The sequence below is a fragment of the Acipenser ruthenus genome, chromosome 13, assembly GCF_902713425.1.
Source record: "Acipenser ruthenus chromosome 13, fAciRut3.2 maternal haplotype, whole genome shotgun sequence".
Classification (NCBI taxonomy): domain Eukaryota; kingdom Metazoa; phylum Chordata; class Actinopteri; order Acipenseriformes; family Acipenseridae; genus Acipenser; species Acipenser ruthenus.
Window position 1 is genome coordinate 12,053,451 of NC_081201.1, and position 72,089 is coordinate 12,125,539.

The following is a 72,089-nucleotide window of genomic DNA, read 5'->3' on the forward strand; positions in this document are numbered from 1 at the left end:
CTTGTTGTTTTCATTATATATGCTACCGTTAGGTGACATTATCCGCAGACACGGAGTGAACTTCCATTGCTATGCTGATGATACCCAGCTATATTTGTCCCTGAAGCCAGGAATTTCTTCTGCCTTGGTGTTATTAGCTACTTGCCTTACAGACATCAAGCACTGGATGTCACAGAATGTTCTAATGTTGAATTCAGGTAAAACAGAGGTTATGCTAGTGGGCTCACAGAACCAACTGAAAGGAAATGTGGGATTACATGAGCTCGACTCTTGCAGTCTTTCACCAAAACTTAAACAAGAAATTAAGGGTTTGGGGGTCATCTTTGATCCTGATCTAAACCTCACTCTGAGATCATTACAGTTTTCAAGTCAAGACTAAAAATGCACTTTTATGAAATGGCTTTCTTATCTTAGTGGGTTTTAATGTAACTTTAAAATTGCTGCTTTTGTATTATTATGTGCATACTGTTATTTAAATCTGTTATTTAAATGGTCTGAGTGTGGCAGTTGTATGTGGGACATGCTGTACAAATGTATTGTGGTTTGTTCTTTTTTTCTGCTACTGTACAGTGCTTTGCGATACTTTTGTATAAAAAGTGCTATATAAATGCAATAAATAATAAAATAATAATAATGGGGGCTTATGATGACAACTCATGGCTCGACTGTACAAAATGAATTGTGCCTCTCCTTGAACCAACCTCGAACCAATGCAAAAATGCAGGACAATCTGTTTTCTTTTAAGGTATGACTTGAATCATTCTAGAATCACATCAGAACCCCCTAGGCACAGCTATTACAGGTCTGCATCTTCTGCGCGATAAAAGCAACTATCTGGAATCTACACTAGTAATCTACACTAGAGTATGATGTATAGTGACTTATGCTGTCAAGGCTTCTTCAGTAAAATTGGATGTCTCCCAAGTCCACCACTTACGCCTGGACTCACTGACTGTCATATACTATATTTGTATATTAATAAAATGGTATTTTTTATTTTTTTTGGTTTAGGAGGTCACAACAGCTCAGCAGGTTGTCGCTTTTATCTGTTAAACAATAAACCAGTGCAGGCCTCTGAGTTAAAAGGTTAAAATATTTGTACAGTAGTGTGCACATTTGTGAGAACACCACATTGCTTCTGTAGTTTTGATTTGTGCACATTAAATCAAAACACTGTAACTGAAAATCTTGGAAAATGACCAAAAAATTAGAGATTGTCTAATTTAATTGATTATTTTAATAGGCCTGTGACAGAAAGACAATGATTCTTGGTGGTAAATCTCCCTCCCAGCCTGTGAGGGTGCTAAGTAACGGGAACAAAGTACCCTGGACTGCTTGGCCTGACACTTCGTTCCTAGGCTTAAAAGGAAGTCGGTCATTTAGAAAAGGGGCGGCGCTTCAGTACATTAACTCATCGACCCAGAAGGGAAATGATGTGGCAGCTGCGGATTGGAGGAGCAACTGCAATCATTTACCAAGTGGTCATGAGTGATGGTATAAGTAGGGGATGGAGTGAATGGGCTCCAAGGCCTTCGCAAGAGACGACATAGAATTGGCCGAGGAATGGCTTTGCCGGAAGGTCCAACCCCAGCTGCCCGTCCGACAGTGCAAGACAGGTCCCTCTGCCTTCCAAGCTCCATGGGACGGATGATTAGACACCCTTTTCGCCTGTCTCAAGGACCAACGTTGGTGCCACATCTGCAGGCACCAAAAGAGGAGGGAGGGGAGGGACGGTCATTCCCAAAGACGAGCAGAGGGAGAAACCCTGCTGTCTCCAGTGCTAGAGGAAGAAGCTCTGCTGTCTTCAGGGAAAAAGGGGCGAGGGCCCACTGTCTTCTCCAGAGCCGGAAGGAGGGGAGCCTCTGCCGTCTCCCGTCTCAACAGAGCAATCGCTGGTACACCAGCCGCGGTTCTAGAGTGCCTCGCGCCACCGCCGGAGTGCCCCGCGCCGCTGCCAGCGGCCATATTAGACCTTAAAATTACACAATATATATGAAACAATTACATATGAAAGTGCTATTTAAAATGAAGCTTGAAGGAAATGGTCTTGACGTTTTATACACTAGGTTTGCTTGTAAACTGTATTTGGCGATAAAAACAAAAAAACGTGTTTACAATTTTGAACTAACCCTTTTCATAAAACTTTTTACTCAACTGCTAAGGAATGTTTTTAAGGGGTATTTATGAATACTATAAATACTTTGCAATGTAAACTGAGAATGAACTTCTAACCCTAACCTTAATCAGTTGATTTAATTAACCAAAATGAGTTTAAAAAAACAAAGTACGTAAATAAGGGTTTAAAATGTTGTGAATATGTCCTATCATTTATTTACATCACAAGATCCACTGTTGAAACAGACACATAACACAGGTAGACAACACTGACAATGACATTAGCTTGAATATGTGTATTCTTAAAACTTGTGGAGTTTTACCTTCACATTGTCAGAAAGGAAGCATAGAGTTAAACCTGGGCTTCGATGTTTCAAATGGCTTAGCTGGTTTAAATCAGGGGTTTGTTGTATGTTGTTGTATTATACCCTTAGTTCCACAATGTCTCATTACACCCAAAAGGAAATACTCTCTTAATTAAATCGGTTTAAACGAGAAATAAAAATATCACTGAAGGTATGAAATGTTATATTAAGTCTGATAGTTCTCGTTGGAACTTCATCAATTATGTCATAAGAAATCTCTCTCCTCCTCCCAGGAGATTAGTGTGACACTGAGATCAATTGATTTATTATACTGTAGAAGTCAGAGACACGCTGTGTTTCATTTCTTTCTGAAAAGGCGAATAATTTAAGTATACATCATGGAATCATTTTAACAGTATAGCAGCCTGCTTTCCACTCAATTTTCTTATCTTCAGCATTTTCCAAATAATAATTAGTTCACAGATTTGTAATCACTGCTACAAAATGACAACGCTGATTTAGATTGTCAGAAGGGTACACAGGCTCCTGATTGGGTTTCTTAGAGGGGGTATGAGTCTCAGTAGGGTACACAGGCTCCTGATAGGGTTTCTTAGAGGGGGTATGAGTCTCAGAAGGGTACACAGGCTCCTGATAGGGTTTCTTAGAGGGGGTATGAGTCTCAGAAGGGTACACAGGCTCCTGATAGGGTTTCTTAGAGGGGGTATGAGTCTCAGTAGGGTACACAGGCTCCTGACAGGGTTTCTTAGAGGGGGCATGAGTCTCAGAAGGGTACACAGGCTCCTGACAGGGTTTCTTAGAGGGGGTATGAGTCTCAGTAGGGTACACAGGCTCCTGATAGGGTTTCTTAGAGGGGGTATGAGTCTCAGTAGGGTACACAGGCTCCTGACAGGGTTTCTTAGAGGGGGCATGAGTCTCAGTAGGGTACACAGGGCTCCTGATTGGGTTTCTTAGAGGGGGTATGAGTGTCAGAGCGGTGTTACCTGCGCACTGAAGCAAGAAGCAAGACCACCTGTTTTGTTCACCTGTTTTGTTTTTGAGTGTGACTGACTGCTGGACAAACGAATGCATCTCCTGAAGTAGTTTGGTCTCAGGACTGAGGAAGTTTTAAAAAAAAATAGCCCAGTACTTTTTAAAATGATAATTAATACACAAAATAAAAGATTGCATTTGGCTTTATGTACCCATACATGTTACCTTAACATACTGATTGTTAAAAATAACCAGTAAACCGCAAACTGTGACTTCCACAAAGAAGTAGAGAGGCAGATCTTTTAAAAAAGCTGAATTTGGGTTTTCCATTGCCATTTTTTTTTTATATTTGTTTTTGCTTTCAACCTATTTTCATTAATATTGCTGTTTGCTCCTGTTTGGCTGAGCAAAGATCATTTAAAAGGAGTATCCTTCATTATCATAGGAATGAATACATGAATATTTGATCGTGTGCTCTGAAGCTAAACCAGGCAGGGATCCAGAATAGTGAGGAGCATATTAGCAAAACACAGAGCAGAGTATCTTTGAAAATTGGCCTTTAAATTGCATCAGATCTGGGATTCATTTCTAGTAGGACCAGAACAGGGAACAAAACCGCATTAACCACTCCCGGATTTGACCACTACAGAATCAACTGGATTAATTTTGCTAAAGTGTGAAAAAAATAATAGTGGACTTGACCACACTGGTGTCACAAATACATTAGTGGGGTGACCTTGCCAGAGTTTTGAACTGGCATGGCCCTGGCACTCCAGCAAGTTAAGGAGGCAACATTGTCAGTGACTGAGTCACTTCACCATGCTACTGTATAGTGCCCCCCTGGCACCTAGTAAGATCTAGTGGACACCAACAGTGCTGACCTTTGTCTTCCAGGTCCCAGTAGCTTGGCAACAGGTTTGCTGTATTAACAGTAGAACCACGACGACAGTCATTGTGGCGATTTGAGGTTTTCAAATTTAAATTACTCATGTCTGAAAGTTATGCAGTTGTCTGTTTTTGACTTTTCCTAAATACATGTATTAAATACCCTGACGGCATCTGAAAGGCAGGATTGTGACAATAAGGGTGTTATAATCCTGCCCACCTAGAACTGCCAAAGCAGTCCAGTGGTTAAAGAAAAGCGCTTGTAACCAGGAGGTCCCCGGTTCAAATCCCACCTCAGCCACTGACTCGTTGTGTGACCCTGAGCAAGTCACTTAACCTCCTTGTGCTCCGTCTTTCGGGTGAGATGTAATTGTAAGTGACTCTGCAGCTGATGCATAGTTCAAACACCCTAGTCTCTCAGTAAGTCGCCTTGGATAAAGGCGTCTGCTAAATAAACAAATAATTTTGAATATAACCTACAGTATTCTATTTTTTGTTATATATACAAGCCTGTTGTTATCTCTACTGGACCTGGCAGCCATCAATTCCTTCATTTTGTACAAGGAATGCACCGGGGAAAATATCAGTAGGAGAGATTTCATCTTGAAGCTAGCCACAGTGCTTCATCAGAAACATTTCAATCAGAAAACTGCAAAGCAGCAGACTGCTGCAGCTCAACCTGGATTCAGTGCAGCACCGACTGACACGCAAGAGAAAACATATGTTACTTTCTTTTTTACAGTTTTGTATGTACATATACTTGTTTACACACTAGTTTCTTTTGAAATGTTTATTTTATTATAGTTTTTCATTTTTTGAAGTAGTGTTTTATATGTGGTAAGAAAATAAACCCTTTTATGTTTAATTGTTCATTTAAATATGGTGTTTCAGCTGTGCAGATGTTTCATATGATGTGCTTGAATAAAACTTTTGAGTTGTATACGATAGTTTGTCTTTCATTTTAATATTGAGGTTGTTTATAATGTAACCGTTCATAATGACTGCCAGCGGCAGTTTTAGTATGAGTATAACCGCGGCGGTTGTAGTGTTAAGTAAAATAGACAGATTACTTCATCACCACATATACTTTTCATACACAAGACCAAACTTACTTCACATTTCATGTGTTATAATATAAATTCAAATAACTTACATAGTATTTTTGCTATTTTCTTCATGCCTATTCTCCCCTACTATCACATTGAAATGTCCTTGTCAGTATTTAGTTTAGAAACAGCCAAAGGAATAGCTTGATATACAGTAGCTATCTGCTTTCAATATTTAAACTTTATGGCTGCCTAACGGCAATTAAATGTATGAATAATTAATATTTTATTTGAATCCATTCAAATATTTCTCAAATGGCTCAATTCTCCTTCACATCTCCCTCCAGTCAAAATGTAATTACAAACTATTGGACTAACAGCAATGGTCACAGGCCAGATTCAGACTTTTCTGCGAACACACCTCAATTGCGTTCTAAAAAGTTTAAGGCAAGTAGAAGCTCACAATAGTATTCAAGCCAGGTACATTTAAACCCAGCTCTCCTCACAGTCTGTGCTGTGCTTGAGTTTACTTCCTCGTCCCCAACTGGGGGTTGGCAGTCGTACTGCCTCCCTGCCTACAATATCTCTCCACACCGACTGAGACTGCCCTGGCAGAGTGCTAAAACCAGGTAAGTCAAAATGCTGTCATATGTGGTTTTGCTGTTTGTGACAGGGTAGTGTTGCGGGCCCAGGTGGTATCGGCAGGCAAAGAGACTCAGAGACAAGGAAACTGCGGTTGAAGTGCGGCTGCGCGGTTTAATAAACAAACAAAAAATAGAAATACAAAACAAAACACTACTGCTCACAGAGCAAAATAAAAGGTCAAACAAAAACAAATCATGCACAATAAACAAGAACAAAATAACCGGCTCAAGGGCCAAAACAAAAGTTTAAACAAAAACAAAAACAAAACTGTTCAGGCTGGGCATATCCTTCACTGAACTTTGTCAAGCAAAAATACAGCCCCCCAGCCCCCCAGCCCCACAAACTGCTCACTCACCAACTCCCACCATTCAGAATTTATAGGAGCTGTACCACACTGTGTGACTGTTTTGTACATGTGATCCAAGCTGGTTTCAGTTCTAAACTTTGAGCTAGTAAATAATCCAACTGCCTCAGCAACTCTGATACTCACATTAAAAAGTGTCCCCTCCAGCAGCTGAGATTTTACATTTCTCTTCTGGTGTCTCTCATATAATTGAACAGCTTAACACTACAATACACTATGTGTTTGTGAACTTCGTAGAATCTTCTGGGAATTGAATTGTAGTTCGGCGCGGTAATGTCGTAGCTCTGTTATGTGCAGTCGCTGTAATGGTCTGCACTGTTATGTCCGTCGCGGTGATGTCTGCGTGGTCTTGGATTCACGGTGATGTCGTGATATGAAATTACTTAGACGGTAGGAGCAGAACAACCTTATTAGCTTGCTTCCCGCTTAATAATCATGTGTGTGTGTGCGCGTGCGTGTGTGTGCTCTCAAAAGACAGCAAACTACCCTTATGTAGAATGCACCCCATAAGTGAATGTTAAATTAACTGATCAACAGCACAGTTAGGAGGTGAGCAACTATACCATGTTGTTCCTCTCTGTGCCACTACCTCGGCCTGGAAAGATCATTAAGTTGAAGTAATTGAGTTTTAGTTCCCCACAGTTTCTGTCTAAATTGAACTCAAGCTGGTTCCAGCATACTGAGAAAAAGACACAGTTATTTCTCATTACCCTTCAAATACATCTAACCATACCGGTTTACAGTATAACCATAGTGCAGAGGAAGCGTGTGTACATTTTTTTGTAATACATTTAACTTTGTATAGTAAACGTATGGCAACTCATAGGAGTTTAATTATAACACTGAACCTTCAGCTAAATCCAGCCTGTTTTGCTTTTAGCATATTAAAAGAGATCCTATGAACCAACTGCATTTTAAAATTACTATTTAATATTTTACTTATTTTTAACCATATCCATACCGTATTGGTATATGGCACCACAGCCAAACTTAATTGCAATTTCATAAGAACATAAGAAAGTTTACAAACAAGAGGAGGCCATTCAGCCCATCTTGCTCGTTTGGTTGTTAGTAGCTTATTGATCCCATAATCTCATCAAGCAGCTTCTTGAAGGATCCCAGGGTGTCTGCTTCAACAACATTACTGGGGAGTTGGTTCCATACCCTCACAATTCTCTGTGTAAAAAAGTGCCTCCTATTTTCTGTTCTGAATGCCCCTTTATCTAATCTCCATTTGTGACCCCTGGTCCTTGTTTCTTTTTTCAGGTCAAAAAAGTCCCCTGGGTCGACATTGTCTATACCTATTAGGATTTTGAATGTTTGAATCAGATCGCCGCGTAGTCTTCTTTGTTCAAGACTGAATAGATTCAATTCTTTTAGCCTGTCTGCTTACGACATGCCTTTTAAACCCGGGATAATTCTGGTTGCTCTTCTTTGCACTCTTTCTAGAGCAGCAATATCCTTTTTGTAACAAGGTGACCAGAACTGAACACAATATTCTAGGTGAGGTCTTACTAATGCATTGTAAAGTTTTAACATTAAAACAACACTTCAACACTTCTCACAGTATATGCAAGCATCTTGTTGGCCTTTTTTTATAGCTTCCTCACATTGTCTAGATGAAGACATTTCTGAGTCAACATAAACTCCTAGGTCTTTTTCATAGATTCCTTCTTCAATTTCAGTATCTCCCATATGATATTTATAATGCACATTTTTATTGCCTGTGTGCAGTACTTTACACTTTTGTCTATTAAATGTCATTTGCCACGTGTCTGCCCAATTCTGAATGCTGTCTAGATCATTTTGAATGACCTTTGCTGCTGCAACAGTGTTTGCCACTCCTCCTATTTTTGTGTCATCTGCAAGTTTGCTTACTATACCAGAATCGAAATCATTAATGTAGATTAGGAATAGCAGAGGACCTAATACTGATCCCTGTGGTACACCACTGGTTACCTCGCTCCATTTTGAGGTTTCTCCTCTAATCAGCACTTTCTGTTTTCTACATGTTAACCACTCCCTAATCCATGTGCATGCATTTCCTTGAATCCCTAATGCGTTCAGTTTGAGAATTAATCTTTTATGCGGGACTTTGTCAAAGGCATTCTGGAAATCTAAATAAATGCTTTGCATTTATCCATTGTCAATGTTGCATCCACAAAAAAGTCAAGCAGGTTAGTTAGACACGATCTCCCTTTCCTAAAACCATGCTGGCTGTCTCCCAGGATATTGTTACCATATAGGTAATTTTCCATTTTAGATCTTATTATAGTTTCCATAAGTTTACATATAATAGAAGTCAGGCTTACTGGTCTGTAGTTACCTGGTTCGGTTTTGTCTCACTTTTTGTGGATCGGTATTACGTTTGCTATTTTACAGTCTATCGGTACAACCCCTGTGTCAAGAGACTGTTGCATGATCTTGGTTAGCGGTTTGTAAATAACTTCTTTCATTTCTTTGTACTATTGGGAGGATCTCATCCGATCTCATACTGACGTGCCTCCCGCTTTTGTAAATGGCAGTTCAACAGCGAGCTGCTGTACATCAGTGTTTTTTAAATTAATTTATTTTGTGCACTTTTGGGGTCACTGTATACATGAGCTGACTGAAATGTAGTTTTAACAATGATATTAGCATTTATATCAACCAGCCTGCGTAATTATACATTAATTATTTTCTGACAAATGTACTATAATTCAGTGTCCAGTGCTTTGTGATGCTTTTGTATAAAAAAAATGCTATAAAATAATAATAACTATTTCTGCTTTATTTATCAAGTGTTTTATCTTTTGATGGAGTTATTGATAATACATCATAAATATGAAGAGTTTTTTTTTTAGTAATTCTTTAAATTAAAACTTCAATAAATTAATCAGAGTGCAAGCTACTTGTATCTATTTTTAATTCATAGCCAATCTAGTCCAACTAAAACCAATATGCGGTGAGGACCCCTTATTTCCAAAACCCCTAAGGGCCTCATTCACTAAATGGCGGTAAATGACCAGAATTACCGCGTGGCAGGGGTAAGCCACGCCACACGCAAAATGAAGAGGGGGACGCGCTATTCAATAAGCTAATTAGATGCACAAATAAAGCGAGCTTCATTTGCAAATTGTAACATTGTGCGGAATTATGCACAAGGTTTGCACACACTTTATTACAGTATACAAGTATATTGTATTTATTATAATATATCGCATGGAAGGGCCACCTGGTTAAATATAGGAAGGCTCTGGCATTGGCTAGATCATCATATTATTCTAATTTAATTTAAACAAATAAAAATAATCCTAGATTTATTTTTGCTGCACTAGATAAATGAATTAATCCTTCCCCTAATAGTCCTACTCTTGACATTGGCTCCTCTCACAGCTGCAATGACTTCTTACATTTCTTTAAAAATAAAATACTAGACGTCAGAAATGAGATTCCACAGACACCTTCTATTAAGGAGGACTCCAGCACAATTTTACCAACTACACCTATTAAGGCTACTATGGAGGCTTTTTCTTTGATTACCTTACAGGAACTGACAGAGATAGTTCAACATATGATACCTACTACATGCTCTCTTGATCCTATTCCTACAAAACTATTAACACTAGAAGCCATTTTGGCGGTTTTTGGTTTTAAAATGTAATTTTCTCCAGTCGTGTAACACATATAGGGCTGTGCGTTCGTGTACCTTTCTGTCCGTTTGTATTAAATATTATCACAAAGTATGAAACGCGGGAGTGCAGAAATAAAGGAGATATATTACATTATACTTAAAAGCCGCGGGAGCAGTCACACTGACGGCCACACAGAAAACAATTGTACTGTGATTATACAGAACGGTATTCTACTTTATTATTTTTATTTACCAGTCCGCAATGTGTTGTAAGATAGCGGGTTGTGAGAGACAGCAGGGAGGGGGTTAAAACCTCCCTGCGAGAGAAATGCACCGTTTTGTATTGTATTGTTTTATTGTTTCATTTAGTTTTGTTAATTGTTTGATTGTATTGCTTTATTGTTTAGTTTAATTGTTTTATTATTAATGATCATCCGCACCTGGGCGTTATTGGGGAATTAGACCCATGTGCGGAGTTTAAAAGGAGAGCAGGCAGTCTGCTCGAGGCTGCTGAGTAGAAGGAGGCAGAAGAGGTGCGCTGTCTCTGAGTAGCCAGAGGAAGGAAAAAAAAAAAAGTAAGTGCGGTGTCAAACCGGTGGTTTTGAAAGGACGGGAAAACAGCTTAGCTGTCCCGTGTTAGGAAGGGTGTTCCTGAAAGTTGAGTTAGTGCTCCAAGAGGAGTTAGGTGTTTGTTTTGCTTTTGTATTTGTTTTGATTTTGTGTTTATTAAAAATCAGCGCAAACGCGCTTGAAAAATCCATTTCAGTGTCCTGGGTCTTATTCTTAAAGGGGCAACGAACCCGAGCAAGGGCCGCTCGTTTACAGTGTTTAGCTGTAATTAGATTAGTCTCTACTCTCTGCCTGAGTGAATGACTGGCAGTCTATTGTTTTCAATCAGCCTTTTGAAAAGCTGGCGCCTGCTTGCCAGCTGCACTGCTTTGGTCAGTCAATTAGCATCAGAACTAGTGAAAGTAAATACCAGAGACGGTGGAGTTTTACAACGCAACAAAATATGAAATTGATGTTTGGATCAGGTGGCACGGAAGTATTCAGTGAAAGCTGGCTCCCGACGGTGGCCTGTTCAGGTGTTTTACAATGTGTTGGACCTAGCAGCCATCAACTCCTGGGTACAAAGAATGCACGGAGAACAATTACGAAGGAGAGAATACATTTTACAGTTAGCACAGGCACCTCGCAAGAAGCATTTGGAACAGAGAGAAACTGCCAAGCGTGTACCCACAGCTGAAGCTGGCAACACCGCTGAGAGCCGCAAGAGACGTCAATGCTAGGTTGGCAAGTGCAATAAAAATAAAACTTCGAACAGCTGTGCCCTGTGTAGAAAGGCGACGTGGAGAAGCGCATTATCTGTGTTGATTGGAAACAGCCTTAGACTCAAGGTAAAGGAATACCATTTTGTCAAAAAAATAAAAAGAAATTAGACTTTTTTTATATAACAACTTGTGCTGTGCGCTTCTGTAAAATGTTTTCTTCTAAGTTTATTTATCTACGTTGTTCAATTGCTTTTGCTCATCTGATAATAAACCGATTTCTGTTGAAAAATGTATTGCTATCGTTTCAGTTTTATAAATATGTATGTTGTAAACCGATGTCTGTTCATTTGTTTATTTACTTACATTTTCTTGTTTTGATTTGTAAAATAAATGTTCATATGTGTGTGTATATATAATGTGCTTTGGTTTTTCAGATGTTTATGTAATGTACTCAATAAAAAAATATATATATTACATCCAACTGTTTCTCCATTCATTATACTATTTACAGTGTTTTGAATACAGCCGTCAGAAAGACTGCTGCAGTGTTTCTAGGTATGAGTATATCTCCGGTCCTTCTAGTGTTGAAAGATGTTCTTGGTGTTATTAATACCCACATTTTAAATATTATAAATGGTTCACTTTCCTCTGGTATAGTTCCCTCAGCACTTAAGGTAGCTGTGGTAAAGCCTATGCTTAAACACAATTTGGACCTTAAAGTCCTCAATAACTATGGCCAATCTCCAACCTACCATTCTTAGATAAGGTTCTAGAGAGAGTTGTTGCAGTTCAATTACAAAAATGTCTAACTCTTAATGGTAAAACCAGGAAAAGTGAACATATTACCCCTGTTTTGGCCTCTTTACACTGGGAGCAGGGAGCCACTGTGCAGTATAGAATTGACTTTAAGATTTTGCTGTTAACTTACAAGGCCCTGAATGGATTAGTACCTAGTTATTTGCAGGTGTTACTGACCCTGTATCTTCCAAACCGCACTCTGAGATCACAAGATGCAGAGCTGCTGGTTATTCCTGGGGTCAACAAAAGCAACGCGGGAGGTAGGGCTTTTTCTTGTAGAGCTCCTAAATTATGGAATGCTCTGCCTTCGTTTGTCAGGCAAGCTGGGACTGTTACAGTCAAAACTAAAAACACACTTTTATAAAATGGATTTCTTATCTTAGTGGGTTTTAATGTAACTTTAAAATTGCTGCTTTTGTATTATTATGTCTATACTGTTATTTGTCTGCCTTGTTCAAAATTCTCCCTGACTCTCACTGGTGTACTCGAACCGGAATATGCTGGAACAATGTTCCGATACTTTTTCCTATAGGCAGAAACTTGACTTCAGAATTAACTTAAGAATCTTTACTGATTTGTTATGAAAATGCTTATATGGTGCCCGACCGATCTAATTTTGGTGCCTTGGAACCGATTAAACTATTTTCCGTTTGGAAATTAAATTAGTCTTTCCATTAAAAATCAGTGTCTGATTCCCTACATACCAGTTTTGTTGGTACAGTTCGTATCTTAAATGTTTGCAGTCAAGAGTCCCGCACAATTGTGTGATTCAGTTGTCCTTGTGATGCATTGAAGAGAACATTAGGGACTTATATTACAAACTACAGAACTACTTTAAGAAGGCTAGCAATGTTTTTAGTAAAAATGCTGACGAGAAAAACAGCAAAAGTGCATCCTATGACTGGCCATAAACAATGGTTTAAAGCTGGTTGTGGTGGGATACCCCTGCCCCTGTGCATTTTTTTTGTTTTATGTTTTCTGTGGTGTGTTGTTGTTTGTATTAGTTCACTTGCAGACTGTCCCTGGACTCAATTGAATGATTGATTAGCAATCGAGTCCCAGCACAGCTGCATAAAAAGAGGCACGAATCACTCTCAGGGTTGGGTGTTCAGAAGTGGAAAGAGAGAGCGAGACATTAAGAACCAACGAAACAAATATAAGCAATTGCTACTGGTGCTGGCTTTAAACAAGCACGATACTTATTGATTTACGGTTCGCATTGTTTTGTGTTTTCTCTGTTTGTTTTGGCCAACGTGCCGTTTACTTTCGTGAGAAGTGTTTTGCTTGTTTATTTATTTACAATAAACTTGTGCAACAGTGCTTCACTCACCCCAGTAATGTGTCTGTTTACTTCCTGGTCTGATGTCACCACAAAGCCTATCCGTGACACTGCTTTATAATATATACAGTATATATATCGGTCAGTGCAGAGACCCATGGTTTGGAATGAATGACTGACCTTGCTTTTAAGATGTAGTATATATTACAAAAGCAAAAATAAGTGCCACACATTTATTTAAAATAAGAAACACTGGTAAGTAATGTTATAAACTATTTATTTATGTATCTGCTTTGCTTGTTTGTTTTTTTTCTCACAACTTAGTACCAGAACCACCGTTTTTTTTTTATCTGATGAGATCAAATGCAGTAGGTCTAAGGGGAAATAAAAGATATTCAGAATGTTGTGTACGATTAAATTGTCCAGAACTGTCGGCAGGTAGTCTAAATTCAAAAGCAATTCTAATTGTACTGATGCAGTTCCTAATTTGGTGAAGAATAAAAAAAATAACTGAGCGTTTGTGTGATTCATAATTTTATTGACTGCAAAGCCCCAGAAAAAGTTCAATGTACAAATAAAATGTGAAGATGTATAATTTGTTTTAGAAAAATCAATATTTTGATTGGTGTTCTGGTAATTTAAGATTTAGGACTACACCACTGCTGCCCTTTCTTCTCGCTCTCCTGTGCAGCTCTTCTGCTCTCATTTGCGCTCTTCTCCTGGTTATGTGACACCGCCTGGTTTCAATAAGCAGTACTTTTAACACACGCTGAGGCACCTAGTAAGGTTAGCACCCTTATGGATATGGTTTGCATATCAAATACCTCCCTTGTGGTATTTTGTGACACAATTTGCATACATTTCCACACATTAACATTATTCATTATATTTAAATGACTCGAACAAGGTACTTTTTCCATGCGTTTTTTTCCACGCGGTAGGTTGCCTGCCACTGGTTAGGTAATACAGCAGGTGTTATTGTTTTTGTAATAGTAAACCCACACAACTGGACAGCTGTTTCAGCATAGCATATTGAATATTAACTAACTGAGAATTTATTAAGTACAAACACAAGTAGCACCAAATGGCAGAACCAGTTCCAGTGGCATATCTGCAGCTGATGCATAGTTCACACACCCTAGTCTCTGTAAGTCGCCTTGGATAAAGGTGTCTACTAAATAAACAAATAATACTGCTGTACAATACTTCTAATTCCAACATGCAGCTTGTTAAAGGGATGTGCTAAACAAACAAACAATAACATGTACAAAATGTTATAATATGGCTTGTTTATTGATAGATATATTGACATATGTATGTTTTTTGTTTGTTTTTTTCATAAATTTAGTCGTTGCCAATTATTTTCTCCCCAATTTGGAAATGGCCAATTATTTTTAGACTCGGCTCACCTCTACCACCCCTGTGCTGACTCGGGAGGGCGAAGACGAACACACGCTGTACTCCGAAGCATGTGCCGTCAGCCGACCGTTTTTTTCACACTGCAGACTCACCATGCAGCCACCCAAGAGCTACAGCGTCGGAGGACAACGCAGCTCTCGGGCAGCTTACAGGCAAGCCCGCAGGTGCCCGGCTAGACTACAGGGGTCGCTGGTGTGCTGTGAGCTGAGGACACCCTGGCCGACCTAGCCTTCCCGCCCCCTGGAAGCTCCCGTCCTCGGTCGGCAAAGGAATAGCCTGGACTCAAACTCGCGACGTTCAGACTATAGAGAGCATCCTCCACTCCACGGGGAGCACCTTTACTGGATGCGCCACTTGGGAGCCCCTGACATATGTATGTTAACAGTTAAATGATTCCTTTCTTGGCTTTGTTTGAAATGTAGTGCTGGATGCTAGAGAATGTTTTTCACGTTTTGTCATCAGACATTGCTGAACTGAGTTATCACAGGAAAACCAGCTGCTATGAGACTTTCGGAAAGTAAACTGTCTCTATAGCAGGGCAGTTCTTGGTGCTGATAGGTTGAAATAATAAGCACCTGCCCTCACATTGCAATGCTTAGTGCTAATTGGTTGAAACACTAAATGCCAGCCCTCACACAGTCGATTCATGACAATATTACAGGCAGTGCAGATCAACCAATACACTACTCATACGTTAACAAGAGTACAGTAGTGTTCAGCTGCACTGACAGCACTCCCACTTCCCACATCCTTAGGCATTAAAATAAATAAATAAAACATTGATGTGCCAAGTATGTGAAATGTACCTGCCCCAGAACAATGGAGTCGATGATATACTGAAATCTAAGAGATTTCAGTATATCGTGAGCTACTCTGGTAAATATTGAGACGCCCTTTTTATCAATCAGCATTCATTTCATTGCTGACATAACATACCTAAATATTTATTATTAAACAAATGTGAGTTTAATTTATTAGTAAGTACACACGTATGAAAGCTGAACATTAATATCAGCAAAGAACACCTAAGTTACATGTTTTTAATACAAAAAAAATGTAGCCAACATTTTCACTGAAGTAAAATCAGGCTTGTGTGATTTTGAAGTGCCACTTTTTTATATATTTACTTCTGCTTTATCTAAGTTAAAAATACAAGATTTTGGTGGGAATTGAACTTGAATTTGCTCATGGCCCTGCGGCAACATTATCCTAATTTTTCATTCTAAAACCCTACATTATTTAATTTTTAATAACAGTCTGATACTCTCTCTTCCTTACCTTTTTTTTATTTTAATAATGGTCTTATACTGTCTTCCTTCAGATATTTTTGTGAGTAATAAATAAAAAAATATATGCCTATATTTAAGTATTAATATTTTGTGCAGTCGTTTCTCCTGACCACCTGCCAAGTTCACATTCACAATGTTTTTTCTTACTGTTCGCTAACGTTAGCCACGGTGCAGACCTTGGGTCAAACCAATATGTTTGTGTAGGGAGAAGTTATTGTGATTGTTTATAAATGTGGCCCATCCTCTGAATACTTTTCCATTTTTATATTTTATTTTAAAGATTTTAAAGCAAACCAATGCCAAACACAACAAGGTATAATACATATACAATGAACAAAAAAAGCGGAGGGGCAAAATATATAGTTTGACTATATTCAAACTGGAGGGGCACGTGCCCCTTCTACCCCATGGGTTAGGCGCCTATGGTAGCCGTACACGATATTGTATTCAAATATAGGCTGCCAACTTGTGATCTGGGAGTTAATCCCTCTTAAAGTACAATGCAGGACACTGTGGAAGTGCTAAATTGAAATATCAAGAATTTAATTTGTTTTACATATATAAAAAGAATACACATTTATAATAGTAGGTTTGTCTTGTACTATACATAGGGAAATGTGAGACCTTTGGAATTATGCTAATACTTAATACAAAGTAAGTGTGGCAGGGCTGAGGCCCTACACATGTAAATAATATGTTTTTGTTGGGTTTGTAAACAATACAATTTGTTAAATTTGAAAATAAAGTGTGTGTTAAATATGACAATGCTGGGAGGTGCAATCAAGAACCTCTGTGTTTAACCAGGGTCATGAGTGCAACCAAGGACCACCGTGTGATTAATCGGGATCCTTGGTATTTAGGGGATTTTAATCCCACATAAGTTTATGTAATTATGTGTCAGGGAGAAGGTTCCTTTTCAGTGGTGTAGGCCAACTTTTATTTTCTAGTTGTTTTTGAAAAGTGTTTTGTTTTGCATTTTTGTATTTCAATTCCTGTACACTTGGGTGTATGTCCTCCCGCACTAGAGCTGCCATTGCTGGTACCCTAGTGGCAGCCACCACATACTGCTACTGACCTGTACATTTTGCAAATAAAACCTGGACACAGTAACTGGACACCCTTGTTACAGTAAGATTTACTGGAATTATTGAGTTAGCTCTATATACTTTAATGCTAACACTGCAATAAAATGTCAAAACCATGAGTTAACAGATTTTTGGTGAACCTACTCAAAACTGCTGGTTTTTAGCTTTGAAATGTGCAGCCGGTGTATAGTGGATGACTGATAAATCTCGCATTACTTTTCTTGTATACAAACCTATTATATGCAACCCTAGCAAATACACTGCTCTCCCATTGTTTTCTATGGAGGTCAGCCATTCTGTTATTACTCAGTAATGAATGATATAAAAATGAAACCTTTTTTAAACAAAGCTTCACACAGACTTTTGAGCCTTGCTCTCAAAAATGTACTCTTTAAGTTGACTAAAATTACTATTTCAGACAAAGGCAAACAAATAAATATGTTGTAGTGTAATAGTGATAATAGCATTGCTGTGGCGTGTTACAAGGTAATAATGGTACTGTCTCATTCAAATAATGCCAATGACCTTCTTCTCAGACTTTATCACTTAAATATAACACAGAGATAATATTTAAAATAATTAGAAAGAGGTGCACGTTTACTCAACAAAGTTTGGTATATCAGTTTGTATATTACAATATGGTTGAAAATATGAAATGTTATTTTAAACTGAAGCATTGCATAAGATATTTTCAGATATAGATACATTTTAATCAAGGTTAACTACTTACAGATTTTTTTTTATCAGGACCGTAAACTTTATTGTGAAAACATGGTAAGTGACTAAATAAAGTATTAAAAAAGACTTCTGGACTGCATGAGGTATATCATATTTTCATATAATAGTCTGTACTACCCATTCACACATTTCACTGGTATATACTTTATAATTCATAAGAACAAATGCTATACTTAATCTATGCCTAAAAGGCTGAAATGTCATGTTTTATTCATATGTCGTAATTCATTATTTAGAAATTCATGGAAAACCAGCTTTTCTATCAGCCAGTGATGAATGAGTAGCAGGTAGCAGTCCAGTGAAGCCGGCTCTAACCTTCATTAAAATGCTGCTGTGTGGGTTATGGAACAGGCTACAGGCACAGTATCTAAAACTCAGATTTTGAGGTTAGACAAAACAGTCTAAGAGGAGAGCAAAACAAAGACAGGGATATTTGTTAAGCTTGTTAATCTGTTTTGTTACAGTGCTGCTATGTGAATCACTGAAAAGTGAGTTTGGTCTGTAAAGGAAACCAAAAGTATTCTGTGAATTTCAGAGGGACCTGTGGCGGAGTGTCCCGCCCCAATGTATTATTATTTGTATTTTTGTTTGCGGCGCGGGTAAAAGCGCCGCGTCTTTTATTATTATATTTAAAAACCCTGTGAGGATGCATGGCTGATCAGCTACTGATTATTTAACTAGCTGACAGTCATGCATCCTTACCAAACGCGTGCAGACTCTGGCCGAGGGATAATAAGATAATTAACTACTAGTTAATCCCTCGGCCAGAGTATATAAACCTGCAGCTCTCTGCACTTGTTGTTGGGTGTACAGAGGAGAGTACGGGGAGTGGAGAGAGCGAGTCACATTTAAAGAAACAATTGCTAAAACGTGCTGGATTCTCCAGCACGACACTTACGTGTTTGTTTGTTGATTCGTTTGGCCCTCGTGCCCTTTTGTTTGGTGTTTTGTTGTTTTGTTTAAATCTTTTGTTTGTTTATTAAATACGCTGAGTGCACTAACATTCAGCTTCACCTGCCCATCCACTGTTTTGGTGTCAGTTACTTCCTGGTCCGTGACGTCATTCCACCTCACCACTGCGAGCCAGACTGTCACAGGACCACATACTTGTTTCATGTTACGCCTTTTTTTCATGTGTCAGCTATGAGCTACTTTACCATCATTACCATGGTTATTCATGGTACCATATAAATGGTATCACAGCCAAACCATGTTCCAAAATGTAAACAACTAAAAATAAAACGTTATAACACTGAACCTTCAGCTAACAGCAACTCTGAAGATTTGAATCGATTAAACGGGTAAAGCCTGCTTTTTCTTTTTGCATTTTAAAGGGACAATTTATTAATATTTAAGTTCTTGCCTGTTTAACTTTTGTAAGCATGATTTACCTTGATTGACTATATCAAGACCATAGTTCCAAAACCAGGGTTAAGAGGATCCACGACATTTAGTCTGTAGAACCTAGTAAAGGTATTGGGAGTAGCCAACACCGCCACATTGCATATGTCCTTGACAGTTGCACCCTGGAATAAAGCCCACAAAGTTGCAAGGCCCCTGGTGGAATGGGCAGCGAGCTTTTCTGCAAGGCCAGGTAAACTGTCTGCAGTTCTAAAACATTGATGTGGAGACCCATCCATGGGGGGTTCCACACACCTTGCCCAGGCTGGTGACAACCTCCCTTTGGTGGCTTTCGCACTGGGTCAGTACTGGGATGGAACCAGTACTGGGTCAGGAGGGTAAGGTTCCAGCTGGTCGCAGTTACCATGGGTGGCAATATACAGGCAATGTACAGTAAAAGCCACTGGCAAAACCACTCAGTCAGTAACAACACGAGACTGACACAGCCAACACAGCCTTCGCAATGGTGATACTAATAGCTGCTCACCAAAGCGGCATCGAGATACTGTGGTTGTAATACAGTCAACAAAAATCCAAAGCCATTATCTCGGTCCTGTGCAGCTCTGCTGAGCCCAGCAACTGCTCTGACTGTACTCATGTCAAGCACCACGTTACAGATAGGCCTGCGTGCAATATCTGTAAAACAGAAATAAAACAATGAGAAAAAAATGTTTCTCTGTTTCAAAAAACACTAATTTAAACAGTTACAAATATATAAAAATATATATAACCATCTTGTATTGGCAAAAGCAACCCAAACGAGACAAATAATAAGCTCCAGCCGGAGCTATGCAGCCTGGGGGGAGAGCAGAAAGTCAGCCAACTTATGATGCTGGGTCTCTGGGAAGGAGCAACTGGAGCCACTGGCCATGCGCGGCACAAGGCACATTAATATCCCATAAAACAATTGTGAAAACACATAAAATGCGAAATAAATACAGGTATAAGCAACAGTTGTACTTATCTGAACAAGGCTCTCCATCAGGTCAGTCTTGAAAGGAAAAATGGTGCTGAGATCTGTGAGCGCAGTCCTTTTGATCCCTCGGGGGTGGGGTACCGACTGCGTCACAGGCTCAAAAGAGCAGCTTTGCTATACAATATTCAGGATTGGGTCTTTAGGAGGTAAATACCCATTCAATAATGTTTACATTTTGTACTTGAAAGGGAACCTACTGTTAGTACCTTGAGTCCTTCCAACACAGGCTTAGCTTAAAAAAGAGTCAAAAGTGGCTACATGAGACAGCAATGGGAGTAATGGCTGAAATGAGAACTTATTCTTTGTTTGTGAGGGGAGACAAGGTCTGGAAACAAGGCCAGTCTTCTTGAGACTGCTTAGTGCAACCACTTGGACTGCTATGGAATATGAATAAGTAGACTTCAGCACATTGGGATTTAGCTGTTATGGTTTATCCTTCAAAGTGCTGTATGGTTGAAAGTCATTGCAGTTCTACTTTACAAAGTAGAGTACCCAAAGCATTTTCTTTTTAGGGTTCATTTTTAGAAGGCTTTTGAGCTTTCTACTGGTTTATTCACCATTTTTAAACATTATTTAACGAGAATGACAACCAGGTTATAGTAAAAGATACTACAACAAAGTTTCTCAAATGTGGCCACCATGGACGTATGTGGCCACCAGTGTTTTGCGATTTTGTGCAGCCACAGCAGCCCCCCCAGCAACTCCTATCTTAATAAATATTTATCTTGATCAGCGCCCAGATTCCAGCTTTCATTCAGCACAGTTTATGCTGCTTGCATTCTGATTCCTCAAACTGCTTCCGTTTCTGTTAGCTGCTATTAGCCGGCATTAACATCCATGTAATCACTGCATGTTGATTGGCCGAGCTTTCATTCTGATCAGATTTTATTTTGGCAAACGACACAAATCTCGGCCTGTTTCACTTTGTGTCAGTGCTCAAACCTTTTCATTATTTATCTCTCAAGAGTTTCTTACAGTTATTGTATTCTTTGCTTACTTGGTAGGTGGCTAGAGTCGTGGTCTCAGACTGTTTGGCAAATTTGGTGAACATTTGCGTCTGTTTATCCATTTGCTTTACTTTTAAATACTGAATTTCAGAATCTTTCGGAGATTCCTTGTCAATGTGGGCATGATTTGTAGTGAAATGACATAAAGGTCTGGCAAATAAGCCACACAGGTTTTCCATTGCGTTCAACAAAAAAATACATACTCTCCTAAGGTTCGATATTCATCTTCATATTTTCTTTTTTGCCTATTTTTTTCTGCCATTATGGACAAAGTAGAAGCCAATGTTCAATGTAAAGTTAATGTTTTCCAAGCTTCTTTCCCAAATACACAGTAAAGTAAGGATGGATATGATTTGCTAATTAGTTGCTATATAACAGAAAAGTGTTACTGCCACACTGCTGATTGGCTAATGTTAGAAATGGATCTGCTTGTGATAAAAAATATATATATATATGACTTATTGTAAAAATAATACACATAAAAACCTATTCATTCTGTAATGAAATATATGCGAAGTTCGAAGAGCCGCATTTCGACCACAGAAGAGCAGCATGCAGCTCGGGAGACGCCGGTTGGCCACTCCTGGGCTAAAATATCACATTACTGATGATACACAAAAAGCAATAATCTGTCAAAATATCAATGCCGGACCTTGACTCTGGGTGGAAATAATGTGATAGAGATGCAACATTAACTGTTCAAAAACAAAAAATAAATCAAAACATGTTAGAAATGCCAATTCTTACTTAATATTCACTTCACAAATATTTACACAAGCCCGTGGCCCCTCATGTGCACACCCACACATGGCCATCTCTCTTCACACACAACAATTTAGCTTGTTAGACTTGGAGTCTAAAGGATAAAAGCCCTACCGCATGGTAATCTTTTTTTTTGCATCACATTGAAAATATGAATGCAACCCAACATGTTCTTTGATAGTATTTCCTTGAAGTTTGTATTTTGTAAATGTGGTGCTGCTGGAATGTTTTATTCATGCACTCCTGTGAAGAGAGTGCTCAATTGCATTATCAATTACAGGCTGATGGAGCCTGTTGGGACACAGCTATGGTTTTATCATCCTGACATAAAGAGTTTATTCCAAGGTATCAGAAGGGAGCCCAGAGCCTAATGTAACATTAATGCATTTGATGATTTTTTTTCTGGATGATTACATTCATTAGTGGACAGGGACACACAATTAATATTCTGGGATCGAAATACTGCTGCTGTTTATACCATTCAATGCATTCTCTTGTGTAATTCTGTAAAGATATGTAAAACGGAAGGGGGAGAAGGAATCTGAGCTGCAAATCTCTCTCCTGACCAGAAAGAGCACGTGTAAGGTTAGTGGTATGCTTTCCCATAGACGGGCCAACTCAACGGTAGGTGGAAACCGTAAGTTGGCCATTTTGGAGGAAGCGTGTAGCTGCGAGGTTACTGAACAACTGCATTGTGGTCAGCTGCGGGGCATGCAGCGATTGGAGAGACCGCGGTGCCAAGCTGATCACAGGGAGGAGTTTGGTAGTACAAAGGGGATGCAGCTACATGAGTACAGCCTGTTACGCTGAAACACTAACAAGGCTGAGCGCTGTTCGTTTGTTTGTTTTGCAGAGGAGTTGGAGCCAGGGAGCTGCAGCCAGCGAGCCAGCACTTCAACCCGAGCACCAACCTCATGGCACTGCACAACACTGCACAGCACAGCACAGCACAACACTGCACAGCACAGCACTGAACAACACTGCACAGCACAGCACTGAACAACACTGAACAACACTGCACAGCACAGCACTGAACAACACTGCACAGCACAGCACTGCACAACACTGCACAACACTGAACAACACTGCACAACACGCACAGCACAGCACTGCACAGCACAACACAACACTTCACAACACTGCACAGTACAGCACTGCACCACACGACACTACATAACACTGCACAGCACAACACCACACAATACAGCACAACACGCACAGCACAACACTGCACAGCACAGCACAACACTGCACAGCACAGCACAACACCACACAATACAGCACAACACTGCACAGCACAGCACAACACCACACAATAAAGCACAACACTGCACAGCACAGCACAACACCACACAATAAAGCACAACACTACACAACACTGCACAGCACAACACAGGAAGCACCACAAAAAAGAAAGCACTTTTTCATGCACAATGTGGATTGTTGTGTGTTATTATTTTGGGACTGCAATCTCGCCCTATACTCCCCGATACCATTGCTGGTAAAGGGGCGGATTTTGTGTTGGTTAAATAAAATACGGATCATTTTGAACTGGGACACCTGGTCTGGACATTACATTATTCACCCACATGACACACCTCCTGACAAGGTCCTAATTGATTTAAACAATGACATATTTAGAAAGAGAGGCACCACTGCGTGATTTCTGGGGTGAGTCTGGGAAGCGCCGGTTCTTGTCCTTGCTGTACCAAGTTGCCAGTCTTCACTAGGGTTACCACAGGGAACATTGCATTGGATCTGGTGCTCCAGCAGATTAGGGAGGAAAAAATGACCAGGAGTGAGTCACCTCACAGATCTAACAGCAGACCCTACTGGTGAGGTGCCCAGTGAGCTCAAGCTGGCTTTTGTCATCCATAGTATTATTATTTGTTTATTTAGCAGATGCCTTTATCCAAGGCGACTTACAGAGACTAGAGTGTGTGAACTACGCATCACCTGCAGAGTCACTTACAACTATGTCTCACCCGAAAGACAGAGCACAAGGAGGTTAAGTGACTTGCTCAGGGTCACACAATGAGTCAGTGGCTGAGGTGGGATTTGAACCAGGGGCCTCCTGGTTAAAAGGCCGATTCTTTTACCACTGGACCACACAGCCTCCTTAAAAATCTGCTAGGTGCAAAGAATCAATTGTCTTGGGTATTGGAGGACACTCACTGACACGTTCTTTTGAACTGCTTTGGGGAGTTTCTGCAGTGACGGGTCTATACTGGGCATTCTAAATTTGGGAGAAAGGTGTGTGATAGGGGGTATGGGTGCAACCACTGAACAGACGGCTTTCTTTGCAAACGCCGCTCAGGCACCCAGTTTTATTCCTGAAACTAAACCCTCTCCTACTTGTACAATTCTGACCCTGGCTGAACACTTGGTCGCCACGAGTTAAAAATACAGTTCACACAGACTGGTATGCTGAAGCAGAGAGGTGTGTCTGGGAGCTCCCTTTTATAGCGAGATGCTCCGATGGGACATGCCCACCAGCTGATTAAGAAAACGTAACCAACCAATCATTGGCTAAGATCCCCTGTAAACAAATCTCAGCTGGCAGTGCGTCAGGGTCTGGCTGTTTTGCTCTCTATGGTTCTTGGTCCTATTCCTCGTGCAGATAACATTGGGGCAGCAGTGCGGAGTAGTGGTTAGAGCTCTGGACTCTTGACCGGAGGGTTGTGGGTTCAATCCCCAGTGGGGGACACTGTTGCTGTACCCTTGAGCAAGGTACTTTACCTAGATTGTTCCACTAAAAACCCAACTGTATAAATGGGTAATTGTATGTAAAAATAATGTGATATCTTGTAACAATTGTAAGTCGCTGTGGATAAGGGCATCTGCTAAGAAATAAATAATAATATAACATTCATATGAAGCACAATGTAAACATTTTCTGGAATACATAAGGGATGGGAATTTTAAATGTATAAACTTTTAATAGTATGCTAGAAGTATAATTAGTCACATGACAAATTTCACCAAATGCATATTTTTTTAATGTATTAATTGTAGTAATATAGCGTTTTTTCTGATGTTTGTTATATATTTTTTAATAAAATGGCATCTCTAAACAAAGGAACGAGGTGAAGCAACGTTTGGAAGTATTTTGAGGAACCGGACGAGAAAACTGTGGTATGTAAATTATGCCAAACTAAATTGGCATACCACAAAAACACAAGTTAAATTTGAAATTAAAATATTCAGAAATTACTGTGGATGGAGCTACTGATGGCGGTGGAAAGCAAACATCCTTAACACATTTGCTATAGAGTGGACTGAACAGGGCGTTATCACATTATCCCCAGGACAGTGTGTGAATCGTGAATGCAGCAGTTTTGATATCGATGTAAAATTATCCCAGTAATCATCAATTACAAAATAAATGTATATATTTTTAATGCAACTTAAGTATGTTTTAATAGTTTTATGTTTACAGAGCTCTAAAGTCACTACATATCGACAATAAAACGTATTAATCATAATAATAATAATTTCTCAAAATATTATATAAATCTCACAAAATATAATTCTTTCGATTGTACAATTCACCTAGAATACATTTGGCACAAAAAAAAAATTCTAAATGGATTTTATTGTACAACAGTTTTTTTTTTTTTTTTTTTTTTAAGACAAGTGGGCCATTGAATTTCCAGACTTAGTTTTGTAGAAGGTGATGGATTTCGAGATGTGATGAAATTTGCTGAGCCATACTGTGCCGAAGCGTAAAACAATAACAGCGAGGCTGGAAAAACTTAAAGAAAATTGTGCTGCAGTTGTTCATACAAAACTTTCAAAGGGAGAAAACTTGTGGACCCCATTCCCCAATCTTCCCATAGGCGGAAGGCTTTTTCACTTGAAATTGTTCTGTATGATTTTGGACCGAATGGCCGTTTATGTTTAGTACAATTTTGTTTCTATGTTGGAACTACTGCACTTAAGTATCCCACCTCAGCCACTGACTCATTGTGTGACCCTGAGCAAGCCACTTAACCTCCATGTGCTCTGTTTTTTTGGTGAGACGTAATTGTAAGTGACTCTGCAGCTGATGCATAGTTCACACAACCTAGTGTCTGTAAGTCGCCTTGGATGAAGGCCTCTGCTAAATAAACTAATAATAATAATAATGAGTAAAGGACCTCTGAGACATGTTTCAAACAGGTAGGCCAGGCATCTCTTTTTAACAGATTGATTTAAAGCTTGTGTGATTACATTTTAATACGTTAATATGTTATTTAGTAATATTTGACCATATACAGTGAACTGCACAAGTAGGCAAACATTCTATTTATTACTTATTATACAATGGCAAGAAAAATTCCTGAGCTGTGATTGGTCAGCCTTGCACTAGACCTGTGATGTTATCCCAGCATTACATCACAGATCTAGTACTGGCAACCTCTTCACTGAAAACCTAGACAGACATATCAATCCGCCACAACTGTCAATAACACAGAATAAATTACACAATTACTAAAGTGAATTTTACCTTAAACAACATGACAACTGTGGAACCTCGTTTGGCAAAGAGCCTTCAAACACAGAGCAGGCAGGAGACCAGACTGTCTGATTCTATCTTGTCTAGTCACTCAGAGTCGATCTTCAGGTGTCATGTTTTAATGGTTTTTTTTTCATTCATTAAGAGGTGTTGTCTGGTCTCCTGGCTGCGGCCTTGTGCCCAACCACCCGAGGCGTGATGTTATCCCAGCACAACACATGCCCTGTCATGCATTATTCCTTTAGTATATTGCTTGACTGTGTTAGATTGCCATTTAAAAATAGGACTTATGGCAATGTTTGGGAAGTTTATGTACACTAGTATGTAGACAAGAGTGGCGTTGGATTTGAGTACTCGGAAATTGTAATGCTCAAGAGCTTGATCATGTTCATCTTGTATTTATTAAAAAAAAAAATATATATATATATATATATATATATATATATACACATATAAAAACAACCTTATAATTTTGGGCAATGTTACTTATAAAAAAAACAAATGGAAGAGGTTCCTGTTTATTTATTATTATTATTATTATTATTATTATTATTATTATTATTATTATTATTATTATTATTATTATTATTATTTTAAATGAACCTTTAAGAAACAAACTATTCTAAAAACATTATACTATCTGAAAATGTGTTGAATATGTACAGTGCCTATAGAAAGTCTACACCCCCTTTCAAAATGTTCACCTTTTGTTGCCTTATAGCCTGGAATTAAACTGCATTAAAATAGTTTTTGTTTTTTCATTTATCTACACATCCTAACCCACAACTTCCAAGTGAAAAAAATATTCTAGAAATTTGTAGAAAATTAATTAAAAATAAAAACTGAAATAGGTTGGTTGGATAAGTGTCCACCCCCCTTGTAATAGCAATCCTAAATTAGCTCAGGTGTAACCAATCACCTTCAAAATCACACACCAAGTTAAGTGGCCTCCACCTGTGTTAAATTGTAGTGATTCACATGATTTCAGGATAAATTCAGCAGTTCCTGTAGGTTCTCTCTGCTGGGTAGTGCATTTCAAAGCAAAGACTCAACCATGAGCACCAAGGCGCTTTCAAAAGAACTCCGGGACAAAGTGTTGAAAGGCACAGATCAGGGGATGGGTATAAAAAAATATCAAAGGCCTTGAATATCCCTTGGAGCACGGTCAAGACGATTATTAAGAAGTGGAAGGTGTATGGCACCACCAAGACCCTGCCTAGATCAGGCCGTCCCTCCAAACTGGATGACCGAGCAAGAAGGAGACTGACTACCAAGAGGCCAATGGCAACTTTGCAAGAGCTAAAGGCTTTTATGGCCAAGACTGGTCAAAGTGTGCATGTGACAACAATATCCCAAGCACTCCACAAATCTGGCCTGTATGATAGAGTGGCAAGAAGGAAACCATTACTCAAGAAAGCCCACCTTGAATCCTGTTTGAAGTATGCAAGAAGAACACTCAGGAGATTCTGTAGACATGTGGCAAAAGGTTTTGTGGCCTGACGAAACTAAAATGGAACTTTTTCGCCTAAATGCAAAGCGTTATGTTTGGCACAAACCCAACACAGCGCATCACCCAAAGAACACCATCCCTTCTGTGAAGCATGGTGGTGGCAGCATCATGTTATGGGGATGTTTCTCATCGGCAGGGACTGGGGCACTTGTCAGAATAGAAGGGAAATGAATGGAGCAAGTTATTGAGAAGTCCTTGAGGAAAACCTGCTGCCCTCTGCAAGAAAGCTGAAACTAGGATAGAAGTTCACTTTTCAGCATGACAACGACCCAATGCACACAGCCAAAGCTACACTGAAGTGGCTAAGGAACAAAAAGGTAAATGTCCTTGAGTGGCCCAGTCAGAGCCCCGACCTAAATCCAATCGAAAATTTGTGGCATGACTTGAAGATTGCTGTCCATCAACGCTCCCCAAGGAACTAGACAGAGCTTGAACAGTTTTGTAAAGAAGAATGGTCAAATATTGCCAAATCTAGGTGTGCAAAGTTGGTAGAGACCTATCCCAACAGATTCACAGCTGTAATTGCTGCCAAAGGTGCTTCCACCAAGTATTAACTCAGGGGGGTGGAGACTTATACAATTATGATCTTTCAGCTTTGTATTTTTAATATATAATTTTTTTCTCAATATAAAATTGTTTTTCCCCTTAACAGTGTGGAGTATGGTGTGTAGATAAGTGGAAAAAAAATCCTTAAATGCATGAAACTCTTAGGCACTGACACAACAAAATGTGAAAAAAGTTCAAGGGGGTGCAGACATTTAAATAGAACATTTCAATCTATACTTTGGAGAGTGCATGTTTTTTTTTTTTTTTTTACTTTGTAGTTAAGTCCTTGTGATGTTAAAATGTTATTTGATTATTTAGGGTTTCTTTGCTTAGAGACTACTAACCAGGGCTGTCAGTATACATCAGAGTGTAATATAAAGAGTGTGTGTGTGTGTGTAAATATGGTTTAAACGTTTAAACACTGACACTGCATAGCATTTAAACGTTCATAAAAATGTACCAAAATGCACATCCCTAGAATAATTATTGGTCTTGTGATTACATATGTGTGCTTATTGCTTCAATTAATGAAATAAACTACACATTCTAATTAATGAAATAAACTACATACTTTATATATAGTTCAATATTGATATATGCTTTACAGGTTTCAGGGGGATTTGTTTAAGTGACATAGTTAGAAGGGAACTACTTACAAGCCAGTGTGAAACCTGAATACTAAAGATCCATTACAGCTAGTGGGCAGCATGTCCCCAAGCAGCAAGTCTCTCCTTATGTTTAAATTAACAAGGCCATTAAGCTAATTTGCATTTGAGGTTAACTGAGCTAATTTATTAGCCTGCATGTTAATGATATTTTAGGAAATGAGAAACAACGTGTTATAATAAATCATATCTCAGAGTAAATATAGAGTTTATGCTATCATGGATAATTTGTTGCCTATTTTACCCCACTCATATCCCTTTCTCATCAGTTATCTTAGTATCCCTGATTAGGTAATCATTTTATCATCAAATATATGAAAACAATATTGTAATAAGCTGTCTGTCCATAAATGAAATCGTACCTCGAATATTAAAATTGGATTGCATCTGTGTCTGTCTGTCACACTGCCTGGCCTGCTAGTGTTTACATTGAATTTGTGTATAATCAATACATTCTCAATTTTTCTTTTTCTTTTTTCAGATTTTCAGTGTGATTATCATGTGACTATTATTTGCTGAAAGAACAGTATGATTATAAAAAAAAGGGTGTGTGATATGAAATCAAATTACTGCACAGTAGAATATTAACAAACGAATATAAAATCTAAACAGAAGCCCATAGGAAATTATTGTCAGGTACTTTTGAAAACCTTAATAACCACTGCTCTTTTGAAAGTAATTATTTCCCTTGAATACACCGATACAATTCAAACCGCTTAGTTTAGAGTATTGATTTGTGCATTCTGGTTTTTTAATGCAATGCTTACATACATGATAATGAAAGGCAAAACTAGACTCCAGAGTGCAGTTAAAAGGCTTAGGATGAATTGACTCCTGAATATTTGAGCAGATATGAGTTTTGAAGATGAACTAACCAAAAATGTAAGCAAAGCTGTGAAGAATTATGAATAGCTGAAGTACAATTATGTGTTTAACCCCTTGAAGTTAAAGTTAGAAAATAGGTTGGTCGTACTATATCATTATCCACATTGATTTTTCCAGATCTATCAAATATGTTTTCCTCAGTTTTCCACCAAACGTGACTGCTATTCCATTTCTCCATTTTAAATACTGATCTACTCTTACAGGAAACCCAGAATTACGGCCTATTCACACTATAGCGTTTATTCGCTGCGTTTGTTGTGCCGATGTTTTGCTGCTATTTTTGCATTCAGACTTGTGCGTCAAATATCACAGGCAAGATGAGGGACGTCTGATTATAGCAGTGCAGAATATCTTGTTCTTTATGATAAGCAGCACAAGAAATATCTTGATAAAGAATACAAGAATACAAGAATACATGGGAAAATATGAGGAAATCAGAAAGTAAGCACTATTGGTATGTTAAAATAAACACTGTTTTTGACTACAGGGTTTTGTTAGATGTCCGTATGTAGGTTCTAGAAAGTTCATGCCATGAGATACCATGGCCCATTATTACATATATTCCACGCACAGCTGAGATACCCATCCTATAACTGTATGCCATGGTCATGAAGGAGTCGCCGGTAACAAGGTATCTGGGAGAAAAATATATATATATATATATATATATATATATATATATATATATATATATATATATATATATATATATATTTTAAACACACCAGAATGCATCGAAATGATTGCGTTTGGTAGTCTTATCTGTACTTCTAATTTTCTTTTGTTGTCAGTAACATTGTTTGAGATTATTTGTTATCAATACAGTGGCTGATCTGACACCTGTCACATGCTCCCTTTTTATTGGCACCCCAGGCTCAAGGTGCCCATTCACACTACACACACCCAACCTATCGGGGCTCCCCGCCCAATATACAGTTGTAATCAAAAGTTTACATACCCCAGTGGAAATTTATAATTTCTAGAAATTTCTTGAAAACAAATCATTAATTATGCTTATTCAAAAAGTATTCATACCCTGACAAGGAAAATGAAATTAATAGCTAGATGAGGCACCTTTAGCAATAATAACCTCTTTTAAACTATTAGGATATTTGTCAATGAGCTTTTGGCATGATTCTTTAGTGATTTTTGACCATTCTTCAACGCAAAATTGTTCCAGTTCATTCAAATTCCGAGGACTTCTCTTGTGCACAGCCTTCTTCAACTCATGCCAAATATTTTCACTCTGAGACTTTGACTAGGTCATTCCAGAACTTTGATTTTATTCTTCTTTAAACATTCTGTAGATTTTGATGTGTGCTTTGGATCGTTGTCATGCTGGAACGTCCAGTTGCGCTTTAAAGCAAGTTTTGTAGCAGAGGGTTTCACATGATTGGCCAATATCTTTATGCTATGGAATCCATTTTACCATGTATTGGAACTTAATATCCTCTGCCATTAGAGGAAAAACAGCCCTATAGAAATATACAGAGCATCAAAAGAAATGTATCACTATTATAACACATTTATTGTAAAAAGGTATATAAAAGATAGACATTGACAAAATGTTTTTAGTTTCTTTTTAATCACTTGATCATTCATCCTTGACCATGACATGCTTGAGTGACTATAACTGAAGCATATGCACTTAATCACCTAATCAGCGAGACAGTTGATTGGACACTGGATATGGAGTGATTCCAGCTGTTGAATTGCAAGCTTGAATAAAAGCAATAATGAAAATAATAAAAAAAACAATATGTCAAGAGAGCAGCGCCTTCATGCAAACTGCATGTTGGATGCTGGACTAGGGCAGCGTACTGTGGCTCGCCGTCTTGGGTGCTCACAGCCAGCAATTTCAAGCCTGGCGAGACGGTATAACCAGACACACACTGTCAATGACAGGCCACGAACTGGGAGACCAAGAGTCACAACACCTGCCCAAGATCGACAGTTTATTATGCAGCATCTTCGTGATGTCAGTTGTTAATCAGCACAATAAAAAGTCACTGCACCTGCTCTAAAGTTTGTCATTTTTCAATCACATCTAGTGAATTTTATCCAAATATAAGTGATGTTTCTTTTGATGCTTAGTATATATTACCACCTCCATGCTTGACAGTAGGTATGATGTTCTTTTCTTTGTATGCCTCACCAGACTTTCTCCAAACATAAAGACTATCAGCATGACCAAATAGCTCGATTTTTGTTTCATCACTCCACAAAACCTTTGACCAGAGGTCATATCCATCATTCAAATGCTGTTTTGCAAACTTTAAGTGGTTGTCCTTGTGACGTTTTCCTAAGAGTGTCTTTTTCCTTGGCCTGCGACCATTGAGACCTTCACCATTCAATTCTCGACCTATAGTTGAAATGGAAACCCCAGTCCCACTTGCAGCCAATTCACGTTGAATATCTTTGGCAGTCAAACTCGGATTGTTATTAACCTTTCCATAATGCATCTACTTTCTCTTGGTAAAAGAACCTTTTTTATTCCAGACTGAGGGAGTGTTGTGACAGTACCATGAGTCTTGTACTTCTTTTTTTTAATTTTTTTTATTTAGTAGTCGCCAATTAGTTTTTTTTGTGTTTTTCTCCCCAATTTAATAGTGTCCAATAATTTTTGTTTAGCTCAGCTCACCGCTACCACAGGAGGGGCAAAGACGAACACACGCTGTCCTCCGAAGCGTGTGCCATTCGCCGCCCGCTTTTTTACACTGCAGACTCACCATGCAGCCACCCAGAGCTACAGCGTCGGAGGACAACACAGCTCTGGGCCGCTCACAGGCAAGCCCACAGGTGCCAGGCCAGACCGCAGGAGTTGCTGGTGCGCGGTGAGCCGAGTACACCCTGGCCGACCTAACACCCCCCTACCCACCCCCCCACCCCCCCACCCCCCCCGGGCAATGCTTGGCCAATTGTGCGCCGTCCTCTGGGAGCTCCTGTCCTCGGTCGGCAAAGGAATAGCCTGGACTCGAACCGACGACGCCCAAACTATAGTGCGTATCCTGCACTCTACGCAAGTGCTTTTACTGGATGTGCCACTTGGGAGCCCAAGTCTTGTAATTCTTGATAATAGAAACACTAGTTGAAATTGGGATACTCAAATGCTTGGAAATCTTCTTGTATCCTGCTCTAGCTTTATAACAATAAATCATTTTATGCCTAAGATCTTCAGATAGCTCTTCACTTGTTCCCATATTGACTTATTGGTAATTACAACAATCATCCTATGCCTAACCCTTTTATACTCTTTAAGAATGTTCACCTACAATCCCAGATATATAGCAATTGCTTAAACAGGACACCATCAGTTTTATTCACATAACATCATTTATTAAACACAAAACAGTTGACAAAATTAACAAAAATTAGATTAGGTTACTACGTTACATTGCCTTAGATAAAACTGTAACTCAAAACCAAAGAGACAATTAGCCAACTGGCTTTCTGTTTGGCCTAGAAATCTGCTACTCCAGTAAATCTCAGTGCCTTTTAACAAATGTCAAGGTCACAAACCTCAAAATAACAATTCACCAACTGGGATTTTCTCTGGCAAAAGAACAATGGCTGTAACACATGTATGGCCCCTTCATTGTGTTTAGCAAATTTCAATGTTTCCAAAATCAACTTCAAAAGAGAAGTTTCCCATCTGGCGTCTTGTGTGGCCAGAGAACACTGGCCTTGGCAATATGGCCCTAACGCTTTCTTCATTTACTGATGAGATATCTGGAATTTCTGGCATTAGAAATTTACCAGACATTTTTCTGCTAGCACGCAAGAAGCTGATTTCATAATCATTATCCTCATCCTTTTATTTCAGTACTTTGCCAGTGTAGTAAACCTTATGCTTACTTTTCTTTGAGTCGCAGAACTCAACAAGGACCTAGTCACCCTTTTTGGCTCACTTTCTAGCGCTTCATTAAGTTCAATAAGAGGATAGCTATCTTCATAATCATCATCAAAATATGTAGGTCCACCTGAATCATATTGGTCATCCTCAGAATCATTTTCAATTTCCTTTTGAAACAATGTTTTAGGAGGTTTAGCATTCCCTTCACTGTCTGACTCTGCCCCAAAATTTTGTCTCACTGTACCCCACCAGGACTTTCTAGATTGAAATTGCCATTCTTTATGCTCATTCATTTCACCCATTAAATCATTGTTTTGTTGTGTAATTGTCACTAGTTATTGACAGCAAATGCTGCCCTGGTAGTTCCCTGTTAACACCATGTGGCGGAGTGTCCCGCCCCTATATTTATATGTGCACTGTTTATCCGCCACCCGTCCGCTCCAGCTCATCCAGAACTCTGCTGCCCGTCTGGTGTTCTCTCTGCCTCGCTTCGCCCACGCTACTCCACTACTCCGCTCACTCCACTGGCTCCCGATCACCGCTCGCATCCAGTTCAAGACTCTTGTACTAGCCTACAGATGCCTTGACCAGACTGCACCCAGCTACCTCCAGACCCTCATCTCTCCCTACACCCCCAGTCGACCTCTCCGCTCTGCCTGCACTAGAAGAATAGCTCTACCTCCGCTACGCTCCCCTGCCTCCAGAGCCCGCTCCTTCTCCACCCTTGCTCCGCAGTGGTGGAATGACCTTCCTACAGATGTCAGGACTGCCCAGTCCCTGACCACATTCCGGCGCCTCCTTAAGACTCACCTCTTCAAACAGCACCTGTAGAACTCCTCTGTTTGTATCCTGGGACACTATCACCCTTCATGTAAATGTACTTTATTTTGCTCTTATCTGCCCCCTATTTTACTGCATTTAATCCTGTACTTCAGAATACTGTAATCTGCCAAGTGTTTAACCTGTAGTACTTTGTATTTAATCATATCCTGATGTAACTATCACTATTTAATCATATCCTGATGTAACTATCACTATTATCTGCTGTATTATTGAATTGTGGTTTGTCACACTTGTACTTTGCTTGAACAAAAGTTATTGTATTTCTTGCTCTTATTGTATTACTTGTATTGTAACACTTGAAATGTATTTGCTTACGATTGTAAGTCGCCCTGGATAAGGGCGTCTGCTAAGAAATAAATAATTATAATAATTATTATTATTTGTATTATTGTTTGCGGCGCGGATAAAAGCGCAGCGTATTTGTTATTGTATTTATATTTTAAAAACTTCGTGAGGATGCGTGGCTGATCAGCTACTGATTATTTAACTAGCTGACAGTCACGCATCCTTACCAAACGCATGCAGACTGTGGCCGAGGTGTAATAAGATAATTAACAGCTAGTTAACCCCTCGGCCAGAATATAAGAACCTGCAGCTGTCCGTGCTCGGGGAAGAGTGTACAGAGGAGAGTACGGGGAGCGGAGAGGGCGAGGAGAGAGAAAACAAATTAAAAAACAACTGCTAAGTATCGTGCTGGTGGTAAAACCAGCACGCTTATTTGTTTATTTCGATTTGTTTGGCCAACGCGCCTTTTTGTTTTGTGTTTTGTTCCGTTTAAATCTTTTGGTTTATTTATTTAATAAAATGCTGAGCGCCATTGCGTTCAGCTTCACCACCATCCATTCATTGTTTCTGTTACTTCCTGGTCCGTGACGTCACCACACACGCCACTCAACAGCTGCTCGACCACACACCAATATAATAAAAATTTGCTTCAAAGATAAAAAGTTACTTTTACCTCTTGAAAGTCATGCTTGGGCTGCATTCCAGGCAAAACACATGGTAGCCATTTGCAAAGATGGCTGAAATGAAGCCCTGTAGTAATTGTTTCTAACACCAGAGGGAGGCCAGGTATGGTGTCAAATTCGAGTGCTGGCAGCCTTTGTTTCATTGTGCCCCATGTCTCACCGTGTCCCACTTTCCTCTACTATTGACAAGCATCTTGACAGCGCAGTACACAAAAACAAGAAAATCAAACTTGAAGTTCAGGCTAAACAATTACTGAACAAGCAGGTCACAATCACAGGATTGTTTAAAAAGAGCACAGAAAGTGTAGAAACACTTAATGTCAACATGTTTTAATTAGTGGAAGCCTTTTTGTGCAGCGAACATACCGATATAACGGCTGGTCAATTAAATATTACAAATTTTTTCTAATGAAAAAAATCCTGAATTGTGGAGCTGTGCCTAACAGTGACACACTCAGATGAGAGTATCTCCCTAAAGAAGCACAGAAAGAATATTTAAATGGCAAAATGAACGATTCTGAGTCTGTTTGTGTTGTATGTGACGAGGACACTGATGATCAAGGCAACTGTGTTTTGTACATTATTTTCATCCCACAGAGCTTTGCAACTGCTAATTCAGAGGAACTTACTGCTTACTTAGTAGATACACTGCATCTTGACTCTAACCACACAACAGTAGTAGATCAGGATATCATTAAGAAAGACGCTTGTGGAGAATGGCATTGATTCAGTTGTCTATGTGTCTGTCTTTGTAATAATAGACAATGTAACAGAGGGAGAAACACTAGATGTTTATGTCTCTGCTTAGTTGTGTACAATGTTTTTTTTTTATTATTATTATTTTTTTAGGTTGATAGGCTCCAGTGGCATATTTATTTATTTATGTATTTATTTATTGCATATAATATAGTGCCTTTTATACAAAAGTATCGCAAAGCACTGTACAATACATAGCAGAATGTTATATCATTTACTAATAATTTGACGGTATCTGTGGTTTTAAAACTTCATAAAAAATGATTTCTGTTTTTATAAAGAAAAACACAAAAGCTTTGGTTTTGTCATTTCAGGTTTGCAGTTAACGTTTCTCCCATGTTTAATATTTTGGGATTAAAGGCAGCAAAATAGGATGGGAATTACACGGTCATTGTAATTACTGTGTCAACATAAGTTTTAAAGGTTTACAAAACTCAAAAATGTCGCTGAATATGTAATTCAAGGTTGTTTTAAAAAAATCTATTTTATCTGTTTGTTACTCTTTTTTTTTGTAGCCAACATAGACCATTTTAAACGACTTGTTCCCAGCAACAGTTTGTATCATTTTAAAAGATTGATTCAACAGCGACTCAAGTTCCAATGTTCTCGTACATCCTCAGACAATCTGGGATATATGAAGATTACGAGGCAGGTGTATATGCAACACTTTCGGCTATGTTAATATATTCATATAGTCACCGTGTACTTGTGATATTTAAGTAGGCTATGCTTAAAATATACAAAATAAACTGTAAATGTCCAATAAATTAGTCTACACAGAGTGCGAGTTGAGGTGCACTCATAAAAACAAGCAATCAAACAGCATCTAATGTTAAAAAAGTGACATTTCGCCAAACACCTTTTGAAATGTAAATAGTGAACTTTTAATTGACTGAAAGAGTGCTTTGGTGACTTTTGATTAATATTACAAAATAGATCAGAGAGAGATCAAGTTGAACAAAAAAATATTTATTTGATTTGAAGAGTTAAACATAAATGTTCCATTAACAATTACTTTCTCTGCTTTGACTGTCTCGCAGGACACTGTGATTTGGGACAAGACCCTCGCCCTCCTCCTATGGAGCGCATTTATTTTGTCCTTAATGTTTCATTGAAGTTAATGTTCTCGCTGATTCACCACCAAAAAGCCTTTCATAATTCCACACCACTTCTTCTGCTAATACATTTAGCTCCTGGTCTATAAACTTTAGATTCCTCACTCTGTTCTCCTGGTCGCTGTCATTGTGACAAACTCAGAACCGCACTTACCTTTTCTTTCGAGTACCCTTTATATATATATATATATATATATATATATATATATATATATATATATATATATATATATATACTACAATACAGTGTGTGTAAACCTGCATAATTCTGCTTGTTGAATTCTGCTCGTTGTGACAAGTTGCAAATTGTTTTATCTTCTTGTCATGGATGGCTTGAGTGGTGCGTGTGGGTGGTGACATCAGATCAGGAAATAAAACATAAACACAGGATGGTACGGGGCTAAACGGCACTGCTGCGCTCGTCTTTAATAAATAAACAAAATAAATATTTAAACAAAACAAAAGACTTTACATGAAACAAAAATGGCACAAGGGCCAAAACAAAACGAACACAAACAATAATGATACGTTTACAAAAACGAGTACCTTTTTTTCGCAGGCTTGGTAGCATTCGCTCTTACTATCCTTCACTCTCCTCACAACTTACTCTGAGCCCAGAGTGGGTCTTTTATACTGTGGCTGGAGCCTTAATTACCCATTAAATAATGACCTCATTAAGGCTCCAGCCACATTCCCACGGGCTTTACTGAGATGGGGATTTAACCCCATCCTCACCAGCTACACTTTACGAGACCGGCTTTTCACCGGTCTCAAACAATAAACAATAACGTCAGACAGGCTTCATCTGTCCACACACACATATACAAAAATAAAAATAATAATAATAATAAAGATAATAATAATAATAATAATAATAATAATAATAATAATAATACAACACAAATAATAATCTTATATAAATAATAAAAGGGGTGGGCACCTTGCCACACCTCTATGTCAAAAGTGCTGCTAACATAGTCTCTAAGGAGCCTGCTGTTTTGCAACATCTCCATTTGTAAACAAGCATCTACATATGTAAAGTAAACTATGTTAAATGGTTATGCATCTAGATGCATCTTCCCCAGGCAATACTTTCTTGAAACTGTGCCTTTCTGATCAGCTGGAACGAAGAGCCAGCTTACCTGCTGCTATTAGATGACTCACCTGTTCAAATGAATCCTGTTTCAAAAGCCTTCCTCACTCAAAGGAGGCTTGAATCTGAATGGTAGGGAGTAGGTCACTAGCAGATTGACCTGAGGATGAAGACAGACACATCTGTGACTCTGAACACCTACACAATTGCTGTACATATTCCATCCCTGTTTGTGACGAGGATAATTCAATATCTGAGTCATGGTCAGTTATTCTGTTTATTTGTATATGGCTGATTAGTATTAATTTGGCCTCTGATCTTGCTTCTCAAAGGGAGGACAAAGCCACCTACCCTACGGATCCAAGATAAAATGTAGAGTTCTGATTCACTTGTGAGTGCATCCAATCACAATACATTTTTCCAGGTGCATAGAGTCCTTTAACCAGCACGTGCCATCCGATAACATTAGTGTTTATGTCACCATAACAAACCATGCAGACAGGATACAAAGATTACAGTGGCAGCAATGGAAATCGCTCAGTTATAAAAGTTTAAATTCTGTCAGTCTCTCTCTATACAAATGTGGGTGGAGCTGGCAGAGGCAAAAGGTCACATTGTCACATGATTTGAATGGAATGAGGATGGCTGTTCAGCGTTGGCACTTATTCTCTAGACAAGCTGAAGAGCAAGCTCAAAGCCAGGGAAAGGCAGATTTAGACAAAATAGTAAGACTTTACATTAAGGGGTAGATGGACTAAAGTGTTGCGGCTGTCGCAATAGTCGCAAACCATTTGCAAACGAGTCTGAAATCTAGGGTGAAGTGTACTAAAGAAGTGCAATGCTGTTAGCGACCTTTTAGGCTTTGTGGCAGCAGTTTTTCTTTGCGGTTCAGACTTATGTAATTATGGGCGTTCCTGCATAGATTCGCAAAAATGGGGTGGAGATTCTCAAAGAAAGTAAATAAAAAGTCACTCCTCAACCACAATCCTCCGTGCACGAAAATGTGCTCTTCTGGTCCAGGGATCGTGGTGCGTGCGCTGTGTTGTGTTGTGCTGTGCTGTGCTGTGCTGTGAGGGACGTGCTCTGGGGTTCGTGCTGGCTTGGTAGCTACAGCCTCCAATCCTCCGGCTCCTCTGCGAACACAAAACAAACACGTAATACAAAAACACCAGCTCCGGCCGGTCGTTTCAGTGTCTCAGCGCAAGGGGAGGTTTTGACGTGGCTGCTTCCCCTTTGTACCCAGCAAACTCCTCCCTGCAGTCAACGCGTCGCCATGGTTTCTCCAATAGAGGGCTGCCCCGCAGCTGACCGCAATGGAATCGTCCTGAGTACTTGCAGCTACGCGCCCCTCCTAATATGGTCACCTTCCGGTTTCCACCTACCACCGAGGTGGCAGATCTAGGAGGCAGCATACCTTCCCCCTTACACAGCACCCTTTCTAATCGGGAGGGAGATTTACAGTATCGATCCTTTCTCTCTCTATCACATATCTCACCCCTCAGATTGATGCCGAAGGAACACTTGGCCAACTCTACATTCCCCAATGGTCCCCCCTCCCTTGAAAAAAAATCTGCATTTTGATGCTCCTTACCCGCACGATGTTTCACTGTATAGTGGAAGGGTTGCAGTGCCAGATACCACCGAGTTATCCGAGCGTTATTGTCCTTCATCATATGTAACCACCTTAAAGGAGCATGATCAGTGATAAGAGAGAAAGAACGCCCCAACAAGTAATAGCGAAGAGCGTGAGTAGCCCATTTGATAGCTAAACACTCCTTCTCAATGATGGAGTAGTTAATCTCCCTAGGAGCCATTTTTTTGCTCAAATAAATAACAGGGTGTTCAACCCCATCAACTTGTTGGGACAGGACCGCCCCCAGACCAATGTGGGAGGTATTGGTCTGCAGGATGAACTCTTTGCTGAAATCTGGTGAAATCAGAGCGGGAACTTGACAGAGTCACTTCTTGATCAAATCAAATGCCCCCTGACACTGCCCTGTCCATTTAACTATTTTTGGAGCAGCCTTTCGGGTGAGATCTACCAGGGGGTTAACTATGGTGGCATACTCGGGGATAAATCGGAGGTAATAGCCGGCTAACCCCAGTAGCGATCTCACCTGTGACTTGGTTCTCGGGATCGCCGTCTCCACCAGCGCCTGGACTTTGGAGGCGATCAGCCTCACCCGGCCATTACTCATAATGTAGCCAAGATATTGAGTCTCCTGTTTGCCAAATGCACACTTGCCCAGCTTGGCTGTTAGTCCCGCCTCCCTCAGAGACTGGAGGACGGCTGAAACTCTAACAATATGCTCCTTCCAGGTGGAGCTAAAAATCACCACATCATCAATGTACGAGGAGGCATACTGATGATGGGGAGCTAAGACCTGGTCCATCAGTCTCTGAAAGGTGGCGGGAGCTCCATGCAACCCAAAGGGCATGGTCCAGGAATGGAACAAGCCATCTGGGGTAGAGAAAGCAGTTTTCTCTTTCGAGCTCTGAGTCAGTGGAATCTGCCAGTATCCCTTCGTCAGGTCCAAGGTCGAAATCAACCGACCCTTACCCAGTCGGTCGAGGAGCTCATCCACCCGGGCATTGGATATGCATCGAACTTGGAGATGGCATTAACCTTTCGAAAGTCCACGCAGAACCGAGTGGAGCCGTCCTTCTTGCCCACCATCACGATAGGACTCCACCACTTGCTCCGGGAAGGTTCAATGACTCCAAGCTCGAGCATATCCTCCACCTCCTTGTGAACAGGAACCCTGCGACTCTCTGGGATCCAGTATGGTCTCTCCCAGACCCTGACCCCTGGTGGAGTAATAATAGAACTAGAAATAACATTAGTCCTGCCGGGCAAGTCAGAGAAAACATCATTAAACCGTTCCACTAACTGGTAGAGCTCTCGTTTCCGATCCGGAAGTAACTGTTCCCCCATCGGAATATGAGTTGTAGCTGGTGGATTGACAGTGGGACCAAAATCCTCTTCCAAACTGTCACCAGCTACAAATAGGGCCTCCCTTTCATTCCAGGGTTTTTAGCAAATTGATATGATAAATTTCGGTTTTATTTCGGCGATCGGGTTATCTAATTTCATAATTTACTTTACCAATTTCCCGAACCACCTCATATGGCCCCTGCCCCTTAGCATACAACTTAGATTCCGTGTGCCAAATGACCAACCAATGCTAGACGGTCTCTTAACTATGTTTTTAGAAGTTTTTGTTTGCTCCTCCCATCCTTCTTTCACACATCAAGGATACCTTGTGGTTGCCTCCCATACAGCAGCTCAAAGGGAGAAAACCCGGTCGAACTCTGTGGCACCTCTCTCACTGCAAACATTAAGTAATGGAGGAGTTTACGAGTTTAGTTTAGAGATGTACTAAACCTGCCGTCAATTGCAGCACTTACAATTTTATCAATTTGTTAAGAACTTTTGAAAGCATGTTTTAAACAGTCGCATTTAGCAAACCTTTAAAAGGCAGTATGTAAAACACTATCCTCTAATTATGCAGCTGTGATTGCATCAAGAAGGAGACATTGTCTTTTGTAGGATGAGAAGAGAAAGCGTACATTGTACCTGCATTACCCTCTTTGATTTAAATGAAGACCAAATTAAGCACAAGTACAGACTCAGCAGCCATATAATTATTGAGAGGCTGTCAGATTTAAAAGATGACCTGGAGCCTGTCACCCAGAGAAGCCATGCTATCCCTGCAGTGGTCAAACTATTGTCCACAGTGTGGCATTTCTGGTTTCCCCAATGTGTCGGGGGCAATAGGCTGCACACATGTGCCACTAACCCCTCCAGCTCATTCTGAACATCTGTATAGGAATAGGAAACACACCTATTCTATTGATGTGCAGGTGGTTTGTAATTGTGCACTGACTAATTTAAATAAAAACTGACAGAATACATTTGGCTTATAGGCTACTCATGATAATAATTAGTGGTATAATGCAAAATTTGTTGCTGGTCCCTTGAAAATTGTATTAACGAGATTTGACATTATCTATTTTGTGTTAATTGTCTAGGCTACTAAGTAGGCCAAGTTAAAAAATAATAATTATTCAAAGAAAAAAAAAAACACGAAAATCATTTAGTTTCAATTAAAAATAATATTTTATTTGCATGTTGCACTACCCACACAATGCTAGTGATCTCGCTAAGAGAACACAGCAAATATTTAAATTAGTAACTGTGACAAAGCAATTCAATGACATTTCAGTCTACTTGCATGTAAGACACTGTACTTACCTTACAAAACTGCTCTGGTTTAAAAACATATCTTTGGTTTATAAAGGCTATATCAGGTTATTAACAGCATTTCCTGACACTATTTTTCAGGGGAAATCAGATTAAACCCACAATTTTTCACAACTCATTTATTGGACCCGTTGAAAAGTGATTCCTAATCTGTGATAGCCACAAGGTCTTTCTTGATAATCCTCTGCTTTTGCAGTCTAGTTTACAATGTATTTCCTTCAGTGTAGCAGCTGAGTCTCTGAAAGGGAAGCAACATCACTTCTTCTTGCAAACTGTACACTCAGTTTCTACTGTTTGTCAGGCACATTGCTAAACTGTCAGTACAACACAGATAATGCGATTCTCCACACATGCAGTGTACTTTCCACACACCGCCTTTCTGCACAAGGCACAGCTGTCCCAAGTTTTATTTTCATTGCACTTGCCAACCTGGCATTTATGAGAGGTTAAAGTAACAAAAACTGCCACTCAACAGACAAGTTCTGGATGGGGGCTCCGAGTGTTACAGAAGAACCGGGCTGAAGTTAGTTACTTATTCCCGATTCGAGGGCTGAAGTTAGTTACTTATTCCCGATTCGAGGCTGAAGTTAGTTACTTATTCCCGATTCGAGGCTGAAGTTAGTTACTTATTCCCGATTCGAGGCTGAAGTTAATTACTTATTCCCGATTCGAGGGCTGAAGTTAGTTACTTATTCCCGATTCGAGGCTGAAGTTAGTTACTTATTCCCGATTCGAGGGCTGAAGTTAGTTACTTATTCCCGATTCGAGGCTGAAGTTAGTTACTTATTCCCGATTCGAGGCTGAAGTTAGTTACTTATTCCCGATTCGAGGCTGAAGTTAGTTACTTATTCCCGATTCGAGGGCTGAAGTTAGTTACTTATTCCCGATTCGAGGCTGAAGTTAGTTACTTATTCCCGATTCGAGGGCTGAAGTTAGTTACTTATTCCCGATTTGAGGGCTGAAGTTAGTTACTTATTCCCGATTCGAGGGCTGAAGTTAGTTACTTATTCCCGATTCGAGGGCTGAAGTTAGTTACTTATTCCCGATTCGAGGCTGAAGTTAGTTACTTATTCCCGATTCAAGGCTGAAGTTAGTTACTTATTCCTAATTCGAGGGCTGAAGTTAGTTACTTATTCCCGATTCGAGGCTGAAGTTAGTTACTTATTCCCGATTCGAGGCTGAAGTTAGTTACTTATTCCCGATTCGAGGCTGAAGTTAATTACTTATTCCCGATTCGAGGGCTGAAGTTAGTTACTTATTCCCGATTCGAGGGCTGAAGTTAGTTACTTATTCCCGATTCGAGGCTGAAGTTAGTTACTTATTCCCGATTCAAGGCTGAAGTTAATTACTTATTCCCGATTCGAGGGCTGAAGTTAGTTACTTATTCCCGATTCGAGGCTGAAGTTAGTTACTTATTCCCGATTCGAGGCTGAAGTTAGTTACTTATTCCAGATTCGAGGCTGAAGTTAGTTACTTATTCCCGATTCGAGGCTGAAGTTAGTTACTTATTCCCGATTCGAGGCTGAAGTTAGTTACTTATTCCCGATTCGAGGGCTGAAGTTAGTTACTTATTCCTGATTCGAGGGCTGAGTTCGAGGGCTCTTTCTGAAATTATACACTTTAATGTGTGCAGGCTTTTGCCTGGAATCCCAGGTAATTTTGAAGGTAACCCTATTATGATCACTTGACCTCAGTGGTTCTACTACTTCTATATTACATAACATGTCCTGGTTGTTTGTGAACAACAGCTCAAATATTTAGTTGTGTTCAGCGGGCAGGAGCAAGGCCCCCTCCTCCATTCCGTCCTGCCAATAAACCCCTATTTAAACCCCAAGTCATGCACTTGCTCTCTGTCTTGCGTTTTTTGTTTACATACACAGCTGGCAAAACACCACTGACCATTCTACCCTTGACACTGCTGGACAAAGCTTTCTCGCTCTCTGAACGTGCTGAATTCCAGAACGGGCTGTCAGTTTTCATTTGTGTATCACTACAAAGCCCTGCAGACTCCAACTTAATCATTTAAATCTGAAAAATAATTTGGCTACATTTGGATCCCAAGCCGAAAGACAATTCGGATTCTCACCCGCATTCAAGACTGTGTGGCCATTGCCATTGCTCCGTCCACCCGCTGGCCACGCAGTGCTGCAGACCCCATTTGTCTTTCCCATTTCTGATGTCTGTGCTTCCCTGTGCGTCACCAGGCTTTCGCTTGCATTGTTGCATTTTTCTGTGCTTTGGCTGTGAGAGCGCATTCAGCTGGAGCATGCCTCTCTTGGCTTCATTGTGTTCTTGCTTGCTGTACAGTCCCGAGCCTGCCGCCCCAGGATGCTTTTCCAGCTCTGCGTTCTTTAAGTTGTGAGAATTTTTAAGGGGTGGTTTGTCCTAATTTGTTTTATACAAGAAAAAATGCTTGCTGAGTGTAAACAGAAATAATATTCTTGATAAACATTCCATTGTTTCAGGAATGTTTATCACGGACACATGCAGTCATAGATATTGTATATGTCTTCATGTTATTAAAGCATTGCAACAACTCATCAATCCACTTCATTTGTGCCATTGTCTCTCCCCCTCCATCCAGCACAGCGTAGAAACCAGCCACCAGAAGTCCTGCCCTCACAGTACAAGCATGCCTCGCAGTACAAGCATGCCTCACAGTACAAGCACGCACCATCCAGCATTCATCTGTGCAAGCTGCCTGTCACTCGTGGCTGTCTATGACTCTTGTAGCTGCCCAGGACATAAATCATTTTTTTTCTCTTAAAGTATAGGGGAATCTGCCCTTTGACCCTGGGGCAACACCGACATTTTTACAAACCCAGCACCTATGCTATTAAACCTTTAATGTATACACTTACACAATATTGTACAGTACAAAAGAAAAGTATTTTAAAGCACAATCTAATGCCTGGCAATATCACACTGTACTTACATGATGTTATCATCAGTAGGCTATGCTACAGCACGTACATGCAACATTGTTGCATGTGTGATGCAAGTCCAGTCTGTATTGGGTGCTACAAATTGCAGTTTAGCCCTAATATGGTCCGTACTACAAAATCAATGTCAACAGAGTGCATTCGGCTGGTGTGCCTTCACGGCCTTGTGCAGGCAGGGTTATGTCTGCCCTATGGCCTTCAAGCAGAATTTAATTCTGTATTTCCTTGTTCACGCAAAATTTCTTGTTCACACAAGGGATAGTATGCACAATTCAGCAATCTGATAGTCGACAATTCATCCTTTCGCAGTCTCCTCACACCCACTCAAGATTGCATGGCCGCTACCCTTGCTCCATCTGCTCGCTCCCCCTGCGCAATCAGCTGGTCTGCTTTCCGCACGCAACCATGATTTCAGTCTTTCCTTGTTCATGCATAAGATGGCTTAATCAGCAATCTGATATCAAACTTAAATTCATCGATTCGAAGTTTTATCACGTCCGCTTGAGTTTGCACAGCCGCTGTGCTCACTCCTCCTATGTTCTCACTCCTCCTGCTCAACCAGCCTTTGTCATTGTTGCTACAGATAGGGCACTTAGCTAAACGCATGTAATGGAAACATTCTGCGCATTGCAGGCCTGTCACGCTTATCGCAAAACGTAGTCATTTTCATTCAAATTTGACCTTCAGAGCAATTCAAAAAATTTTGTGCTTAAGCATATGAAATTTGCACACATGCATACATTTGTATCTAATGTTTATCATTATCACAGACATTAGCATGACTAATAAGCTAAATATTTAAAGGTCCATGTGACAGAGATCGAATGGTGCTTGGTGTCTCCCTCTCGACCTGTGAGGGCACTGTGTAACGGGAACAGAGTACCCTTAACTAAATGGCACGACAACTTATTCCATAGGGTAGGTGGAAGTTGGTTATTTAGGAAAGGGGCGCAGCTACGGTATCCAAACTCAATGACCCAGACGTTAAACGGTGTGGCATCCGAGGATTGGAGGAGCGGATGCGCTTGTTAACCTAGGGGTCATGAGCGAGGATATAAATAGGGGACTTAGCATACGTGATCTGTTCCTTGGTAAATGGTTAGTTTTGAAAACCTACAAGGAGTCTGTGTTGCAGTATTGTGAACCGTGAGTTTTGTCTTGTGTTTGTTAGTGTTTTGTTAACTGTCGTCTGTTTTTTAATAGACTACCAGTTGCACGATCCGGAGCTGTAGCGAAAGCCAGCATAAACCCGGACATCACTTTCACTCCTGCATATTTATATATATAACTTGCTTGACAAACCTGGGGGACAATTAATTCAAATGGGCTGAATGGGCAGTGGAATAAGAAAGGAGTACCTTTCATACATTTTACATTCAAAACGCAGACAAAATTTACCAATACAGTAATCAGTAGCCTAGCCTACTACTGTATAAGCAGTGTCTTTGATATTGAAAGCTATGTGAATGCAAGGTCAGGAGGTGCAAACTGTTGCTTGATTGATCTAGGGTTGATATACTGCTGTATGTGTCTATTAAAGCTTTCCTGCATTATACAGGTAGTTGTTTAGTATCTGCTGGCTCGGTCTATGTTACACACCGACGGTATGTACTATGATACCGTGCTGTGCTCTGGAATCTGTTTTGGGAGTTATTCTTTCATCACCAAGAAAGCGTGCTTGGGAAAGTGATTCGCTTTCTTTCGGTCTGAAAGAACGATCATGATTGCAGCTTCCCTGTTTATTTTTTTAATGTATTAAAAAATGTATTAACACTGCTATCACAATTGTTCTTTTGAATATAATCATTATATAGATGTGGACGGAACCTTGTATGTTCGCTGGGTGTTTTATGTTGCTGTAGTACCTCGGAAAGTGACTGCATTTCACTTCAGTGATTGGGTGTGTGAATGCTGGAATGATGTGTGCAGAGTTAAGGCTTGCTTTTTAAAAGCGTTATTTTGTGCCTCGCAAAACTGGTTTTGTGCTTGCCGCACACTTTCGAACATGGCAGGATCTCGCAAATTGCCGACCACTTCTGCCAAATTATGCTATGCATAAATTATATTTGTGCACAGGGCAAAACGGATTGCGGCACCCCAAAAGAAGTTTAGAATATGGCACATTTTGCGCATTTGCGCATAACGGTCATTTGCGATGCGCATAACCCTCTGCGCTGTGCGCAAACCTTTCAAATATCTGGACCATAATCTTTTTCAGCCTGAAAACCCCAAATTAACCGGCATATATTATTAATATTTTTATTTAACCTTGTTACCCCTTTATTGCATGTTAATATGGTAATATATTGCATTGACAGTAGCTATATTTACACTGTGGACCATGCAAGTGTATTGCACTTTTGAAAAAACTTGTATTAGTTCAAAAGAAAATGTAAACACATTTAAGAAGAAATCCAGAAGAAATACCCGTGTCCGTGCTTGACACACCTAGCAAATTTCATTTTCTGCATAGCGATTAAAGACGGCAGTGAGTATGAAGCTTGCACTCTGACTCTATTCCTTGCTGTGCTGTTTCCTGTTAGCAGCATTGCTTTGAAGAAACAGGGCTTTCTCCAGAGGCTCTGGTCAGACTGTAAGGCCAGGGATTGCAGTCTAATAAAGAGTTAAATTTCCTTGAGCTGTTTGCCTTGGCTTTTCTTTATAGACCCAGTAGGTGGCATCTTTTTAAGATGGCTACAATCAATTAAATATTTTCTCGTAGTGCACTGCAGCCCATGTATTCTATATAAATGTACCAAGTAATTGCTGTGTCACAGAAATACATACATGTGTGTGGCAATGTGCCCCGCCCCTGTGTGCATTTGTGTGTTATATGTTGGATGTTGCGTGTGTTAATGTTGGTGTATAGTCATTGGTACACGGGATATAAACGGGTCTGTGTTTCACGTGTATTTAAAAAGTGTAGATTTGTATTTAGGCACGGGATTGCACATCACGCACGTGCATTTAAAATATAATATGTGAACACGGGGTTTCACGTAATGAATTCACGTGCTGGGATTCAAGTGAATAATTAATTAGTAATTGAATCCCAGCACAACAGTATAAATAGATGCACGTTTTATTCACTCGTGGTTGGGTGTTCGGAAGAGGAGAACGGGTGTGGAGAAGGAGAAACTAAAATAGTGAAAGATCGTAAATATAAGTGTTTGTACTCACCGTGTTTGTTTGTCTCCGTGCACCGTTTGTTAAGTGTCAGTCGTTTTGTCTGTCTGTTTATTTTGGCGTCAAGTGCCGTGTCCTGTGTTTTTGTGTTCCAACCTTTTATTTTCTGTTCTGTTCTGTTTAATTATTAAATGCTGAGCGCAATCACGCGCTCAGCTTTACCAAAACCCCATCTCTCTGTTTATTTATTTCCTGCATCTGGTCTGACGCCACCCACTCTGGCCGTCTTTGTGACACGTGGTGTCAGAAGTGGGATAATAGCGCCTCCAAGCGTCAGACCAGGAGAGGGGGTTTTGTGAAAAAAAAAAAAAAAAAATAGTAAAGCGAGGATGGGAAGAGCTGCAGGAAGCAGCAGAAGCTGCAGCAGCAACAACAACAGCTGCAGCACTCATCCTGCATGCCGGGCTGGGAGGAGGACAGCCACAACGGGACAGCCACCCCTCTACCCCCACTGCCACCGGGTTCCCCACCGTCCCGGGAAATATGGGACTGGCTGGTGCACCCCAAGGGGAACTTCGCCAGTGACCTCCCCTGGGTTATTCACGCGCTGCAGATGCGAGATGGGAAACGATGGGAGGACTGGGAGCAACAGCACAACCCGGCATCCATTCGTGACCTCACCATGGTGGTGCTGGGGTACCTAGCTGCAGACATGGGAGGGATGCCTTCCAGTGAGCAAGAGGGAGAGGAGCAGTCGCTGCCCTCTCCAGTACCTGAGCGGGAGGAGCCTGAGCGTCCACAGCCCAAGCGGGAGGAGCCTGAGCGTCCACAGCCCGAGTGGGAGGAGCCTGAGCGTCCACAGCCCGAGTGGGAGGAGCCTGAGCGTCCACAGCCCGAGTGGGAGGAGCCTGAGCGTCCACAGCCCGAGTGGGAGGAGCCTGAGCGTCCACAGCCCGAGTGGGAGGAGCCTGAGCGTCCACAGCCCGAGTGGGAGGAGCCTGAGCGTCCTACGCCTGAGTGGGGGGAACCCAAGTGTCCACAGCCCAAAAGGGAGGAGGTCGGGGATGATGGCTGGGAGGTTTTTTTAAAGAACCTCGCAGCAGAGTTATGCCCTGGCTGTGGGGCTTATGGGCACACGTTAGCCATATGCCCCACCCAGTATGAAGAGGCGGAACTAGCGCCCAGACGGGGGGACCGCGAGCGTCCAGCGCCCAGACGGGGGGACCGTGGGAATCCAAAGCCTGAGAGGCAGCTGTTCCCACCTTCACCAGCAGAGCAAGAATGTCTGCTGGTTTCCCCAGCACAACCAGCAGAGGAAGAATGCCTGCTGGTTTCCCCAGCACAACCAGCAGAGGAAGAATGCCTGCTGGTTTCCCCATCACAACCAGCAGAGGAAGAATGCCTGCTGGTTTCCCCAGCACAACCAGCAGAGGAAGAATGCCTGCTGGTTTCCCCAGCACAACCAGCAGGGGAAGAATGCCTGCTGGTTTCCCCAGCACAACCAGCAGAGGAAGAATGCCTGCTGGTTTCCCCAGCACAACCAGCAGAGGAAGAATGCCTGCTGGTTTTCCCTTCAGAGGCAGAGCCGCACCAGTCCCCTGCAATAGGAGCGGAGCCGCACCAGTTCCCTGCAAGAGAGGCAGAGCAGCACCAGTCCCCGGGGAAAGGGGGAGACTACACGCTGCTCCCACCTCCATCGGCAGGAGACTACACGCTGCTCCCACCTCCATCGGCAGGAGACTACACGCTGCTCCCACCTTCACCGGCAGGAGCAGAGCAGCCGGAGCTGCCTCTGCCTCCGCCACCTACATCGGCAGGAGCAGAGCAGCCGGAGCTGCCTCTGCCTCCGCCACCTACACCGGCAGGAGCAAAGGAGCAGGAGCTGCCTCTGCCACTTCCAGGAGCAGAGGAGCAGGAGCTGCCTCTGCCTCTGCCACTGCCAGAAGCAGAACAGCAGGAGCTGTCTCTGCTTCCCATACCTCCACCACGGGGAGTACGGTGGCCGGAGCCCCAGAAAGGGGAGCTGTCGGCCACGAAGAAGGGGGAGGAGGTCTGGAGACCACCAACCCCAGCAGCAGTTTCGCTGCCGGAGATCGTGGGGGAGGTCAGGAGACCTGCTCCCACTGCAGCAGTTTCGCTGCCGGAGATCATGGGGGAGGTCAGGAGACCTGCTCCCACTGCAGCAGTTTCGCTGCCGGAGATCGTGGGGGAGGTCTGGAGACCTGCTCCCACTGCAGCAGTTTCGCTGCCGGAGATCGTGGGGGAGGTCCGGAGACCTGCTCCCACTGCAGCTTCTTCGCTGCCGGCAGTACTGTGGTCGGAGCCCCACCAAAGGGAGCTACCGGCTACAAAGACAGGGGGAGAGGTCAGGAGACCACTTTCCCCAGCAGCAGTTTCGCTGCAGGAGCAAACCAACAGGCTGTCAGCCGTGCCACTACCGGCAGGGGTGCTGACAGCATGGCCAGCCATGGGCCCACTGAAGCCTCCCTTCCCAGCCCGAGACTTTGTCCTGGACTGCTGGATTTTTAAGGGGGGAGGTGGCCGTTGAGGCCATGTGTGCTGCGCACATGGGGGGGTATATGTGGCAATGTGCCCCGCCCCTGTGTGCATTTGTGTGTTATATGTTGGATGTTGCGTGTGTTAATGTTGGTGTATAGTCATTGGTACACGGGATATAAACGGGTCTGTGTTTCACGTGTATTTAAAAAGTGTAGATTTGTATTTAGGCACGGGATTGCACATCACGCACGTGCATTTAAAATATAATATGTGAACACGGGGTTTCACGTAATGAATTCACGTGCTGGGATTCAAGTGAATAATTAATTAGTAATTGAATCCCAGCACAACAGTATAAATAGATGCACGTTTTATTCACTCGTGGTTGGGTGTTCGGAAGAGGAGAACGGGTGTGGAGAAGGAGAAACTAAAATAGTGAAAGATCGTAAATATAAGTGTTTGTACTCACCGTGTTTGTTTGTCTCCGTGCACCGTTTGTTAAGTGTCAGTCATTTTGTCTGTCTGTTTATTTTGGCGTCAAGTGCCGTGTCCTGTGTTTTTGTGTTCCAACCTTTTATTTTCTGTTCTGTTCTGTTTAATTATTAAATGCTGAGCGCAATCACGCGCTCAGCTTTACCAAAACCCCATCTCTCTGTTTATTTATTTCCTGCATCTGGTCTGACGCCACCCACTCTGGCCGTCTTTGTGACAATGTGTAAATGGTTATTGTGGAAAAATACAGTTGGAATGCTTTCTACACGAATAGCCTAGGTGTAAGATAAAGAGCACAAATAAGGTTTCAATTGTGTTATTATTAGATATTGCACTCTGGAGACACACAGCATTAACATACAGAGCCTTACCCTGTAACCCTGTACACACATGTCTACAGCATTTCCATCAACTCAATTGTGCAGACAAAGATTATTCATCTAAATGTACAAGTTTACACATGCTTTTTTTTCTGAACACAACAAATTGTATAGTTCAGCTTAACTTCCTCAATATTGTCAAGACTAGGTGGCAAGAAAGGCAAAAATAACAGCAGTTAGAGGCCTGATCAGCTCCAAGGTTGTACTCCTGCAGCAATATTTTATTAGATTAAACAGTGTGTGAAAATAAGAATCAACAATTAAACCCTTAACCCTTTGCAGTCAATTTATTCAGCACCTGTCAGGCACGTCGGGTCTAATTTATTTTCTCACAAGCTGCTTATTTTACATACGCTGTTTAAAAGTAATTTTATTCACAGTACTACAGGTTTTAAAGGTACTGCATATCAAAAGGACACTCAGTACTGCATCTCCAGCACTGCCCCACTCCTTGTTCGCTGTATTTATCACATATCTCTTCATAGTCGTGCATACTGATAAATCATCTCCTGATCACTCGATTTACCACCAAACGCTATCCAAGTCATTATTTTATTACAATAACATCTCAAAAAGCTTGGCAAATGTCTGTGATTTTCTTTGAGCGCTGGATGCTGAAGCAGCTATCTTATGTCTGTGGTGAAGGGACTATTCGTATTGCTCAGATCCACCTCCGTTTTTTTTTGTACAACATCTATTGGCATTCTGTTATGTAAGATGGAAAAATAAATAGTTGCTGAAACCCTGGACAACTTGTTTCTTGTGATACCCCACAGGTATTGTTGTCCATGGCAACATTTCTTTCTTTGCAGCATGAGAGAGAAAGGAGAGACAGTATTATCTACACCAGTAATAGAGTTCTCTTCTGTGCTCTCTGAATGCCAAGTCCTTTGGGTCATTTGACTTTTGATCAGACTGTGTGGCACTTGTGATGAAGTTTACTTAAGCAACCAGGGAGATATTACTTTTTCTGAAATCTCCTCCCTTATCACCCAGTGGTGTCACATGTAAACTTTAGAAAATCACAAAGCCTGTTGTTGTAAAGAAGGTTACAAGAATTTTCAATAGTTTGGGGGGGAAAACGCTATCCATAAATATTGTTCTTAAAATGACAGAGAAACTATGTTTGCACTATCCAGCGTTAGATATTTTAACAGTAATGTGCAATAAGTTGGGTTGAGGAAGTTACTTTTAAAAAGTAAGCTGTTACAGTTACTTGAACAAAACTAGTTACAGTAACGTATTAATTTGAAAAAAACAAACAAACAAACAAACAAAAAATAGTTCAGTTACAAATAGTTACTTCTCAGGCATATTTTAAAGAGATTTCTTTGGTTTATTCAGGCTGCAGCTCAAAATATTCTTTGAAGATCCAGCTATTGAAACCTCTGACGTCATTTTGTAGCAAGATGATATGAAAAGCGTATTCATGTGACATATAAGGTTTGACTTGCTCTCAATGAATCAATCAGTCAATCTTTATTTTATATAGCACCTTTCATAGTAAAAACCCAACTGTATAAATGGGTAATTGTATGTAAAAATAATGTGTAAAAAAATAATGTAATTGTATGTAAAAAATAATGCGATATCGTAACAATTGTAAGTCGCCCTGGATAAGGCGTCTGTTAATAAATAAATAATAATAATAATAATAGATGAAATAATCAGATATGTGTCACACTCGTTTAAGCGCGGGCCCTGGCGGAAGCCTCTGAGACCGGGGAGATGCCCCTTTCGATGAGGCGAGCGGTGATCACGCTGCTGCCTAAGAAGGGGGATCTCCGCTGCCTTAAGAACTGGCGCCCGGTCTCGCTGCTGTGCACGGACTACAAGATCGTGGCCAAGGCCGCCTCCCTGAGGCTCAAGTCCGTGCTGGCAGACGTGATCCACCCCGACCAGTCCTACACAGTCCCGAACCCGACGATCTTCGACAACATCTTCCTGGTTCGGGACCTGCTGCACTACTGCAAGGGGACCGGTCGGTCAGTCGCCTTCTTGTCTCTCGACCAAGAGAAGGCGTTCGACCGGGTGGATCACGAGTATCTCTTTGGAACCCTGCGAGCATTCGGATTCGGGCCGAAGTTCGTCGGCCTCTTCCGAATGCTGTACGCCTCTGCCGAGTGCCTTTTGAAGGTGAACTGGTCCCTGACCGTGCCCCTTGCCTTCAGGAGAGGAGTACGTCAAGGCTGCCCTCCGTCCGGACAACTGTACGTGCTGTGCATCGAGCCCTTCCTCTGCCTCCTTCGCAGGAGGCTCACGGGGATGGCGCTCGGCGCGCCGGACACGAGGGTGGTCCTGTTGGATTATGCCGACGACGTGCTCCTAGTGGCCTCCGATCCGGTCGATCTGGAGAGGATGCGGAGCTGCCAGAGTGTTTACTCTGCCGCGTCCTCTGCCAAGATCAACTGGACCAAATGCTCCGGGTTGTTGGTAGGCCCCTGGCGGGTGGACTCCCCCCCTGCCGCGCTCCAGCAATTCCAGTGGAGCGCGGACAGCTTCAAATACCTGGGAGTCCACCTAAGCCCCACGGAGACCACGGTCGCAGCCAACTGGGTGGAGTTGGAGGACAAAGTGGCTGCGAGACTGAGGTCATGGTCGGGTCTGCTGAAAGTGCTTTCCTTCAGGGGACGGGCTTTAGTGATTAACCAACTGGTGGCGTCGATGCTCTGGCATCGACTCACCGTCCTGAGCCCGCCCCCTGAGTTTATGGCCAGGATCCAGAGGAAGCTGACGGACTTCTTCTGGGCCGGAAAGCATTGGATCTCTGCGGGGGTCCTGAGCCTCCCTCTGGCCGAGGGGGGACAAGGGTTGGTGTGCATCAGGACTCAGGTGCACACCTTCCGCCTCCAGACCCTGCAGAGATACCTGTACGCAGACCCGGCCCCGCAGTGGTGCGCGCTGGCCTCCCTCCTCCTGCTCCAGCTGCACTGCTTGGGCTACGACCGGCAGCTGTTCTGGCTCGACCTCCCGGGGATCCGTCTCCCCGAGCTGCCGGTCTTTTACAGGGACCTGCTCAAGACCCGGAGCATGTTCGACATCGGCCGAGACGCGGTTCCGACCGAGGGGGAGGAATTCCTCCTGGAGCCCCTGCTGCACAACCCCCATCTAGGTGCGCAGGTGTTGGAATCCCCGGCGGTGCGGAGCCTGTTGATCTCGGCCAAGGTGACCAGAGTCTGGGATCTCCTGGATCACCAACGCTCGGTGTGGCTGACTCCCGAGTCGCTGGTCGCCAGGGCGACTCGGGGCACCCTCAGAACGGCCCGCCGAGCGATCCGGGAGTGCAAAGCAGCTTTGCACCCAGACTCTGTCAGGTATCTCGAGGGGGTCCTCAGGACCGGGGAGCCATCGTCCCTCCCTACCCCCGGCTCTCCGGTCCTGCTGATCAAACCAAAGGATCGGGCTCCCCCTCAGCCTGCCCTCGAGAATCACCTGAGCAGGATCTCGCAGTTCTCCTCGACCCCCCTTCGTTCCGTGTCAAGGAGGACCCTGTACGCTGGGATGGAGGGTGCTACACGGAGCGCTCGCGTCAGGAGAGGTCCTGCGTCACTTTACCGACTCGGACCCCGCATGCCCTTTCTGCGGTGAGTCCGAGTCGGTGTTCCACATTTATTTCCTTTGCGCCAGGCTGCAGCTGTTCTTTTTGTTCCTCAAAAACCTTTTGCTGCAGTTCTGGCTGCATTTTTCCCCCACCCTTTTTATTTTCAGGCACCCTGTTCGTGGCTCCACCAGGAAGAGGGACCTCCTGGTGAATCTGCTCCTGGCTCTTGGCAAACTTACCATCTACAAGACCAGGAAGCGTAAGATCACCGGGGAGGGTCTCTTTGACTGTGGGGCCATGTTCAGGGCCCTCCTGGAAGCTCCGTTGGAACGCGCCGACGCGGAGTCCACTGGCGACATGACGGCTTTTGTCGATCAGTGGGCTCTGGGTGGCGTGCTCTGTACCACCCCCCCCTTTGTTTTGAACATTTAATTTTGGGAAAAAAACAAAAAAACAACAACTGGGTTAGTTAATGGCCGGTTTTTGTTGGCCCCCCCTTTTGATTAGGGGGTGCCAAACTGAATCTTTTCACCGGCTGCCTTTGGGCAGCTGGTGCGCCGGCTGCCAATAGGCGGCTGGCGCAGTTTGTTATCTGCCCTTAAATAGGCTGTACCCCTGAGCAAGGTACTTTACCTAGATTGCTCCAGTAAAAACCCAACTGTAATAAATAAATAATAATAATAATAATAATAATAATAATAATAAATAGTGGACCACCATCACAAAGCGCTTTACAAGATGCAGCAACAAGAAAATCCATAATACTTTAAATACAGAGAAATGCATAATACATGCTATACAGCAGAAAACAACAAATCATAATACATTAAATGCAGTGGAAAGTGCATAATACATGATAGTAGCATAATACATTAAATAGTAGTAGCAACACAGCAGTCAATAGCAGAAACCAGGCTTAAAGAGCATGGAAAGCAAGAGAGAACAGATGGGTCTTGAGAGTTGATTTAAAGCGAGCGACGGTGGGAGCATCACGCACCAAAGCTGGGAGAGAGTTCCAATGAGTCGGAGCCATGAAGCTAAACAAGCGTTCTTCAAGTGTGGTGCACTTTTACTTGGGGATAAGCAAAAGACTTTGGAGATGTTTCTGAGATAGTAGAAGGAAGATTTGACCACGGAGGAGATGTGGGCATCAAAGGAGAGGTTGCTGTCAAGAAGTACACCAAGGCTTCATACTGTGGGGGAAGGCAGCAGCAGACAGTTTCCGAGGTTCAGGGCAGCTATATTTAGATTCTTAAGTTGAGTTTTAGATCCTACTAGAAGGAGTTCAGATTTGCTAGTGTTCAGCTGAAGAAAATTGGCAGACATCCAGGTCTCGATGTCTTGAATGCAAGCCGAGAGCCGGACCATGTCAGAGGGGCTTCCAGGGTCGAGTTTTAAGTAGAGCTGGGTGTCGTCAGCATAGGAGTGAAACATGATGCCACTGCGTCCAGCATAGAAAACAGTGCATGCGTCCGGATGGGTAATAGGACATCCTAGGGCTCCTGAGTGGCACATCTAGTAAAGGCACTCGCATTGAGTGCAGGATGCGCCCTATAGTCTGGACGTCGCCGGTTCGAGTCCAGGCTATTCCTTTGCCGACCGAGGACGGGAGCTCCCAGGGGGCGGTGCACAATTAGTCGAGCACCGCCCTGGGGGAGGGAGGGTTAGGTCGGCCAGGGTGTCCTCGGCTCACCGCGCACCAGCAACCCCTGTGGTCTGGCCGGGCGCCTGTGGGCTTGCCTGTAAGCTGCCCAGGGCTCCATTGTCCTCCGACGCTGTAGCTCTGGGTGACTGCATGATGAGCCTGCAGTGTGTAAAAAAGCGGGCAGGTAACGGCAAACACTTCGGAGGACAGCACGTGTTAGTCTTCACCCCTTCCGAGTCAGCACAGGGGTGGTAGCGGTGTGCTGAGCTAAAACAATTGGACACTACTAAATTGGGGAGAAAATAACAAAAAAGAATTGCCGACTACTAAATTTTTTGAAAAGAAAAAAAAAAGAGGACATCCAGGAGAGAGAGGTTCCAGAGATTCCAGCATACTTCTGAAGGTGGTCAAGAAGAATGCCATGATCTATGGTATCAAAAGTGGTTGTTAGGTCAAGGAGGACAAGCACGGAGGGAGCACCAGCATCAGCATTAAGCAGGAGATCATTCACAATCCAGCACAGAGCAGTTTCAGTACTGTGATGCGGCCGGAAACCAGACTGTAGAGATTCAAGCAGATTATTGTCCGTGAGATGTTTCATTAGTTGACTGGCTACAGCCCTTTTGAGAGTTTTTGAGAGAAAACGGAGATTGGAGATGGGACGGAAATTAGATAAGTCAGCCTGGTCAAGAGAGGGTTTTTTGAGTACCAGCATAACTCGGGCTAGCTTAAGGGCAGCAGGAACCGAGCCAGAGTCCAGGGACAGATTGAGAATGAGCAAGATCAGAAGCACAGAGACAGACAAGGTTAGTTGGCCAGGGGTCCAAGGGGGCATGTGGCAATAGTTGATTTCAACAGTAATCTGAAAACACCAGCAATGGAGAGAGGAGAGAAGGAGGAGAGGGCAGGAGGGGCAACCGGAGGAGGGTCAAGGTGGTCAAGTAGTAAACTGGGTTTGTGGTGGGAGTGTAGAATAGATGTTGTCGATTTTGTAGGATTTGGTCAATGGTCTTAATTAAAGAGAACATTGGGCTTACCATGTCCCATAGTTATGATTTCAGAGAAGTATTTCACCCTGCTCTGTTGAAGAGCTTCCTGATTTCCACATTATACATTAGCCATAGTATACAATGTAGAACTGTGTGAGTGGTAGAAGTCAAGTGAATCATGATTGTGTTTCTGATTGGAGAAAAGAACATTGATTATTTTCTTAATAATCAATAATATCAAATACTAACCAATTACTAATGAAATACAAATTGGTTTGTTTGCTTCCTTGAAAAAGGCTCACATTATTTGCATTATGAGTCAGTTAACCAAAGGGTACACTGCAGTAGTTTACATCCATCTATATCTTGGAAAGGATTCTAGTATTTAAGGAGGAAATCTTTTGTTTGGCAGTTGGTGTCTGAGAGGAGTGCTGGTGAGTGTTTATATACTGTGTTAAGGACAAAATGGACAGCGAAGCCTGACAACCGAATTGTTTTTGTTGTAACCTTTTATTTTGGCCCTTGTGCCTGGTTATTTGTTAGTGTGTTTTTGTTTGTTAATAAGCATGCAACAGCAGCACTTTAACTGCAGCTTTCTGGTCCCTGAGCCTCATTCCTGATGCTATCCTGCTACAGGGTCTAATAAAGGGTGTAGTCATTCAGCAGACATATGTATTATCTGAGTAGGTTACTTGAGTTCAAGGAATTTAAAAGATGCTCTCTTTTACAGATGGGGGAAGGGGGTCTATGAGTGAATGCACTGAGAAGGAATTCACAGGAATGTTTCTACCTTATTAAAAGCTGCTGGGTAGAAAAGGACTGCCATGTTGACTTTAGAGGAACAAATAGTAATAAAAAAATACAATCCAAATACATCACTACAAGGGTGTTTGCACAGGCAATTATAACTGTAAGGAGTGCTCTGCTGACTGATCAGTGTGAGCTTGCTGTAGCCCTGAGCTCATGACTCTGTCCACTTAAAGTTATTCTTTTCTGAGTTATATAAATAAACATATATTTGAATTGGATAATATTGTTATTTCCCTACATTACTATATGAGGTTTCATATATTTTTTAATACCTTAAAATGCTTCCGGACCAAGATTAACCTGCCCGGACAGAGCACTAAAATGAACTCCTATTATGATTTATGCTTTTTAATATACAGAGGCTTGCATGGTGTACAGCTGTGGCCAAATGTTTTGCATCACCCTATAGAATGAACACATTTTGCTTCATAATGTCGAATGAAACCTGCTGAATAATGTTACATTAACATATTTCAGTCAGGAAAACTCATGCGATAGAGAACAGGATTCATTAAAGCTTAGACAACAAATACAACGTTATGCATCTTTTCATTACATCTTTGACCTTTGGCCTCGCCCTTGCTGATAGTGGAGAGGCTGACTGTAGGAAAGCCATGGGCAGGGGGAAGGATATCTGCCCTGAAAAAACAGGTGAAGGCTGGAGAGGAGGGAACTCTGACATACAACGGGTAACAAATGGATTGAGGTAAGATATAAAGTCCTTTCTATCTGATCATTGGGTGTGATGGAATGTTATGGAATGACAAATACAATACTAGTCATTCGACTGGCGAATGTTCTGCAAATGGGGGTGCCTAATATGATGTTTATGATTTTAATCTAATTTAAAAATGAGTTTCCTGCCTGACCCACTGCTTTGCTAAATTTATTTTCGTACCGTGTTGTAGTTTCCCATATACTTAAAAAACTGATAACAATTTTGAAATGTGACATTTCGAAATCTAACATGAAATACTGTACTACTATTATGGCTTCCGGTAGACTTAATAAAATATCTAAATTATGTTCTGTGGTAAAGTGCTACAAAATAAATATGTCAGTCTGAGAACGACAGGTCAACGAAAGTGTGTTTTAACATATTAAATAAGGGAACAAAAGAAACTGCAAGAACAAGCAACATATACTAGCACCTCTTCCATGACATCACTATCTGTAGAACCATCTGACATCACTGACAGGAACTTTGCACCTTTTATTTTCTCTTGCAGCTGCCTTCTTTCTGCCTCAGCAGTGTAGTGTATAAATACTCTTGCTTGTTTGTCATTCCTGAAAGTATTTCCAAGATTTAGCCATTTACGTTCATCAACCCTATAGAGAGAATCATTCCAAAATAATTTAAATCATTTAAAAAAGATCTGCTATTTTATATTGTCACACCCTCTGACTGAGGATCTGCTAACCATTAACTGTTTTATTTTTTATGCTTTAAAACAAGTGTCAGTTCAAGATAAATTTAATTCATAGTCATAGTAAATTCCAATGTTCACCAACATTAACCATAAATACCAAATAAGAGTTTACTTTATCTAACATGGTTGCATTATGGTTTACGTGGTTGCTATAATCGAGTATTATTGGATATGTCAGTTGAGCATTAAGTGGTGTTATTTAATGTATTTTATTTTGTTATTGTTAATTGGTCCAGTGGTTAAAGAAAAGCGCTTGTAACCAGGAGGTCCCCGGTTCAAATCCCACCTCAACCACTGACTCGTTGTGTAACCCTGAGCAAGTCACTTAACCTCCTTGTGCTCCGTCTTTCAGGTTAGATGTAATTGTAAGTGACTCTGCAGCTGATGCATAGTTCACACACCCTAGTCTCTGTAAGTCGCCTTGGATAAAGGCGTCTGTTAAATAAACAAATAATAATAATAATAGACAATTACCTGTGATTAATTGGACATCTCGTTGTAGTTTGTAGTTACAATTTGGTAAATGATACACAAACTGCATATATATATATATATATATATATATATATATATATATATATATATATATATATATATATATATATATATTGTGAAGAAGGAGCAGTGACGCCTTTAAGGAATGGCGTCACTGGGATAAAAACTACACACCCCAGAAACCTCAGCGTTAATTAAAAGGCGAGGTTATGCAGTTTAAAAGGAAGCAGAGCAGAACGATCGGGGGTTGAGTGATTGTGGGGAACTCCGCCCGATTGTCCTGCCTGCGCAAGCCTTGGAGATTATTCCTGTGTCTTGGGAAAGCAATAGTAAGTGCTTTACATTCCAGCCATAGCTATTTTGTGAAAGTTTAGTATTGCGCGTTTTACCTCTTGGTGAAGCAGACTTTTATTTTGATTTGTTTTGTTTCGCAGTGGCGAATTAATTGAATTACTGTGTTTACCGCTGTCTACGCCGTTGCAATTAGGAGACCCGCAGGGTTAGCCGGGGTCCCTGTGTGGCGCAGTCACGGTGTATAATACTGTTTGGTTCCCAGCTGCAGGAGCGGCTATTTACATGCCAAGTGTGTTATTTATAAGACCGGGACTGGTTAAAACACTGTTTGGTTCCCAGCTGTAGGAGCAGCGATCGACAATCCAAGTGTGTGTTATTTATTTGACCGGGACTGGTTAAAACACTGTTTGATTACCAGCTATCAGTGAGAAGTGTTTATGGTTCAAGAAAACTACAAAACAAGACCGTGGCATTAGGACATTGTTTATTACTGTTTGAACGTGGCACTTTTAAAACAGTCACATCAGTGGGAGTACAAGTGTCACGTCATTCCTGCTGAGGGGAATTCAGTTTTCATCTGTGTTTGTTCTGGAACCTGGCTGTAGTAGGAACACTTCTGCATATCTTGGATTTTCCCTTGCTGTCTTCCGGGCACACTCCTCCAGAGGGTGCCGCTGTTCTCTGTTTCTCTGTGTTCCAGGAAATAATCATTCGAGGGAGCTCGACCACCACTCACCTGTGTTCCTGGCTAACTTCACCAGAGAACGCCAACCTCTGCTTATCTGTGTTCCCAACTCACTCCACCAGAGGGAGCCTAATAGCTACTTACCTGTGTTCCTGGTCCAGAGGGACTTCCAACATCTACTTACCTGTGTTCCTGGCTCACTCCTCCAGAGGGAGCCCAACCTCTACTCACCTGTGTTCCTGGCTCACTCCACAAGAGGGAGCCCAACCTTTACTCACCTGTGTTCCTGGTGCGCTCCTCTAGAGGGAGCCCAACCCCAACTTATCTGTCTTACAGAATCAGGACATTTTACAGGCAAAGCCTGTCACAGCTTGGTTGTCTCGCAGTATCATAGAGAGGGGAGAAGTGAGGTAGTTAGTGGCCCGTACAGGTCGAAAAAACTCTTCTGAATAAGTGTGTTTAACTGTAAATATTGTAAATAAAAGTATTAACCTGAATAAGCAATGAGTTCACTCCAGTCTGTGCAAAAGAAAATACCGGTGTTCAGTAGCACCACACTACCACTCTTTCACTGTGTGTATATATATATATATATATATATATATATATATATATATATATATATATATATAATCTTGGTGAGAGCCGAGTTCAAATCAGCATGAAGTTTTAACATCTGCTCTCGTGTAATGGAAATCATTATATATATATATATATATATATACAGTGCCTTGCAAAAAGTATTCAGGCCCCTGACCAATTCTCTCATATTACTGAATTAGAAATGGTACATTGAAATTTCATTCTGTTTGATATTTTATTTTAAAACACTGAAACTCAAAATCAATTATTGTAAGGTGACATTGGTTTTATGTTGGGAAATATTTTTAAGAAAAATAAAAAACTGAAATATCTTGCTTGCATAAGTATTCAACCCCTGTGCTGTGGAAGCTCCCAGTTTACACCGATGAAAGAAATTGCCCTAACGAGGACACAATTACGTTACCATTGGCCTCCACCTGTGAACCATTAAAGTTGCTGTCACATTTTCTGGATAAAACCCCCACTGTTGAAGGATCATTGGTCAGGCTGTGAATCTGAAGGAAAATGAAGACCAAAGAGCATTCTACAGAAGTTAGAGATAAAGTAATACAAATGCATAGATTAGGGAAAGGGTACAAAATAATATCCAAGTGTTTGTATATCCCAGTGAGCACAGTTGGATCAATAATCAGGAGGTGGAAGCTGCATCACACCACCCAGGCACTGCCAAGAAAAGGCCGTCCCTCAAAACTCAGCGCTCAAACAAGAAGGAGACTTGTGAGAGAAGCCACAGAGAGGCCAACAATCACTTTGAAGGAGCTACAGAGTTCAGTGGCTGGGAGTGGAGTAATGGTGCACCAGTCAACCATATCAAGAGCTCTGCATAACACTGACCTATATGGGAGGGTGGCAAGAAAGAAGCTGTTACTCAAAAAGTACCATCTGAAAGCACGTCTGGAGTTTGCCAGAAAGCATGAGAGTGACCCAGCTGCGATGTGGGAAAAGGTTTTATGGTCAGATGAGAACAAGATAGAGCTTTTTGGCCAAAACTCAAAGCGCTATGTGTGGCGCAAACCTAACACTGCCCATGCCTCAAGACACACCATCCCTACGGTGAAGTATGGTGGTGGCAGCATCATGCTGTGGGGATGCTTCTCATCAGCAGGGACTGGGCATCTTGTTAAAATTGAAGGAAGAATGGATGGAGCAAAATACAGGGAAATACTGCAAGAGAACCTGCTTCAGTCTGCTAAAAAACTGAAGCTTGGGAGGAAATTCACCTTTCAGCAGGACAATGATCCCAAGCACAAGGCCAAAGCAACATTGGAGTGGCTCAAGAACAAAAAGGTGAATGTCCTACAGTGGCCCAGTCAAAGTCCTGATCTGAATCCCATTGAGAATCTGTGGCACTATTTGAAAATTGCGGTCCACAAGCGTCGTCCAACCAACCTGAACAACCTGGAGCAAATCTGCCAAGAAGAATGGGCCAAAATCACTCCGACACTGCGTGCAAAGCTGGTACATACTTACCCCAAAAGACATAAAGCTGTTATTGCAACGAAAGGTGGCTCTACCAATTATTAATGTGTGGGGGTTGAATACTTATGCAAGCAAGATATTTAAGTTTTTTATTTTTCTTACTGTGCTAAGATAGGTTGAAAGAGCTGAATTTATTTAGCCTTGAACAATGAAGAAGTTGACAAAGTGAACCCCAACCACTACTTTAACTAATGTTTTCTACTATTATAACAACCTTGACTTGCATAAAGAATAGGAGCCGAGAGAAGCCGAAATAACACGGACATAAACAAACAAGATAGCTGCTTCCGCATCCAGCGCTCAGAGAATATTCACAGACATTTGCAGAGCTTTTTGAGATGTTATAGTAATAAAATAACGACTTGGTTCGCATTATTGAGGAGTTTGGTGATAAAATGAGTGTTCAAGAGATGATTTATCGGTATGTACTATTACGAGTTATTTGAAAAATATAGCGAACGAGGGGTGGGGCGGTGCTGGAGATGCAGTACTGAGTGTCCTGCTGATATGCAGTGCCTTTTGAACCTGTTTTACTGTGAAAAAAATACTTTTAAACAGCGCGTCTAAAATAAACTGCGCGTGTGAAAATAAATTGGACCTGATGCGCCTGACACACGCTGAATAAATGGACCGCAAAGGGGGTAAGCAGAGCACAGAAACCAGAACCATAGGACACAGCTGGAAACTAAGTGGTTTACCTAGGAATGTTGTTGATGCTGAATCACTTGGATCCTTTAAGGCCCTACTTGACAAAATGTTGATATCATTCAGTTACTAGGAACCGGATGAGTATAGCTGGGTTGAATTGCCTCTGCTTGATCGTAAATGTGCTTATGTTCTTATAATATACTGTATATATTCAGACATGTACATCTATCTATTTGCATTGCATGTACTCATAATAGGTTAACTATAAAAGTATACTATCAATTGTCCAGATTTTCTTGAGGCTTCAGGCACCTGTATGTATGACAGAAGATGTCTCTAACCTTCCCCCGTAAAATCCCAAGCCTCATAGTTTGAAGTGCCTTGAAAGTTCATCATTTAAAGAAAGTGGCTAGGCATGGTCTTCAGAGCGATGCAGGGAGATGTAGTTAATGTATCGCAGCGAGAGTGCAGTCCACTGTACATTACCCAGTAATGTGAGCTCCACCTACAGAGCACTGACTAACGGGAAAGTGCATTAGGAACCCAATACAGTTGTCTGGAGCACAGGGCACAAGATTGGGCTGGGTCAGGCCAAGTCAGCTCGGCATTCACAAAAGAGCTGAGCCAAACCTGGTTATAACAACCACTGAGCACTGTGTAAAACTGGTCTTTATAGATAGCTGGTCTTCAAATACCCAGTAGTAATAATAGTCTGTATACTATGATCAAGGACCTTTATTCTCCATCTTTACAGATATTTTTACAGCTGCCCTTCATATCAGTGATATCATGGGGCAAGTACAACAGGGAAGAGGAGACCCTGGTCTCAGTGGCTACCCCGAGATGGCACAAAACAGCTCCAGCTAAAAGGAGGAAGAGCAAGTTATTGAAGTGCAAAGCAGGAGAAGATGAGGTGTGTCAAGGCGGTGTCCCAAGTTAAGCAGGGAGAATGAATGAGATGGGAAAATGTGGAACAGCGTAAGATTGGCTGGCAAGACCATTCATCACTACAGAACCTTAATGTGTAGATAGAAGAGAACCCTGTATGTCCTTTGTGTTCATCACCGGCTACCCTGAAACACATTCTTACCAGATAAGGTGGTTCTGAGCCAGGGTTGCTTCACTTGGCATCATGAGTAGGTGCATTGGAATAACAGCATAAGATCAACAGCTTGCCGCCAATATCAGCAATAGCTGCACACAGAGAACAACATTCCACCATCCAGGAGAACAACCAACAGGAGAGGTTATTAGATCTAAGATTGTTCTGGGACAATTGGAGTCTGCTAGAGATTGGAGAATGCAGGCAGATGTTGGCCAGTGCCTTATATTCCCACCTGAGATTGCTACAACTACCCATCGACATGACATTGTGCTGTGGTCAGTCTCAGTATGCCTTGTTCTCCTGATGGAGCTAAAAATGCCATTGGAGGATTCCATGGATGAGGAAGAAACACTGGTATACTGAGTTAGCCTCTGAGGTGGAACAGCAGGGATGGAAGGTCCGGGTTTATCCAGTAGAGGTGGGTTGTCAGGGATTCGTTACCCACTCCATGACACAGCTTCTCAGATATACTGGATTCAGTGGACAGGAATTGCAGTGTATACTGAAGACTCTATTCGAAGAGGCAGAGAGAAGTAGCAACTGGCTCTGGTTGAGGAGGAAAGAGGCCAATTGGGGATCTCAAAAGAGAGGTGATGGATGAAGTTAACATCAGAGAAAAGGAATGGATGGCTAAGGTAAGTAAACTGGGCTGGTTGTGGGATGGAGGGGAGTGGTGCTGGGACGATGTGACGGGGTGCACCTCGCCCCTGTGCATATTTAATGTTTTATGTTATGTGTTATTATTGTTTAAAGTGAATGTTTGTAGGGCACGGGTGTTTTAGGTCGGCAGGGAAGAATTGATTGCCTTCTCTGCAAAAGCGGTTCACGTGCAGACTGTGACTGGGCCCGATTGAATGATTAACAAGCAATCGAACACAGGCACAGCAGCACAAAAGATGTGGAAATCGCTCACTGTAGGTGGTTGGGTGTACGGAGAGCAGGTACATGAAAGAGACAGTAAGGTTTAAAAAAAGATATAAACAATTGCTACTCGTGATTGATTTAGACCAGCACGATACTTGTTTGTTCTGTGTTCACTGTGCTTTGTCTGTTTGTTTTGGCCATCATGCCATTTGTTTTATAAAGTGTTTTGTTAGTTAGTGGGTCTTGCGAAGCAAGAGTCCCCACTTTAAATCTTCGACATACTTCTTCTTCTTCTTCTTATTATTCTTTGGCATGCTACTCCTCTTACACCGTTTAAGCTAGAAACGCTGTTCAAACATTAAAACGTGTAGACCGGTCTGGAATAGTGTGCTTGTATACAACTTTTTGATATATTTTATACTTTTAAACTGTTAAGCTTTTTGTCCATCTTCATTCACTTTAATGGGACTTTTCAACATTCTAAAGCTCCCCATTGTTTAAAAACTCCCAGACTTCCAACATTCTATTTACTGTAAACGATGTAACTTTTGACACAAATCAGCTACTTTGACCACTTTCCCAACAAGTAAGACAAAAAGTTAGAGCATATGGAATCTCCCTCTACTTTTCTGCTATTCAAATCTGAAATCAAAACATAAATAACTTTTACCAATCAAGAGGTACAGCTGTTTTAGTAACCGCATCAACTAAATTTTCTCTAACGTTTTATAAACAACTGATATTTTGACCACTTTCCCAACAAGCTAGACAAAAAGTTAGAGGATATGACATCTTCCTCTATTTCTCTGCTATTCAAATATCAAAACAGGAATGGTGTCTACCAATCAAGAGTTACAGCTGTTTTAGTAACCACATCAACTTCTTTCATAGGCTACTTCCCACTGTTGAATTAACTGTCGTAGAACTTTGAGAAATTTCAAATTATAGCACATTCTAAGCACGAGACAATTAGTAAACAATGTGACTTTTGACACAAATCAGCTACTTTGACCACTTTCCCAACAAGTTAGACAAAAAGTTAGAGTGTATGAAATCTTCCTCTGCTTCTCTGCTATTCAAATTTAAAACAATTAAACAATCAAACAAGCCATGTGGCTGTGCAAAGGCAGCCATCTTGGCCCTAGGCTGTTCCTCTATGTATGAGCCAAGATGGCTGTTAGTCACAAACCACACACCCACACACTCACACACCCACTCACACACTCACACACCCACCCACTCACACACCCACACACCCACTCACCCACCCACACACCCACCCACTCACACACCCACACACTCAGACTCACACCCACTCATTATTTTCACTGATTATATATATATATATATATATATATATATATATATATATATATATATATATATATATATATATATATAGGCTTTACCACAGCTTTACAACTGTACTGGAAGAAAGTGAACCATTTATAATTTTTAAAATGTGGGTATTAATAACACCAAGAACACCTTTTAATAGTTTTGTAGGAATAGGATCAAGAGAGCATGTAGTAGCTCTCATATGTCAAATTAGCTCTGTCAGTTCCTGTAACATAATCAAAGAAAAAGCTCCTATAGCAGCCTTAATAGATATAGTTGGTAAAATTCTGCCAGAGTCCTCCTTAATAGAAGGTGTCTGTGAAATCTCATTTCTGACATCTAGTATTTTATTTTTAAAGAAATGTAAGAAGTCACTGCAGCGGTGAGAGGAGCCAATGTCAAGGGTAGGACTATTAGGGGAAGGAGTAATTAATTAATCTAGGGTAGCAAAAATAAATCTAGGATTATTTTTATTTGTTTCAATTAAATTAGAATGATATGATGATCTAGCTAAAGCCAGCCTTCCTGTATTTAACCAGGTGGCCCTTCCATGCGATGTAATGAACATGCAATTTAGATTCCCGTTACAATATGAACAGGTAATGGACAGTTTAATGTCAAGGTTAAAACTTCAGATGAATAACCAACAATTACCTGCTTGATTCCAAGTTCACTATGGAAAACAGTAGCAAGTCCACCTCCCCGCCCATTAGAGTGAGTTTTCAGTTAAAGAGAGAATATCAATGTTGTAATCCTGAATAAAATCACTAATTAACTGAGCCTTATTAGACAGATACCTGATCAAGAGCATGTGATTGAGCAGGTGTAATAGGAATTTGATGAAGGTTACTGTAGTACACACCTCTGGGTTTACTCAGAGGGTAGCGGGAATGGCAGGATACTTGAACCTGAATTTGACATGCCTCTTGCATGCCCGTGCTAGGAATGTATATTTGTTGAAAAGTGGCATTTTGTCTCATAATGACCCTATTATAATGAACCTCACACTATTAGGCCCCTTAAGGCTTCATATTTATAAAGCCAAGATCTAGACAACAGTGTCAAGTTCAGTTCCCTGTCATATTTAAGGAGAACAGATATTCTTCTACTTATGATTGTCTCAGACGAATAATTGCAAAGCTGTATTGTGCTTATGATAACGACCAATATCTGCTATGATTAACCCTTAGCAGACAGATACATCATTATCAGCCAAGAACCAGATAGTTAACATACTTACATTGCAATAATGTAATTACAAAGTATTACACTTTCTTGGTAACAACTGTGGGATTACATGGAAATGACCCTCTTACCTGATATAATTACACAATAACACAGTGGCATGTCATTCCAATGTATTTCTACACCTGCCAACCAGTAATTACCAGTTTAGAGCAGAAAGCATTGGTTATTACAATGTTATTACATGTTCATGTATGCCCTGTCATCGAAAGTGATATAAAAGCAATATAAATAAAAATGCAGCATACATAACCATGTAATAACATGGGAACTACGACTAATTATTTCTGCTCTTACATGGTAATTACTAGTGTATAGATTCATTGAAATTGAATTATACATGTTCTGTGCCATTGTGTTACAATGTGGCAGTAAAACTAGAAAATATATCTTTCTTGCTCCATATGAAGTGTGTTATTAATTAACTGGGGTCCTTGGTACCGTATGGCAAGATGGTTTGCGGATGACATCAGACCAGGGAGGAGACAGACACAGTACTGGGGTATGGAAGCACTGTTGTATGAGTTTATTATAAATAAAAAGGTTGAACACAAAACAAACACTTGTACAAAACAAAACGGCACGGCGGCCAAAACAGACAGACAACCAGACGCGGAACACACAAGTATCGTGCTGGTATATATCCAGCACGAATAGCAATTGTAATTAGTTATTATGCACAGTGGATCAAGGTTTCTTACCATTTTCTGATCATTTTTCAATTTGTAAAATTTGTAAAATCAAACAATATAGTGAGCAGTGTTCCAAAGCATCTCAAAAAAGGTTGATTCAGTCTTTCTGAAGTTTTTGAGGAGATCGATAGGAGTGAAAGTGACGGCGAAAATGATCAACTTTCTGGGTTGGAGAGTGCTGATTCAGTGTCTGAAGCAACAATTGAAGATGGATTGGATCCTCTTCAGTTGCAAGAAATAATTGTTGCTTCACGGCCATCTTTATTATTTTCTCATTGATGTTCATTGATTTAGGTTTAGAAAACTTTTTTTTATATTTCCATTATTACAAGGAGTGATGTTACTCACCTAGAGAGTGTAGGTTTTCTTAACCTTTCAAGATAAGCTGTCTGCCCCAACAATCACTCATTCAGTTCCTTTGTTTGCTAATCAAAGTAAAGATGAAAGGAACTGAGGTGTTCAGTCTGGCAGCCTGATTTAGAGCAGCCAAGTTCTCTGCAATCTCATTATTATTATTATTGTAGACATTTAGCAAACGCCTTTATCCAATAATCAACATATGTTCACCTGTCAGCAGTGCAAATACTGTGCTTGAATCTGTAATAGTTCATTTTGTACAGTTTGTGTTTGTTTGTTTTTTCAATTTTTAGCACTTTAGGGATGTAAATAGTTCATTTGTTCATTTTGTACAGTTTGTGTTGTTATTAGGTTTTTGTTCAGTTGTATTCATTGTTTGAAAAAGAAAATATTTTATTTGAAGTAAACACTTTTGAAAAGAAAGTGTTTACTTCAAATAAAATTTTGAAAAGAAATCTCCTCATTAGTGAGTAACAAAAATACAGAGTCAGGTACTGAAAATTCAGAGCTACAGAAAAGTCTGAGTAGAAACATTCTTCTGCACAAACACACAGTTATGTGAGAGCAATGTGCCTGACAGTTGTGGCATATGAACTGAGAGTATGTGTCATGCATACTCATCATGGATACATTTCAGGCACCCCAAAGCTCTCCAAAAAGGCCACCTTTTGAATGAAATATTGGACAAAAAAGTTAAAAAGAGGATTACAAAATCTAATTCATGTGGCAATGTATAGCATGTGAGGTGCCAGAAGGTAACACCCCTTTCAGAACTTGCTCAAGAAACTAGTGTATGACTGGCCATAAAGATTTGCACAATATTCATTTTTGGAGAGGTTTGGAGAGGTTTGGGGACCCTTGGGCCTAGCTTTGTAAAAACTCATATAGAATTTGATCCCTTTGTTCAATCAATTTTTACCCAGTGTAGTAGACATGTTGGGGAAGCACTGGAAAAAACCTGGCTCTTTCCATGTGCTACAAGTTGAGAAAAATACTATAGAATATAAACAAATGAAAAGCATTGTTTTTTTATGTTTTTGTTTTGGATATCTCCCTCCAGTGTGGTACTGAGTAAGACTTTTATCAAATCTGAGGTTTTAGTCCTGATGCCCTAGGGGTTACCTTGAATTCAAGCCCTGAACCATGCCAGAACTGTCTATACTTTGGAAGATAATGTGATTTATTTAAGGCCACAGCCCCCCAGGCAGAAATTGCCTGGGGGCTGGGGTTTTAAAAGGTTAAATCATCCGTGCTACATAACCCACACTCCGTGCACCACTACATACATACATATATACAATAATACCTCACATAAACCATAAAATACACACAGTGGCAGCTGTACCCTGCCACATACCATAAGGATGTGGGAGTGCTTCTGTCAGGGGTCATGTTTGCGTGACTTTACAGGTAAGTATTTTTTTTATAATAACCTCCTCTTCTATA